The following is a 70,986-nucleotide window of genomic DNA, read 5'->3' as shown; positions in this document are numbered from 1 at the left end:
TCGTCTAATGCGTACGGACATCAGCCATTGTGACCCCAGAACCACACACTACATAATCATAAGATCCACACCCTACATCCTGGTGTTTCCGACCTTTTTGTTGCATCTATATAAGTCATAGGAGTAGCAAGGCCTCAGGTTTACATGTGGAAGTCCTGATACCATTAAACCTAAACTTAGAAGAGAACTAAAAATGTAAAACCCCTTTGAGTTGTTGGGTCGGTGGTTGGAAATTTTGCTGTTGATTTCAGTGGTGCGGTGTTGGGTCAAAGAAACGGGCCAGCAGTTGGTTGGGTGCCGTCAGAACCCAGAACATGTCCATTACCATTTCAGCTATTCATTTTTATTTAAAGGGAAAGTGAGAGAGGTGATCAAGTTCTTGTAGATCACACAGGTTCTAGTCATAGGATGGGGTCACTGTGTACTGTATGTATTACAGCTGGGACGAGTGCTGCCCACTGTAACCGGGCGGATGATGTAAAGTGGGGTGAGGAGTGGGGCACAGGGCTGAAAAATTATCCATAATGCCCACAGTGCATCAAAAATACTTGCCCCATTTTTGAGTGGCATGGAAACCCCACGCCAAAGAAGCTGTAACAGATGTTGTGATTGACACCATGTTGCAACGTCTGAGACTATGTTACATCTGGCACCACATACAATGTCTGACACCATGTTACAGCATCTGAGACCACGTTATGACGTCTGACCCCGTGTCTGACACCATGTTCCATTGTCCGAGACCATGTTACAACGTCTGAGACCATGTTATAACGTCTGAGTCCACGTTACAACGTTTGAGTCCATGTTACAACATTTGAGACCATGTTCCATTGTCCGAGACCATGTTATAACGTCTGAGACCATGTTACAACGGCTGAGACCATGTTATAACGTCTGAGACCATGTTACAACGTCTGAGACCATGTTACAACGTCTGAGACCATGTTACAACGTCTGAGACCATGTTACAACGTCTGAGACCATGTTACAACGTCTGAGACCATGTTACAACGTCTGAGACCATGTTACAACGTCTGAGACCATGTTACAACGTCTGAGACCATGTTACAACGTCTGAGACCATGTTACAACGTCTGAGACCATGTTACAACATCTGAGACCATGTTACAACATCTGAGACCATGTTCCATTGTCTGAGACCATGTTACAACATCTGAGACCATGTTACAACATCTGAGACCATGTTACAACATCTGAGACCATGTTACAACATCTGAGACCATGTTACAACATCTGAGATCATGTTACAAAGTCTGACACCATGTTCTATTGTTCTATTGTCCGAGACCATGTTGGAACGTCTGAGACCATGTTACAACGTCTGAGACCATGTTATAACGTCCAAGTCCATGTTACAACGTCTGAGACCATGTTACAACATCTGAGACCATGTTTCATTGTCTGAGACCATGTTACAACATCTGAGACCATGTTACAACATCTGAGACCATGTTACAACATCTGAGACCATGTTACAACATCTGAGACCATGTTACAACATCTGAGATCATGTTACAAAGTCTGACACCATGTTCTATTGTCCGAGACCATGTTGGAACGTCCGAGACCATGTTACAACGTCTGAGACCATGTTATAACGTCCAAGTCCATGTTACAACGTCCGAGTCCATGTTACAACGTCTGAGTCCACGTTACAACGTTTGAGTCCACGTTACAACATTTGAGACCATGTTCCATTGTCCGAGACCATGTTATAACGTCTGAGACCATGTTATAACGTCTGAGACCATGTTACAACGTCTGAGACCATGTTACAACGTCTGAGACCATGTTACAACGTCTGAGACCATGTTACAACGTCTGAGACCATGTTACAACATCTGAGACCATGTTACAACATCTGAGACCATGTTACAACATCTGAGATCATGTTACAAAGTCTGACACCATGTTCTATTGTCCGAGACCATGTTGGAACGTCTGAGACCATGTTACAACATCTCAGACCATGTTACAATGTCTGACATCATGTTCCATTGTCCGAGACCATGTTACAACATCTGAGACCATGTTACAACATCTGAGACCATGTTCCATTGTCTGACACCTGTTACTAATCACTATGTTGCTGATTTTAAGCTCTTGTTCTGGCCGGAGAGGATCTGACCGCAGTGCGCTTCCATGGGATGAGGGGACAGGAAGTCTGCTGTGCGCAGGGGAATGTCTTCCCTCCATAATGATCTCAGCCATCTCCTGTTCCTGCTACTTCTATATGTGTCTTATATCGTGAGCTTTATTATATAGTTACATAGTTAATACGGTCCATCAAGTTCAACCAAGGGATCGGTGGGGTCACAAGACGAGCAGCTGTGGACACAGGTTCAGATGATAAACACTATAGAACTCACATACGTACGGCAGCTGCGTATATTGGCGATCACTGGATTGAAACGCTGGCACACAGTCAAACCAAGAAAAAAAAATCCTTCGTCTGAAAAATGTTGAAAACTTTATTTGTAAGAAATTCTAAAATTACAGAAAAAGCATCGGGTGCATGAGATTAAAAAGAATTTAACCCGTCCGCCCAATGGTTTTTCAACAAATAAAGTTTTCAAGATTTTTAAGACGCTGGATTTTTTCTTATTTTTTTTTTTCTTGGTTCAGATAATAGGCTCCGGAGACGCAGATCCTTCCACTCCGATCTCCCATGGAATACGATGAGAAAATCAGTTGACTTTTTGCAAAAGCGATGCAATATGAGGAGATGTCGATGGGCTCTCAATGATCGAGGGGGACCTGCCTCTCCAGCGCCATCTGTTGGTGATAGCCGCCCTACAGTCAATGTCCCACCGTTCGGCTCAGGGACGCACCCGCTTGGATTGCTGAGATCCCATAATGCATTGCACTAAGCGAAGGCGTGGCGTTTTCTATCTGTAAAGCGCTACATCCTCCAACATGCTTTGTAAATGCCATGGACCTGCAGGGGGCAGCAGTGAGACACGGGCGGAAGAGGAAGCTCGGCCCTTGTCTGTGTAGTCACATTTTTATTGTATTGTATGACGCCATTTATTCCTTCCCCCGGTATATAGGGCGTCCTGTACATACATGTCACGTTACATATGGACAGTATCTGTCCCCGCGGAGCTCGCCGTTGATCTGTATATCTAAGTTAGATGAATCTTCGTCACTTTCCGTGTCCGTTCGTTGTAGAAATTCAGAGATTGTCGCCATGAATCTCCTGTGACAACCCGCCGTTCATCTGTAGCCATAGAAATCTGTCAGTGTCGTCGGTGTCTTATACCGTAGCCGTCCCCTGTCGTCGCCCTCCCCCACATTATGGTGTCTATTAACCGTTTGTGCCCTGTATATATATCATCTAGTCTGTGTTCTCGTTTTTCACTCCTCGTGTATCCAGGACATTGTAAAAATAAAGCTGCGGTGGTGATGACGATGATGATGATGGATGCCGCCTCTGTTACCGCTCGTGTCTCCCCGTTTCTGCATCATCCCTAACTTTTACTCTACGAATGGACGCTCTCAGGCTACACGATAGGTGATGGACGGCCATCACACGTCCGTTTTATGGCCAATGGTAATCTATGGGGTTATTCACACAGCAGTTTTTTTGATGGACAGTTAATAACGGATGTTGTCCGTTTTTCACTGACCGACTGCCCCCATACATTTGAATGGGTCAGTTTTTTTTTCACTGTTGTGTGCAGGTAGCTTCACTTGACATATTTTGAAAATCTGCCTACAAAATTCAGCGCTGAATCCATGAGCTTTTTTATGCTTTTTTCATGCACTTTTTGGGTGTTTACTCCAATCTAAAACTGTTTTTATTTAGCTTGCGGTTTTTGGTGCAGATCTGTGCCCATTACGCTTCCCATTCATTCAGCGCAGATTCTGCCCCAAGATCGGGCGCGCTGCTTCTGTTTCCCATTGAAATGAATGGGAGGATGTTTTAAGGTATTTTTGGAGCTGATTTTGAGGTAGAAACCTTCCAAAATCAGCGCCAAAAACTGGTCCTTAGGTACCTGCAAAAAGTGCAGATTTGTATGCAGAAAATCCACATAAAACCGCCACTAAAACTGCATTAAAAAAACATACAAAAATCCTCACTGTTTATTGCGGTTTTTATGTGTTTTTTTGGGGGGGATTTTCAGTTTATGGGAAAAATCACTCTGCAGAAGGAGCGGAAACAATTGACGTGATCCAGATTTTAAAATCCACATAAAAAGTCCATTTCCACACAGAAGAAAAAAAGCAAAGTGTCCATGAGATTTGCAGAATCTGTCACTGTATTACGATGTGTTTTTTCAATGCAGAAACCCGCAGTGTAATCCGCATTGTGCGCAGGTAGCCAAAGGCCTCCTTCACACGACCACGTTTTTCACGCATCATATCTGCGTTCAGGAAAAATCACGGCGTGTTCTATATTGTGCAGCTCTGGCTCTATAGAAGTGAATGGGGCGTTTTTCACTGATGGTGGCTAGGAGATGTTGACTTACTAGGATGGACGATTAGTACGGCCATTTTACCACCCCATCCCCTTTCCCATAACAAACACACGGAGACCTCATTTTTGATGTAAAAGGCCGTAGCGGCCCATTTATTAACAGATTAACTTGCATATATATCTGAACAATGTCCCAACTTCATGACCACCTGATAATGAGGGATCCTGGAAGGCAACCACATCCTTTTGATCCTCAGTTGAAGTTTTACCTTACCCTCGGCCGCACTCACCGACCCAAGGGCACCAAACATAAACATCATGCCCCTGCAGGCCTTCTAGCCCAAACAGGAGCCCCCATCCTTCAACTCACCAAACCTCCTAAGATGCACGCCCCAAAGAGTCATGCAACTATTCCAAATAGTTTTGCCTCCCAGAATCCCCCTTTTTACCTGCCACAAACGAACATCATGACATCTCACCTATGTTCGTCCTGCCACACCTCCCACAAATCAATCCCTACCTCATTCAAATGAACTCCATCTGCCCGTAGAAACTGAGTAGACGCCTCCTCCAACTCCCTATGACGCACCACAAATCCCCCTTGCCGCCGTACAAATCGCCCGACCTCCTTGTTCAACTTTGTCCGTGCCTTGTTGATACAATCTACGGATCTAGCAAACCGCTATGTATGACAGGCTACCACCTCAGACCAGACGATCAACAGGCCCACAGCCACAACAAATCCAACTTGATGTCCCTTATGACATCCCTAGATCGACGCACCCTCAAATCGTTCCCACTAACATGAAGAACCAAAATATCTGGAAATCTATCTAAAGAAACATAGAATCTAAACTCCGGAAGAACCGAACCCAACCCCACAAAAGACCCCGTAAACCTATCCAATGAACCTGTACCACCTCGTTCAGAAAACCCAACTGTCTTCCGTTCTTTCGAACATCAATATATGTAAGAGTGCCCCAATATCCAGGCCAAACACGAAGAGGACCCTGCAGCGCCCCCCTCTTACCTCCCTGTAACCCACCAAACAACAAGCCATCTACTCCATCACCAACTAAAGCGAATGAGGGTGAACGTAAGAACGAAAACATGCCGACTCCCAACGGCCGATCCGCTCAATTGCAGCATCGCCTAAACCCCACCTGGCTGCCTCTGTAGCCGCCCCGATCCTAAAGGAATGGGAAGCAAACTCCCCCTGCCGGCAAACCCACGACTGTAAATTGCTATAAACTGAAAACTGGAGAGAGCGGAGCCATTCTGAAGAACTAACAAAGGTTCCATACCCTCCGGGCGATGCTGCAACAATTCCTCCACACATCGAACCGGACACACCGCACAGCCTAACAACGGGTGTAGATTAATCCGCAAACCTTTCCCAACTGGGTCAGTCTTTGACCTCCTCAACAAACACTGCAAACCATCCGTCCCGACACTTACGTCCCCCCGCAGCAAAACCCCAACCCGTTTGCTACTGCTAGAAACCCGAAATGCCCCAAAGAAAGCCAAAGAAAAAGCCGCCCAAAACAAACAAGCCTCGTATTCAGACCTGCAAACTTCCTTTAACATTTTACACACTGTCTGTAACGCCAAAAACGAGACCAGCGCACCCCGCCTATAACCCTTCAGCGCCTGACGCACCAAAAAACCTTTAGATACATCCACTAACCCCCGTAAACGCAACCAAAGAGCAACCGCCAGAACCTTTTTTGACACTGCTGAAAACGACTCACCGCTCTCAAAGGATAACCCCACTAAAAACACTAATAACATCTCAAAATCATCTGACGAAATGCAGCCCCCGACTTGATCTATCAACTTTTCCCACTGCGACCAAACCGATGCATAAGCCGACCACATACCTCTACCGACCGATTGCCGAATCAAGGATACTGACACCCCAAGGCCATCCTCCAGAGCCACTGGGGGCAAGGAAGCCCTTTCTCGTCCGCTGCTGGCACCAACCGACAAAAACGATCCCACTGGAAACGAGAAAGAGAATCTGCCACTGAATTATCAACCCCGGGCACATGCACTGCTACAAAACATGAATTTAACTCCAACCCCCTAAGAACCAAATGCCGTAACAATCGCAAGACCGGCAATGAACTAGCTGTTTGCCGGTACCACCCCTAGATTATCGCAACAGAACCACACGCGTTTGATACGTAACAGGTTCCCCCACAATTCAGTCGCTAATAAGAACGGAAATAACTCCAAAAGCGCCAAATTGGTTAAGAAACCCGCCCTACGCCAATCCTCCGGCCAATGACCCACACTCCACTGTCCCCGACAAAAAAAAACATAACCACACGCCCCGGACGCATCCGTATACAACTCCAAATCAAAACTAGACACTGGCGCCTCCATCCAAACTGAACGCCCATTAAACTTGAGCAAAAAACTATCCCAAACCACCAAGTCATCCCTTACTTCCGCTCACAATCTCACATAGTGAAACGGTGCTGTCACCCCTGCTATCGCTAAAGCCAAACGTCTACAAAAAACCCAACCCGTCGGCAAGATTCGACAAGCAAAATTCTATTTTTCCAACACTGACTGTACGTAAAATTGACCCTCCCATCGAAACCCCAACAAATGAAAACTTGGATGAATCGGCAGCAAACAGAATGCCGCTTCGATACCCCGACCAAAACGCTGAACTCAACTGACCGCCGCATCAAACGACGTGTATGAAACCGAACATAACTCTCGCTCAATACCATCATTAACCAAACTCCCAGCCGGATAAGAGAGGTGGTGAATGAGCCAGAATTAGTTTGGTTCCTTTTTAGGAACCAAGCCAAGGGGAGACACCCTCAACCCCGGCAAAGGAGGCACAGAAAACGGCCCCGCTATCCGACCCGCTCTCAATTCTTTCTCTATCCTTTGCTTCACCACGTCTGGGCTGGTCAATGCTGAAACCAAGTTCCTCACCACCGCTTTGGAACCAACCGATTCGCACGGAATTCGAAACCCTTCCGTAAAACCCGAACGCAACAATTCAGCCCCTTCCTTATTTGGATATCTCTTTAGGAATGGCAACATCGCGTCCACCCTCACCAGTGTCATTCCTCTTATGCACAGCCTCGAATCCCCTACCCCACCTCGCTTGAAACAATGGGATAAGCTGTGCGCCCCCCCCTACTACAGGAGCATTCATGCTTGAACCGGCAATCAGAAAGGAACTTGCAGAACCCTTCATTGTATTGCCAGCAACACCCTTTCCTACCGCCCGCTGACGAATCCGAGGCCAAGGAACCCCCGGCCTCCCTGCGAAAGGGCTGCATCCCTGCCTTTGGAGCCACTATCAAATGCATCCAAAGACTAATGTATTTGTGATCCCATCTGATACTGGGCCGCACCGCCTTCCGCTGCCGAAACTATTCGTCATACCTAAGCCAAGCTACTCCCCCGTACACCCTGTCAGCCTCTCCAATGGCGTCCATATAATAACATAACACCAAGCACTGTTCCGGGAACTTTTCCCCCATTACACTAGCCAAAATCTCAAACGCTTATCAAAAGGTAACGCCGCTTCTCCTCTTCTTCCTTCTTGCTCTCGTCAGGTTTTTTTTCCCCCATCTAGGTTAAACTTCTCTAAAGGAAGCAACGAAAAAATTTCTACATATTCTCCCTTCCAAATCTTCTCCCTAACCTGCTTCAAATGTGCCCCAAGGGGACCTTCAAAGCACACATAAACTTCCCCTCTCGCCGCGTCCGCCAACCTTACGTCCTCAACCACTGCAACTTTTTTGCTACTCCCTGCTACCACACCAGAAGGCCCCGCCACTTCAGACCCGTCTGATGCCAACTCAGGCCTCCTTCCTGTGGAACCTTAACTCTCCCCTGCTGTAGCAAGCGCCGGTGCCCAAGCCGTAGATGGAGAAACCCCGAACTAGACCCCAAGGGCGACACCAATGCCAACAACCCCGCCAACAACTCCTGCGCCATCCTTCCCGCACTCTCAACCCCAGTTATGCCTGCACTACTCTCCCCAAACCCCTCCTGAATTGCACGCTGTACCCCTGCCGTCCACTCACAAGGCCGTCCCTGAGAGGACCTCTCAGCGGCCGCTGGACTTTTTCGCGCTGATCTTCCTTGGGTCATCGGGGTTGATGTCTCAGCAGGAACAGGACAGATGCACGGCGTCGCTGTATCATCCAACCTCTCCTGGGCATCCCAAGTGTCTTGGCTCTATTGCCCTTCTTTAACCGACCTGACGGCTGGAGACCCCCCCCCCGCGATCCATAAGGGGCAGGGCCTGCATCTTCATCCATGATAGGACCTAACCTTCCATCCACTGGAGACACTTGACCAGACCTGGTGTACCGGCGCTCCCTTGTGTACATTCTGAGTACACTTCCCAGCAGACTGGCTCCTCAACTCTCCTGACACCCTGCCATCACTAGCCGCACTAACATGCAGAGGGGGAGGTGCTTCCCCTTCCTCATTCGCTCCGGCTCCAGAAGAAAGCTGCCGGCCATGGCCACTAGGCCGCAGCGCTCTACTCCTCTCCCTGCTCCTCCTGACGACTTGGCCCCCATCTGGAGAAGCCGCTCCCCGGCCTGATGAGGGACCCGCCTGACGCCTGCTGCCCGCGGTCCCGCTGACAGGTACAACCTGTACTGAGGCTCACCCCCAAATCTCCTGCTGGGGGAATGCTGTCGGCTGACTAGACCCCCCACGCTGCCTGGAAGAGCCGGCGGGGGAACACCCCCACCCCTCTCCCGCTGGTCCCTGCCGCTGTATCAGATTCCTCCCGCTGCAGCGGCGGGCAGCTGTGGAGCACCCCCCTCGCCGCACCGGAGGGTCCCTGCTGGGTAGGGTGGCCAGACGTCCGGTTTTAGGAGGACAGTCCGGTTTTCAGGCTCCCTGTTCTCCGTCCGGCGCAGGGCCTGGACGGACAAAGGGATGTCCACCTTTTCAGTAGCTCACGCTCAGACAGCAGCACTGCGCTGTCTGAGCGTACGCTGCAGCAACTGACCGAGGCTTCTCTCACCCCCAGTCAGTCACTAGAGCCGCAGACATGGCTCCCTGTGGCTGACTGAGGGGAGAGAAGCCCCCCGCTCACCTTCTATTCACAAAGTTCTTCCCTCTCCTCCCCCGTGTTTTTCTGTAAGCGGTCGTGTAGACGTCAGGATATTACCGCAGAGGCTCCTTCCCCTCGTCCGCTGATCGCTCCCTCGAAGGCCTCGCTATAGGCTACATGCACACGACCGTATGTGTTTTGCGGTCAGCAAATTGCAGATCTGCAAAAAAAAGGATGACATCCGGGTTTTTTTGCGGATCCATTATAACAATGCCTAAAACGGACAAGAATAGGACATGTTCTATTTTTTTTGCGGGGCTACGGAACGGACATACTGATGCGGACAGCACACCATTTTTTGTGGACCCATTAAAATGAATGGGTCCGCATCCTATCCGCAAAAAAAACGGAATGGAAACGGAAACAAAATACCTCCGTGTGCATGAGGCCATAGGCTCATAGTCAGTAGGGTATGGGAAGGAGAGGACGAGCTGGGGAGCGGTCCTGCAGGTAGGTGCCCCGTGACCAGAAGACGCCGCTCTATAGCCCCCCAGGTGACAATGGAAACCCTCCGCAGACAGGACCAGCGGTTTATTCGTTTTATTACTTGTACGTAGAATATCCGGCACCACAGGAGCTTACACTCTACAGGACGTCATGTGTAAGATACAACATCATTATAAGCTGCAGGAACAAGCTGAGATAATACGAGGACCCCCAAGTGTTGCAGGACCCCCAGACGGTAATGGGATCCCTGAAGGGCTTGAGTCCCCGTTTTTGTCAATGGTGGGTGTCCCAGCAAATTATGGATGGGGGAGGGGGGTAGCTTGAAATTACCAGAATGCCCCTTTAAGCTCTGTATAAATAAAAAACTTCTACAGCTTCCTAATATGGTCTGTGTTTCAATTACCCTTCCTTTTTCAAGATCACCGCTTGCTGTCAGTGAATGCACACACTCTCCTTACATTCAGAGGCAGTGATCCTGAATATAGCTAGTCCTGAGAACTGGATACAATTGTAGCTAAACAACCGGACTCCAGACTGATACATTGTAACAAACCAGCAGAGAGGTGTGCGCATCACTGGATACGAGTGTAACGGACCCTCAGCTGAGAGCAGGACTAGGTGTGTACAGGTTTACTGCCTCTGGATGGAAACAAGAGGGTTTCCATTCACTGACAGCAAGCAGAGTTCTTGAAAATGGGGAAGAGCACAAAGTCTTTTAGAAAGTTCTAGAAATTCTCATCTATGCAGAGATTACGTTTTACTTATATAAAAATTACCTTAAAGGGATAGTTCAATATTGGAAAAATCTGGACGTCGTCAGGGCAAGGCGTGATGTAACCTAATAGTCATTACCCGCCGATGTATAGCCACCGATCCAGCGCTGACATTGTTTCCGATCCCACCCACGTGGACAATTTTTTAAAGTCCCAGACGCTCCTTTTTCTTGTCCACCGCGCTCTGCGTCTTAAAGGGTATTTCTAGGTTCACGTGGCAGAAGATGGGGCAGTGACCTCGGGTGGTCCTGGGTGCTGTAGGTGCCAGGGCTGGACTCCCCATCTAAGAGCTCATCACCATGAAGAGAAACGCAGACAGCGGCGGCGGCACATCACGTATCTACAGATGAAGACCCTCCTGGGGGTCGCCTCAAGCCTGCTTTGGATGATGCTTCCTCACCCACTTCTGAAGGAGACGGTTTTTGGGGTCCATACATTTTAACTGGTTGTCAACATGCAGACTGTAAGAGAGAGAAGACAATCAGACATGAGAAAATGGGTGCACAGGAAGAACAGGGGTGTATATGGGGTGTACAGATAGGACGGGGCTTATATACGGAGTGTACAGATAGGACGGGGCGTATATACGGGGTGTACAGATAGGACGGGGCGTATATATGGAGTGTACAGATAGGACGGGGCTTATATACGGAGTGTACAGATAGGACGGGGCGTATATACGGAGTGTACAGATAGGACGGGGTGTATATATGGGGTGTACAGATAGGACGGGGTGTATATACGGGGTGTACAGATAGGACGAGGTGTATATACGGGGTGTACAGATAGGACGGGGTGTATATACAGGGTGTACAGATAGGACGGGGTGTATATACAGGGTGTACAGATAGGACGGATGTATATACGGGGTGTACAGATAGGACGGGGTGTATATACGGGGTGTACAGATAGGACGGGGTGTATATACGAGGTGTACAGATAGGACGAGGCGTATATACGGAGTGTACAGATAGGACGGGTGTATATACGGGGTGTACAGATAGGACGGGTGTATATATGGGGTGTACAGATAGGATGGGGTGTATATATACGGGGTGTACAGATAGGACGGGGTGTATATACGGGGTGTACAGATAGGACGGGTCTATATACAGGGTGTACAGATAGGACGGGGTGTATATACGAGGTGTACAGATAGGACGGGGCGTATATATGGAGTGTACAGATAGGACGGAGCGTATATACGGAGTGTACAGATAGGACGGGGCGTATATACGGGGTATACAGATAGGACGGGGTGTATATACGGGGTGTACAGATAGGACAGGGTGTATATACGGGGTGTACATATAGGACGGGGTGTATATACAGGGTGTACAGATAGGACGGGGTGTATATACAGGGTGTACAGATAGGACGGATGTATATACGGGGTGTACAGATAGGACGGGGTGTACAGATAGGACGGGGTGTATATACAGGGTGTACAGATAGGACGGGGTGTATATACGGGGTGTACAGATAGGACGGGTGTATATACGAGGTGTACAGATAGGACGCGGTGTATATATGGAGTGTACAGATAGGACGGGTGTATATACGGGGTGTACAGATAGGACGGGGTGTATATACGGGGTGTACAGATAGGACGGGGTGTATATACGGGGTGTACAGATAGGACGGGGTGTATATACGGGGTGTACAGATAGGACGGGGTGTATATACGGGGTGTACAGATAGGACGGGTGTATATACGGGGTGTACAGATAGGACTGGGTGTATATACGGGGTGTACAGATAGGACGGGTGTATATACGGGGTGTACAGATAGGACTGGGTGTATATACGGGGTGTACAGATAGGACGGGTGTATATACGGGGTGTACAGATAGGACGGGGTGTATATACGAGGTGTACAGATATGACGGGGTGTATATACGAGGTGTACAGATATGACGGGGCGTATATACGGAGTGTACAGATAGGACGGGGTGTATATACGGAGTGTACAGATAGGACGGGGTGTATATAAAGGGTGTACAGATAGGACGGGGTGTATATATGGGGTGTACAGATAGGACGGGGTGTATATACGGGGTGTACAGATAGGAAGGGGTGTATATACAGGGTGTACAGATAGGACGGGGTGTATATACAGGGTGTACAAATAGGACGGATGTATATACGGGGTGTACAGATAGGACGGGGTGTATATACGGGGTGTACAGAAAGGACGGGGTGTATATATGAGGTGTACAGATAGGACGGGGTGTATATACGGGGTGTACAGATAGGACGGGTGTATATACAGGGTGTACAGATAGGACGGGGTGTATATACGGAGTGTACAGATAGGACGGGGTGTATATACAGGGTGTACAGATAGGACGGGGTGTATATACGGAGTGTACAGATAGGACGGGGTGTATATACAGGGTGTACAGATAGGACGGGGTGTATATACGGGGTGTACAGATAGGACGGGGTGTATATACGGAGTGTACAGATAGGACGGGGTGTATATAAAGGGTGTACAGATAGGACGGGGTGTATATACAGGGTGTACAGATAGGACGGATGTATATACGGGGTGTACAGATAGGACGGGTGTATATACGGGGTGTACAGATAGTACGGGGTGTATATACGGAGTGTACAGATAGGACGGGTGTATATATACGGAGTGTACAGATAGGACTGGGTGTATATACAGGGTGTACAGATAGGACGGATGTATATACAGGGTGTACAGATAGGACGGGGTGTATATACGGAGTGTACAGATAGGACGGATGTATATACGGGGTGTACAGATAGGACGGGGTGTATATACAGGGTGTACAGATAGGACGGATGTATATACGGGGCGTACAGATAGGACGGGTGTATATACGGGGTGTACAGATAGTACGGGGTGTATATACGGAGTGTACAGATAGGACGGGTGTATATACGGGGTGTACAGATAGGACGGGGTGTATATACGGGGTGTACAGATAGGACGGGGTGTATATACGAGGTGTACAGATAGGACGGGGTGTATATACGGGGTGTACAGATAGGACGGGTGTATATACGGGGTGTACAGATAGGACGGGGTGTATATACGGGGTGTACAGATAGGACGGGTGTATATACAGGGTGTACAGATAGGACGGAGTGTATATACAGGGTGTACAGATAGGACGGGGTGTATATACGGGGTGTACAGATAGGACGGGTGTATATACAGGGTGTACAGATAGATCGGGTGTATATACGGGGTGTACAGATAGGACGGGGTGTATATACGGGGTGTACAGATAGTACGGGGTGTATATACGGGGTGTACAGATAGGACGGGGTGTATATACGGGGTGTACAGATAGGACGGGGTGTATATACGGAGTGTACAGATAGGACGGGGTGTATATACGGGGTGTACAGATAGGACGGGTGTATATACGGGGTGTACAGATAGGACGGGGTGTATATACGGAGTGTACAGATAGGACGGGTGTATATACGAGGTGTACAGATAGGACGGATGTATATACGGGGTGTACAGATAGGACGGGGTGTATATACGGGGTGGACAGATAGGACGGGGTGTATATACGGAGTGTACAGATAGGACGGATGTATATACGGGGTGTACAGATAGGACGGGGTGTATATACGGAGTGTACAGATAGGACGGGGTGTATATACGGGGTGTACAGATAGGACAGGGTGTATATACCGAGTGTACAGATAGGACGGATGTATATACGGGGTGTACAGATAGGACTGGTGTATATACGGGGTGTACAGATAGGACGGGTGTATATACGGGGTGTAAAGATAGGACGGGGTGTATATACGGAGTGTACAGATAGGACGGGTGTATATACGGGGTGTACAGATAGGACGGGGTGTATATACAGGGTGTACAGATAGGACGGGGTGTATATACAGGGTGTACAGATAGGACGGGGTGTATATACGGAGTGTACAGATAGGACGGGGTGTATATACAGGGTGTACAGATAGGACGGGGTGTATATACGGGGTGTACAGATAGGACGGGGTGTATATACGGGGTGTACAGATAGGACGGGGTGTATATACGGAGTGTACAGATAGGACGGGGTGTATATACGGAGTGTACAGATAGGACGGGGTGTATATACGGGGTGTACAGATAGGACGGGTGTATATACGGGGTGTACAGATAGGACTGGGTGTATATACGGGGTGTACAGATAGGACGGGGTGTATATACAGGGTGTACAGATAGGACGGGGTGTATATACATGGTGTACAGATAGGACGGGGTGTATATACATGGTGTACAGATAGGACGGGGTGTATATACAGGGTGTACAGATAGGACGGGGTGTATATACGGGGTGTACAGATAGGACGGGTGTATATACAGGGTGTACAGATAGGACGGGTGTATATACAGGGTGTACAGATAGGACGGGGTGTATATACATGGTGTACAGATAGGACGGGGTGTATATACAGGGTGTACAGATAGGACGGGGTGTATATACGGGGTGTACAGATAGGACGGGTGTATATACAGGGTGTACAGATAGGTCGGGTGTATATACGGGGTGTACAGATAGGACGGGGTGTATATACGGGGTGTACAGATAGTACGGGGTGTATATACGGAGTGTACAGATAGGACGGATGTATATACGGGGTGTACAGATAGGACTGGTGTATATACGGAGTGTACAGATAGTACGGGTGTATATACGGGGTGTACAGATAGGACGGATGTATATACGGGGTGTACAGATAGTACGGGGTGTATATACGGGGTGTACAGATAGGACGGATGTATATACGGGGTGTACAGATAGGACGGGTGTATATACGGGGTGTACAGATAGGACGGGTGTATATACGGGGTGTACAGATAGGACGGGTGTATATACGGGGTGTACAGATAGGACGGATGTATATACGGGGTGTACAGATAGTACGGGGTGTATATACGGGGTGTACAGATAGGACGGATGTATATACGGGGTGTACAGATAGGACGGGTGTATATACGGGGTGTACAGATAGGACGGGTGTATATACGGGGTGTACAGATAGGACGGGTGTATATACGGGGTGTACAGATAGGACGGGTGTATATACGGGGTGTACAGATAGGACGGGGTGTATATACGGGGTGTACAGAGAGGACGGGGTGTATATACAGGGTGTACAGATAGGACGGGGTGTATATACGGGGTGTACAGATAGGACGGGGTGTATATACGGAGTGTACAGATAGGACGGGGTGTATATACAGGGTGTACAGATAGGACGGGGTGTATATACGGGGTGTACAGATAGGACGGGTGTATATACGGGGTGTACAGATAGGACGGGGTGTATATACGGAGTGTACAGATAGGACGGGTGTATATACGGGGTGTACAGATAGGACGGGGTGTATATACGGGGTGTACAGATAGGACGGGGTGTATATACGGGGTGTACAGATAGGACGGGTGTATATACAGGGTGTACAGATAGGACGGGGTGTATATACGGGGTGTACAGATAGGACGGGGTGTATATACGGGGTGTACAGATAGGACGGGGTGTATATACGGGGTGGACAGATAGGACGGGGTGTATATACGGGGTGTACAGATAGGACGGGGTGTATATACGAGGTGTACAGATAGGACGGATGTATATACGGGGTGTACAGATAGGACGGGGTGTATATACGGGGTGGACAGATAGGACGGGGTGTATATACGGAGTGTACAGATAGGACGGATGTATATACGGGGTGTACAGATAGGACGGGGTGTATATACAGGGTGTACAGATAGGACGGGGTGTATATACGGGGTGTACAGATAGGACGGGTGTATATACAGGGTGTACAGATAGGACGGGTGTATATACAGGGTGTACAGATAGGACGGGGTGTATATACATGGTGTACAGATAGGACGGGGTGTATATACAGGGTGTACAGATAGGACGGGGTGTATATACGGGGTGTACAGATAGGACGGGTGTATATACAGGGTGTACAGATAGGTCGGGTGTATATACGGGGTGTACAGATAGGACGGGGTGTATATACGGGGTGTACAGATAGTACGGGGTGTATATACGGAGTGTACAGATAGGACGGATGTATATACGGGGTGTACAGATAGGACTGGTGTATATACGGAGTGTACAGATAGTACGGGGTGTATATACGGGGTGTACAGATAGGACGGATGTATATACGGGGTGTACAGATAGTACGGGGTGTATATACGGGGTGTACAGATAGGACGGATGTATATACGGGGTGTACAGATAGGACGGGTGTATATACGGGGTGTACAGATAGGACGGGTGTATATACGGGGTGTACAGATAGGACGGGTGTATATATACGGGGTGTACAGATAGGACGGGTGTATATACGGGGTGTACAGATAGGACGGGGTGTATATACGGGGTGTACAGATAGGACGGGGTGTATATACAGGGTGTACAGATAGGACGGGGTGTATATACGGGGTGTACAGATAGGACGGGGTGTATATACGGGGTGTACAGATAGGACGGATGTATATACGGGGTGTACAGATAGGACGGGGTGTATATACGAGGTGTACAGATAGGACGGATGTATATACGGAGTGTACAGATAGGACGGGGTGTATATACGGGGTGTACAGATAGGACGGGGTGTATATACGGGGTGTACAGATAGGACGGGTGTATATACGGGGTGTACAGGTAGGACGGGGTGTATATACGGTTGTCCTAGTCCTGCCTGCAGCTGAGAAGTGGATACAGTTGTATCTAAACAGCCAGGACTCCCGACTGATACATTGTAACAAACCAGCAGAGAGATTTGTGCAGCTGCTACAGATGTGTTCAGCTCACAGAGCATTGTCTAGGCTGGATACAACTGTAACAAACCCTCAGCTGAGAGCAGGACTAGGTGTGTACAGGTTTACTGCCTCTGAATGGAGACAAGAGGGTTCTCATTCAGATCTTGAACATGCCATGGAGCTGAAATAGACCCCGCCATACAGCTGCATGTCCTGCGGTGGTGACAGAAGCTCTGTCCGCCTTCAGGTGAGATCACCGCGAGGAAGGAATGTTCCTGGACACTCACACGATGGCCTTGATGTTGCAGATCCCGTCTTTCTTCTGGAGCTGGACCTTGGTCACTTGCTGCAGCATGTTCCTCGGGATGTGTTTGGCTACTTGGGTGCAGCAGGAGGCAGAAGAAGGTGCAAGCCCTGAGGAAAACACAACATGATGAGGGATCGGTCAGCACTGTGGCGGCTCGTGTCATGTGGAGGGGCTGGAGGACCCTGGACACCATCACAGTCCACATCACTGCCGGGAGGATGGAGATAGTGATGTAGATGGGGACTGGAATCCTTACAAGGTCTCCATAACAGCAGAAAGAAGTAGGGGGCATGCATGAGAAGCTCTAATCTCCTCATTTCACACACAGTGTATCACTCCCATCATCTCTCATGCCAAGAGCTCACAATCTGATCATCCTCCTAGCTCACACACAATGCATCACTCTCATCACCGCTGACCCCATGAGCTCACAATCTAATATTCTAATCTGACGCACCTATCACTCCCAATATCCCTGACGCCAGGAACTCATAATCTAATCTCCCTGTTTTACAATGTATCACTCCCATCATCCCTGATCCCAGGAGCTCCCAATCTAATCTCACAATGTATCACTTCCATCATCCCTGACCCCAGGAGCTCACAATCTAATATCCCTATTTCACAATGTATCACTCCCATCATCCCTCATGCCAGGAGCTCACAATCTAATCTCAACAATCTCACAATGTATCTCCCCCATCAGGCCTGACCCCAGGAGCTCACAATCTAATTTCCGGACAATGTATCACTTTGATCACATGTTCTTGAGAAGGGTTGAGGTACTGCCTACTCTGAGTTTACACCAGCCAGGAGTCACTTCTCAATGAATTCTGCAGGTTTCTTTGCACGTTCTTCTTGAGTTATAATGGACGTCTCTGTCTCTTACCTTGATGCGTGACTGTGATGGAGAGCAGAAGAAGAAGCAGGAGGATGAGGAACTTCAGGGGACACATTGTCCTGATGGAAGTAGAAGGTTCTTGTGCTTAGTTCTGAGGCTCTGAGAGAAGCTATGAGGTAACCTTACTTTATACCTCAGCAGACCCACCTTATCTCCTCAGGCAGAGTCTTCTGCTCATTGTCAGGTCACGGGCGGGGATTTCTCCGCCTGTTAAATATGGTATTCCAGATCTAGGAAACAGAAAATAAACTTCTAATTGTTTCCTCTAATTGTATCTTCTAAATGTTTCCTATAAACACTTCTTCTCTACTCTCACCAATATTTTGTTGGCCTCATGACTTAGCTTCAAATGGTTTTCTCCAGATTGGATAGATGATCTAGGTTAGAAGGTCCTCTGTTGAGGTCACTCACCAAGTGCCTGTCAGAGAAGATGAAGTTTGGTAGGTCAATGGTAGTCATCTCGCAGAACTACTCTATGGGATAAAATGTGACCAGAGAGAAGTCCAAACCAAGGATCAGACAAACTTCCAGTGCAGAGCACCAGGAGGGTGAGACCTCAGAGTCCAGGTGCCAGCAAGACCAGGTCCTTAACCAATTAATCTAAAATAACTCTACAGCAATACGTTGGGGATCAGGGAACCTTACCCACCAGTCTTTCAGTGTGAATACATTGGGCTGGTACCTGAGATCCTTCTTCTGGGCCATGGATGCTAACCTTTTGTGAGTCAAACATTTGATTGATCTTGCACTTCTCGGGTGTCTTCTCCTCACCCCCTCATCTGGCATCAGGCATGGTGAAACCCAGCATGCCAGATCCTTCTTGCCCCCCAATATCTGCTAGTTGGGCCCCCCTCTTTCACATTAGACATTTGCCCGACCCCACTGTCACCTGGTTCGGATACCTTAACCCTTTAAATGGACTTTGATGTGGCTTCTCTTCTTACCCCAGATCTGTAATAAAATCCATAGGGTAATGTTTCTATGATTGGGCAGGAATGGGCAAGGGTTGTGGACCCAGCCATACTCCCAGGATTTGGGTTAGTGTCTGGCGTTCCTGGTGTATAAACCTTTGTGGGTGTGCAGTGAGCCCCTGAGGAGCCAGTGTAGAGGATAGGAGTAGTAGTGGCCATGATGAAGTGTCACAGCGTCCCTCAGGCTGTTGATCCCTGGGGATTGGTGCAGTGGAGTTACAGAACTGAAGAATGAGGCCATATTTAAACGGAACAAAGTCCTTTTTACTAAATGCAACGTAGAACTCGAAAAAACATACAGTAGCAGCAGGCTTTAATGCAATTCTTCTCTGGCACCAGCGGAGGATATGGAGGCAGGTTGGGAGGTGGTAATTCTGCACTTAGGTGATACTGGCCTAGTGGTTATTTGGCGATGGGTGGCTTGGTTCTACTCCCTCACTTCACAGCAGGGTCTGTAGATGCAGAAGTAGCAGGTCATTCTGCTGTCTGGATTCTCAAGGCTTCACTGGAAAACAATCCAAGTATTTCTCTCTGAAGAATATGGATCAGGAGCAGGAGCTCTGCAGGATGCTTCCTCTCCACACTGTCTTTAGACAGGAACTCCCCCACAGGAAGCAGGACCAGCCCACTCCTACAAAGAGGGGTGGAACAGGGAGGTTAACCCTGTTCCTGCCAACCTTGCTGGTAGGAAAAAAAAACAATAAAAATGCAATAACATAATACAACTTGTAGTAGCCCTAGGTCTGAGGTACATTAGGTGTACTGTCATTCAGTGTGCAACAACATAAATACTCCATTACATCAACTCCGCTATTCTACTACATTATCTCGGTTACTCCGCTGCATCAACTATGCTATTCTACTACATTAACCCTGCTACTCCGCTACACCAATATTGCTATTCTGCTACATCAACTCCATATCATATCAACCCTGCTACCCCAACATTTCTTCTCTTCTACATCAACTCCATTCTAACACTGCTACTTTGCTAGATGGAATCTGTTACATCAACACTGTTTATTCAGTATATTGCCCTGATGAATTAATAGGAATGTCCTTGATAGTCTGGCTCTCAGTGGGTCCATAGTTTTCCGCAGGCTCAGGTAGGCGCACGTATGTGTCAGTGCACTGCACGAGCACTACTGTACACCCTTGTCATGAGCGTCTTCACCACCGCCGTATAGCTGCTGTAAGGTTATTATAATGTGGACTTATTATTATTTGTGGTTGTAGAGTGATGCCACGGTGGGCATGAAAGCGAGAAAATGAAAACGGACGGACAGTGAGGGACACAATAGACGACCTCAAAAGGCGCCAGAAGGTTTTACCATGGACCTCACAATCCCCTGATCTGCTGAAGGTTTTACCATGGACCTCACAATCCCCTGATCTGCTGAAGGTTTTACCATGGGCCTCACAGTCCCCTGATCTTCTGGTTTTACCATGGCCCTCACAGTCCCCTGATCTACTGAAGGTTTTACCATGGACCTCACAATCCCCTGATCTGCTGAAGGTTTTACCATGGCCCTTACAATCCCCTGATCTACTGAAGGTTTTACCATGGCCCTCACAGTCCCCTGATCTGCTGAAGGTTTTACCATGGCCCTCACAATCCCCTAATCTGCTGAAGGTTTTACCATGACCCTCACAATCCCCTGATCTGCTGAAGGTTTTACCATGGCCGTCACAATCCCCTGATGTACTGAAGGTTTTACCATGGCCCTCACAGTCCCCTGATCTGATGAAGGCTTTACCATGGCCCTCACAGTCCCTTGATCTGAACATCATTGAAAATCTGTGGTTAGACCTCAAAAGAACAGAACATGCAAGACGACCCAGGAATCTCACAGAACTGGAAGATGTCTGCAGAAGAATTGAAAGACTCTTGGCTGCTACAAAAATCGTTTACAAGCTGTGATATTTGGTACTAAACATGCGGGGTGCCCAAAGTTTTGATTTGGGCTCTTTTTCTGTTGTGTTATTTTGAAAATTTAAAAGATGAAAATAAAATAAATAGTTTTTGTTTCAAATATAAAGCGATAATGTGTCAGCTCTAACTTTATGTCTTTTGGAGATCATTTCATCTTCAAGGTGTTCACAGTGACAGTAATTTTCACGAGGGGTGCCCAAACTTTTGCATGACACCATATATACCCTGTTATATGTTTGAGAAGAAGAGAGAGAGAGCGGAAGAGAGTGGGGGAAAGTTAGTGAGAGGGAGAAACAGAGGGTGAGAGAAAGAGACAGGGAAAGTAAGAGGAAGGGAGAATGAGAGGAAGAGAGAATTGTGAGAGAAAGGGGAGCTAGAGGGCAATAGAGAAAGAGAGAGAGGTAGAGAGAGAGCAAGAAAGAGGGAGAGAGCGAGAAAGAGAGTGAGGTAGAGAGAGGGGAAAAGACAGAGGAAGAGAGGGAGGATATTATTTAGAGAAGGAGGCAGAGATGACTACCACATGCAGGGAGTGGAGGTGTAGGAGGCAGGAGACACTAAGGTCTTTATTACACCAACAGATTATCTGACCAATATCTGTCCAATCAGACCAAAAGTTGGTATAACAAAAGATCTGTGTTTGTAATTGGCCATCCAACCAATGATTGGTCAGGAAATCTGTCAGATAATCTGTTGGTGTAACACAGGCCTAAGAAGTATTGGGGTACGGCGTGTACACAGGTGACGACATTGTACGATGACGCCTTCTGGTGGTGCTCAGCTGCGCGGTGCCCTGACTATACAGGGGAGGAGCCCCTTAGACCCCGCCTATTGCGCACTAGGAGAAGTCTCAGACTGCAGACCATCAACAATAACAATGGGCCTGGACTGCATCCTCTAAAGGTAAATGCTCCTCAGCCCATGTGCCGAGCAGGGGATGATGTTTTATAAACCTCTTATTCTAACTTGGAAAACCCCTTTAATGTTCATGTCTCCCTCTCTATAACTGTGCTGAATGGGTGGGCTTCTCCAGGCCATGTGGACCACCATGTGGAGTCAGCTCATCTGGGAGGACCACTACTCCAGAGAGGCTGCAGGGTCCTAGGTTACAGAAGATCGGTAAACTGCGGCGTACTTGTACCAGCAGAGTGATCAAGAGATACAGACTCTGCTGCATGATGTGGGGAAACATGTTAGGACACCACCACCGCCGTTCAGGACAGCCATAGCTAGAATTTACCATCATACACTGGACACCTACAGCCACAGGTATCAGAGCACAGCCGCAGGGAAGGGAATCAGGAGAGAGAGATAGTCATCTACCTCACTTCTGAGTGTCATCTTCTGCCACATCGCTAACCACCATACCCCATTATGTGGGGGGAGAGATTGCACTTGTATGAACTGCTGCTGGATGTGCTGCTATATATCTTTGGACTCAGTAAAGAAAGAAGTTCTTTGTTCTACAATCTCTGGTTCCTTCACATCACTTATTCACTTCACTGAACCCCAGGAAGCGACGACCTGAGGTAGGACACCATGACGCATCAGGGCCACTACCACTCCCATCATCTGCACTGGCTCCTCTGGGGTTCGCTGTAACCCTCTTGCCTATTCCTGGCTAAGTCACTAAAGAAGCATCCGGTGGCGGCCCTCCAGAATACCTTCTGGTCGGTCACTGCACCCTACGTTCATACAGCGCTGTGACTCGGGGAGCGTTACATAAGCAGCCCATGTAATAATTAGGAGAACAGGTCCTGCTAGGTTCTGAAGAACTTGTCTGAGCAGGTCCAAAATGTGTCACCTCGACACAATTCACTAATAACCTGTGTAACATCCATGGAGGAAGGGCGGCAGCACAAGTCCTCATGACGCCTACAGTATGGCGGCTTTATTTTCCATGTGATTCTTGTAATACAATTAGGGATTTCGTACTTTATGTAATTTCTCAGAGCACAGTAAGACAATATCCGATGCCACAAGTGCCAGATGTCGGGCGGGGGCGGCGGGATGGTGCTGACGCCTTAAGGTACAACCAGTGAGATGGTATGGGGAGTGCTGGGGAGGAGGTGCTTAAATATGGGCAAAAAGCACTCCCACGTCTGGATGCTGGTACTGCATAGATTTACACACTCGTGTCCATACAAACCACTCTTACACACTCGTGTCCACACTCGTGTAAGAAGCTCTCATAGGGAGGACCATTTGATCAGCGGTATGATGTAGTAGCCAAGAGGCTTACCTTTGCAGGACGGAGGGGGAGAGATCTAGGGGTTTGTATACAGCATAGTCTTACACACTCATATCTATACAGTCTAGAATTACACACGTGTACATAAAGCTCACTCTTACACACTCGTGTCCACACAGCTCAGTCTTACACACATGTCCACACGGCAGTCGTCTTACACACTCGAGTCCATACAGTCTAGTCTTACACACTTGTGGTCATACAGCCTGATCTTATACATTCATATCCATACAGTCCAGAGTTACACACTCAAGTGCATACAGTGCAGAAATACAAACTCATGTCCTTACAGCTCAGTCTTAGGCCTCATGCCCACGGCCGTTGTGTGCCCGCATACGGCGGGTCCGCAATACACAGGCGCCGGCCCATGTGCACTCTGCATCACGGATGCGGACCTATTCACTTGAATGGGTCCACAATCACGGGGATGCAGAACGGAAGCACGGAACGGAACCCCATGGAGTGCTTCCGTGGTGTTTCTGGCCGTGCCTCCGCACCGCCAAAAAATATAACTTTTTTTTGCAGTGCGGACAGATCACTGACCCATTCAAGTTGAATGGGTCTCGATCCGTCCTGGCTGCTGCACAGACATTGCAGTGCACAGAGCAGACGCACAACGGCCGTGTGCATGAGGCCTTACACACATGTCCACACGGCAGTCGTTTTACACACTCGTGTCCACTCAGCCCAGTCTTACACACTCGTGATGTAGTATCCGAGAGGCTTACCTTTGCAGGACGGAGGGGGGGAGAGTTCTACGGGTTTGCTGTCAGTGACCGTATGGGCCGATTCGTAACTTAGATCCAGTGGATATGGAAAAAAAGCGGGTCTGCTCTCTGCTCGGATTAGGAAAGTACTTGAGGCAAGAGTAGCGTATAAATATTTTATTAGGATGCCAATGACGCGTTTCTGAGCCGACCAGGCTTCTTCTCCTGATAACATCCAATACCTATTTTTTTGTAGGTTAACGATCTATTACAATTAGAAATACAGTTTTAATACAAGACACAACTCAAATAAACAACATAAATATGGGTTAAAAGGTTAACAAAAATGAATATATTGGAGACTATGGTTATATTCTATTAATACCACCAGACATAAAATACTCAGGTATATCAGCTAGTGAAAATGTGTGACCATGATGCTAGTCGGCCACTAGATGGGGCCAGCAGACCCATGACAAATACAAAGGAAGGACTAAAGTGCTCAGTGACCTCATTTAGACCTAAGGGGTTAAAAGTACAGGGCTTATAAATCCAGAAGATTTCTTTCTTTTTTAGGACCTCAAATCTATGGTAAGTATTAATAGGAGTAATTCGGATAGGATTGGGTATTCCAGGGTGTTTAAGAGTACAGTGTTTACCAACGCCTTGTTTAAAGGGGTTCTCCGGGCTTTCCCAATATTGATGACCTATCCTCAGCTCTATGAGGAGATGGCGCACACACTACGCAAGTGCCGCCCCCCTTCTCTCTTCCCGCTCTCCGCTGTTTGTCTATGGCAAAGCAGCAGCGAGCAAGAAGAGAGTCAGGAGACGGCACATGCGCAGTGTGGGCGCCATCTCCTCATAGAGCTGATCGTCGGGGCGCCGGGTGTCTTGCGGATAGGTCATCGATATTAAAAGCCAGGAGATCCCCTTTAAGAAAGCCACTCTTGATATTATGACAATGCTGGCTAAGTCGGTCGTGGAGCTGCTGTGGGCCTCGGCCTATATACCGTAGGTCACATCTACATTCAATAAGGTCAATAATATAATCCAGATGGTATTTAATTGGGAATTTTTCTCCTGCATTGTTAGAGCGAAATTCCAATAATTGGTGAGCGACAGATGAACGATATAGAAATCTGGCCGCATTTGTAGCTACCTGGTGGATCGGTAAGTGCCATCTGATTACTCAACATGATGTTGTCTAAGCCTGCTTGGGGACACTATGTTTTTAATACGCGACTGTAGGTCTAGGTGGAAGTAAAGGCCAGTGCTTAAGGAGAATATTCCTAATTTCATCACGTGCCTTGGAGGTGTCCTTTTTCAAGATTGGCTGTAGGCACTGGATTTGTGTCAATTCTTTCACTCTCTGGTAGGAGTTTTTGACCACGGGGATGGATAACCTTTTAGAAAAATTTTGGCTTGTTCTTTGGTTTTCTCTTCTTAACTGTTCTTCCTTATTCTTTTCAATTGACTAAAAGGGACATTTGAGATCCATTTCTATGGAGGTCAGGAACCTCTGCTCGTCATGAGAAATGGTGATGTCCAGAAAACTGATACGATCTGGATTCAAGGGAGAACCTAATACCCCAGGTGTTACTGTTCAGTAGTTGATGGAATTCCACGTGGGATGTGTGGTCCCCGTTCCAGATGAAAAACAAGTCATCTATAAATCTGTGATATATGAAGATCTTGTATTCTTTTTGCCATATATATAGATCTTCAAAAATCCACATGTAAAGGTTTGCATATGAAGGCACAACTTTACTGCCCATCGCGGTCCCAAATACTTCATGGTAAGTACAACTGTTTTATCATGTCAAGATTGTGTCTAATACAAGACGGGCCAGGATTATGTTCAATATATAATACAGAGACGTCCATTGTAACAAGCAGAAGGTCTCGGTGCCACTTGATGTTAGTTATCTCAGTCAGTTGTGTCGAGTCTTTGAGATAACTGGGCAGTAGGATCACACATTTCTGCAGGTACATGTCTACATAGTGAGATAGACTGCTGGTGGAGTTGGTGGTAGCGACTATGGGTCTTCCTAGTGCGCTCAGATGGTAGAAATAGGGGACTTCAGGAAAAGGTGTATATAGAATTTTTTTCTCTACTTCATCCAAGACTTGATCACGGTAAAGATCTTCCAAGGTATTGGGTGTAATCTGAAGAAGGAGCCTTTTGGGCTCCGAAACGCGTCATTGGCATTCTAATAAAAATTTATACGCTACTCTTGCCTCAAGTACGTTCCTCATCTGATCAGTGCACGGAGCCCTTTCTTCCATATCCATTACATTTCCTTGGTTAATGGGGTGTCTGAGATGTCTGAAAGGTATTGGGGTTCAGCCGCTGATGGGTGTGTAATCTATCTTGTGTACACAATGGTGGGATGAGAGGGTCACCCCAGGTACAGTGACTACAACTCGAGACTAGAATGCAGCGACTGTGGCCATTCTCGTCCTCTTGGTCGATGGTGATTGACATTCCTATCAGCCAATGAGAGCGTGAGAAAATCCGTGCTCTTTGTGCCGGAGCGAGAGATTAGCGGGTGTGATCAGATCGTTACCGTACAGATTGGCTGAAGAGCACCCCCAGTGTTTACAAGGGTGCCAGGACTGCTCCCCAAGGCCCAAGGTTGTCGGGCTCATTTCTCAGCCAATGAGAGCGCATATATTATATATATATACTAGGAGTAATCTATTTCATTTAATGTTTCTGTGTGTCGTTAAAAGATATCAACAGTATCCCCCATAACAGTGACCTCTACAGCACTCCGCCCCTTAACACTGCCCCAACACTTTAACCACCTCCGGACCGCCTAACGCAGATTCGCGTTCCGGAGGTGGCAGCGCTGCGCAGAGTCACGCATATACGCGTCATCTCGCGAGACGCGAGATTTCCGGTGAAGGCGCGCGCGTTCACAGGTTCGGAAGGTAAGCGAGTGGATCTCCAGCCTGCCAGCGGCAATCGTTCGCTGGCAGGCTGGAGATGTGATTTTTTTTAACCCCTAACAGGTATATTAGACGCTGTTTTGATAACAGCGTCTAATATACCTGCTACCTGGTCCTCTGGTGGTCCCTTTTGTTTGGATCGACCACCAGAGGACACAGGTAGCTCAGTAAAGTAGCACCAAACACCACTACACTACACCCCCCCCCCCTGTCACTTATTAACCCCTTATGAACCCCTGATCACCCCATATAGACTCCCTGATCACCCCCCTGTCATTGATCACCCCCCTGTAAGGCTCTATTCAGATGTCCGTATGATTTTTACAGATCCACTGATAGATGGATCGGATCCGCAAAACGCATACGGACGTCTGAATGGAGCCTTACAGGGGGGTGATCAATGACGGGGGTGATCACCCCATATAGACTCCCTGATCACCCCCCCTGTCATTGATCACCCCCCTGTAAGGCTGCATTCAGATGTCCGTATGATTTTTACGGATCCACTGATACATGGATCGGATCCGCAAAACACATACGGACGTCTGAATGGAGCCTTACGGGGGGGGGGGTGATCAATGATGGGGGGGGGGGTGATCACCCCATATAGACTCCCTGATCACCCCCCTGTCATTGATCACCCCCCTGTCATTGATCACCCCTCTGTAAGGCTCCATTCAGACATTTTTTTGGCCCAAGTTAACGGAAATTATTATTTTTTTTCTTACAAAGTCTCATATTCCACTAACTTGTGTCAAAAAATAAAATCTCACATGAACTCCCCATACCCCTCACGGAATCCAAATGCGTAAAAATTTTTAGACATTTATATTCCAGACTTCTTCTGACGCTTTAGGGCCCCTAGAATGCCAGGGCAGTATAAATACCCCACATGTGACCCCATTTCGGAAAGTAGACACCCCAAGGTATTCGCTGAGGGGCATATTGAGTCCATGAAAGATTGAAATTTTTGTCCCAAGTTAGCGGAAAGGGAGACTTTGTGAGAGAAAAAAAAAAAAAAAACAATTTCCGCTAACTTATGCCAAAAAAAAAAAAAATTCTATGAACTCGCCATGCCCCTCATTGAATACCTTGGGGTGTCTTCTTTCCAAAATGGGGTCACATGTGGGGTATTTATACTGCCCTGGCATTCTAGGGGCCCTAAAGCGTGAGAAGTAGTCTGGGATCCAAATGTCTAAAAATGCCCTCATAAAAGGAATGTGGGCCCCTTTGCGCATCTAGGCTGCAAAAAAGTGTCACACATCTGGTATCGCCGTACTCAGGAGAAGTTGGGCAATGTGTTTTGGGGTGTCATTTTACATATACCCATGCTGGGTGAGATAAATATCTTGGTCAAATGCCAACTTTCTATAAAAAAAATGGGAAAAGTTGTCTTTTGCCGAGATATTTCTCTCACCCAGCATGAGTATATGTAAAAAGACACCCCAAAACACATTGCCCAACTTCTCCTGAATACGGCGATACCACATGTGTGACACTTTTTTGCCTAGGTGGGCAAAGGGGCCCACATTCCAAAGAGCACCTTTCGGATTTCACAGGTCATTTACCTACTTACCACACATTAGGGCCCCTAGAATGCCAGGGCAGTATAACTACCCCACAAGTGACTCCATTTCGGAAAGAAGACACCCTAAGGTAGACACCCTAAGGTATTCCGTGAGGGGCATGGCGAGTTCCTAGAATTTTATATTTTTTGTCACAAGTTAGCGGAAAATGATGATTTTTTTATTTTATTTTTTCCTTACAAAGTCTCATATTCCACTAACTTGTGACAAAAAATAAAAACTTCCATGAACTCACCATGCCCATCACGAAATACCATGGGGTGTCTTCTTTCCAAAATGGGGTCACTTGTGGGGTAGTTATACTGCCCTGGCATGCTAGGGGCCCAAATGTGTGGTAAGTAGTTTGAAATCAAAATCTGTAAAAAATGGCCTGTGAAATCCGAAAGGTGCTCTTTGGAATGTGGGCCCCTTTGCCCACCTAGGCTGCAAAAAAGTGTCACACATGTGGTATCTCCGTACTCGGTAGAAGTTGGGCAATGTGTTTTGTGGTGTCATTTTACATATACCCATGCTGGGTGAGAGAAATATCTTGGCAAAAGACAACTTTTCCCATTTTTTTATACAAAGTTGGCATTTGACCAAGATATTTATCTCACCCAGCATGGGTATATGTAAAATGACACCCCAAAACACATTGCCCAACTTCTCCTGAGTACGGCGATACCACATGTGTGACACTTTTTTGCAGCCTAGGTGGGCAAAGGAGCCCACATTCCAAAGAGCACCTTTCGGATTTCACCGGCCATTTTTTACACATTTTGATTTCAAACTACTTACCACACATTTGGGCCCCTAGAATGCCAGGGCAGTATAACTACCCCACAAGTGACCCCATTTTGGAAAGAAGACACCCCAAGGTATTCGCTGATGGGCATAGTGAGTTCATAGAAGTTTTTATTTTTTGTCACAAGTTAGTGGAATATGAGACTTTATAAGAAAAAAAAAATCATCATTTTCCACTAACTTGTGACAAAAAATAAAAAGTTCTATGAACTCACTATGCCCATCAGCGAATACCTTAGGGTGTCTACTTTCCGAAATGGGGTCATTTGTGAGGTGTTTCTACTGTCTGGGCATTGTAGAACCTCAGGAAACATGACAGGTGCTCAGAAAGTCAGAGCTGCTTCAAAAAGCGGAAATTCACATTTTTGTACCATAGTTTGTAAACGCTATAACTTTTACCCAAACCATTTTTTTTTACCCAAACATTTTTTTTTTATCAAAGACATGTAGAACAATAAATTTAGAGAAAAATTTATATATGGATGTCGTTTTTTTTGCAAAATTTTACACCTGAAAGTGAAAAATGTCATTTTTTTGCAAAAAAATCGTTAAATTTCGATTAATAACAAAAAATGTCAGCAGCAATGAAATACCACCAAATGAAAGCTCTATTAGTGAGAAGAAAAGGAGGTAAAATTCATTTGGGTGGTAAGTTGCATGACCGAGCAATAAACGGTGAAAGTAGTGTAGGTCAGAAGTGTAAAAAGTGGCCTGGTCATTAAGGGTGTTTAAGCTAGGGGGGCTGAAGTGGTTAAAATGGGACCTCCACAGCAGCCCATCCCCATAACTTGGACCTTTACAGCAACCCGCCCCTTTAACAGTGAGTTTCACAGCACCCCACTCCCTCGACAGTGACCTCCTCAGGGGCCTGCTTCCTTAACAGTGACCTCCACAGTACCCTGCTGCCTTAACAGTGACCTCCACAGCAGTTGCCCCTTTAATAGTGGCCCCTGCCCCCTTAACACTGACCTCCACAGTGAACGCCTCTTTAACAGTGACCTCCAAAGCGCCCTGCCCCTTTAATGCTAGGGCTACACGACGACATGTGTTGTGCGACATTTTGTCTCAAATTTTTTTTATAATGATAGTCTATGGTGTCGCGCTGCGACCGCGACACGACAGTTGCAAAAAAAATCCATCAAAGATTGGTCTGCGCCACATGTAGCAGTGTAGTTGTGCCCTATGTGTTGTTCGACTTATATGTGGGTAAGTAACTGGCTCAGTGATAGAAAACAGAGGGTGGTTATTAACGGTACACACTCAGATTAGGTCACTGTCACTAGTGGAGTACCTCAGGGGTCAGTACTGGGCCCTATTCTCTTCAATATATTTATTAATGATCTTGTAGAAGGCTTGCATAGTAAAATATACATTTTTGCAGAAGACACTAAACTGTGTAAAGTAATTGACACTGAAGAGGACAGTATACTGCTACAGAGGGATCTGGATAGATTGGAGGCTTGGGCAGATAAGTGGCAGATGAGGTTTAACACTGACAAATGTAAGGTTATGCACATGGGAAGGAATAATGCAAGTCACCCGTACATCCTAGAGAGCTGAGACCACCACAAGATTTCTTTCCAGGTAGCAAGGGATGTGTATACCAGAGTCTAACGAATTGGCTGGAAGATTTGATTGAAATTGAAAATTGGTGTATGACACTCTGAAGTCTCCTAAGAATCATATTTTGTCTCTCGCTTTTTAGAATTTTTTCTCTCTCCTCTTTCAAGGACTTTAACGCAATAACAGCAATAGTAAATAATGGCAGTGTGACACTGACGAATATATAGCTATGGGTAAACGCATGGTTGATGGTGGTAATAAACAGCTTATTCAGTATGGGTTTTATTATGCTTTTTAATATTAAAAAAATTCAACAATTATTCCTTTATGGGGGCACATGTTGGCCAGTGTTTATACACACACAGTTGCATTGGAAGAAACAGTGTCTTGTTCCGAACAAGCATCCAAAAATTCTCCCTTTTTCAGGAGCAAGAGCAGCAGTGTGTATAGAACCTGACGGACAAGACCGTAAACGTGCAACTGTGTAGGGGTAGTAGTAGCGCCATCAGTTCAATATGGTACCTGACAGACAAGGCAGGAGATGTGCAGCTGTGTAGGGGTAGTACGGGCAGCACGGTGGCTAAGTGGTTAGAATCTGACCATGGACAACTGCATGGAGTTTGTATGTTCTCCCCGTGTTTGTGTGGGTTTCCTCCAGGTTCTCCGGTTTCCTCCCACACTCCAAAGACAGACTGATAGGGAACTTAGATTGTGATGATTTTGTAATGTGCTAATGCAGGGATGCTCAACCTTCGGCCCTCCAGCTGTTGTAAAACTACAACTCCCACCATGCCCTTCTGTAGGCTGTCAGGGAATGATGGGAGTTGTAGTTTTGCAACAGCTGGAGGGCCGCAGGTTGACCATGCCTATGCTAATGTAAAGAGCTGTGGAATAGGTCAGCGCTATATGAGTGCATAAAAGCCGGAATTAGTACTTACCGGTAATTCATTTTCCATGAGATCACCACGACGGCCATACAAGGAGATTGACCCCTGACCTCTGTAGGGGCAGGAAGCAGAGAAAGGTTTAAATGTTCCCCTCCCACCACCAAACACCAGTGCTTCCAAAATATCAGAGTAAAGGGTGGTGGCTACACACGTGAAAAAAATAAATAAACAGGAGAAGATATTTCATCATATCAACCCCCGGGTAACAATAGGGAGGGAAATACGGGCCGTCGTGGTGATCTCATGGAAAATGAATTACCGGTAAGTACTAATTCCGGCTTTCCATATCATCACCACGACGGCCATACAAGGAGGTATATCAAATATGAATCTATGGGTGGGACACAGACTGAAGAACCCCTTGTCCAAAGGCCATGTCAGTCTTTTTAAAAAGATCCAACCTATAATGTTTGGCAAAAGTATGGATACTGGACCAAGTGGCTGCCCTACAGATCTCCTCTAGGGAGACACCCGCTCTTTCTGCCTGAGAAGAAGACATTGCCCTGGTAGAGTGGGCTTTGATATCGCCAGGGCAAGAAAGATTCTGTAGGGAATAACAGGAGGTGATGGTAGCTTTGATCCATCTAGCAATGGAGGACTTGGAAACTTTCTGACGCTTGTTTCTTCCTCCAAACTGGACAAAGAGGCAATCTGACTTCCTAAAGTCCTTAGTGGTCTCTAAATAATCCAGTACTGCCCGTCTGACATCAAGTAAATGAAGGGTAGATTCCCAATCATTAGATGGGTTATTAAACAAGGAAGGGAGGGTGATCTCCTGATCCCTATGAAATTTCGAGACCACCTTTGGTAGAAAACACGGGTCTAGTTTTAGGACTATCCTGTCATCTAGGACCTGTAGGTAAGGCTCTCTAACTGAAAAGGCCTGTAGTTCACTTATTCTCCTGGCTGAGGTGATGGCAACCAGGAATGCAGTCTTGTAGGATTTGTGCTTCAAAGAGCAGTCACTCAGAGGTTCAAATGGAGGATGCGATAGCCCCCTAAGGACGATATCTAGATCCCAGGAAGGTACGTGAGACTTTAGGGTCGGACGTAGCCTTGTTGTTGCCTTCATGAAGCGTTTTATCCACCTATGGCTTGCCAGCTCGGTGTCGTAAAAGCAACTAAGGGCTGATACTTGTACCCTGAGTGTGGATGGTTTTAATCCCATCTCGAAACCTCTTTGTAAAAAATCCAGAATCATCTGGATGTTTGGGGATGAGGTATTCGGTGAAGGCAAACCTGACCATGAGCAGAAACGCTTCCAGATCTTGAAAAGGTCACCTTCTTTTTGGAAGCCTTAAGAGTTGAAATTACCGCCTCTGATAGACCCTGACGCTTTAGGATCTGGGTCTCAGGATCCAGGCTGCTAAGTTGAGGAAGTCCGGGTCCGGGTGTAGGATCGGACCCTGATGGAGGATGTCTCGTCTTTTTGGTAGAATCCAAGGACCTTCGCTGGCAAGGTTCCACAGGATTGGGAACCAGTTCCTCTTTGGCCAGTAGGGTGTCACCAGAATGACTGAAGTACCGTCCTGTATGACCTTCTGTACCACCCTCGGTATTAATGGAAGAGGAGGGAAAGCGTAATGGAGACCTCGGTTCCATCTGAGAGAGAAAGCGTCCAGGAAACTCGGGCTGTCTCTGGGATGTAGGGAACAAAAAACTGGTAATTTTGAGTTTGCTCGAGTGGCAAAGAGATCTATTGTAGGTCTCCCCCACCTGTCCACTATCATCAGGAAGACCTCCTCGTTTAAGGACCATTCCGAGTGATCTATTCTTGCCCGGCTTAGGTAGTCTGCTTCCACATTTAGGGACCCCTTCAGGTGGACTGCGGATACTGACCGGACATTCGCTTTGGCCCAGGCGAATATTCTTGCCGTCAATTTCAGCAGGCTGCACGAACCTGTGCCTCCCTGATGGTTTAAATACCTGATCACTGTCGTGTTGTCTGACAGGACTCTTACATGATGGCCCTGAAGATGAACTTTTGCTTGTCTTAGAGTCTTCCAGACTGCCCTTAGTTCTCGAAGGTTTGATGACTGGAGGCTGACAGATCTGGGCCAGACTCCCTGGTAATAGACCTCTCCGACCTTTGCTCCCCAACCGTACTGGCTTGCATCTGTGGTGATCTGGGCATAGGGGTTTCTTGACCACTGCACCCCCTTGGAGATCTTTAGCCTGTCCTTCCACCAAAGAAGGGAGGTCTTTATCCTCTGAGGGATGATCACCTTTTGGTCTAAAGAAGATTCTCTTCTGTCCCAAACCCTGAGTATCCACATCTGTAGGGTTCGAAAATGGATCTGACACCACTGAACGGATGGTATGCAGGATGTAAGGATCCCCAGTAGACTCATTGAGTCCCTGATGGAACAGAGATTCTTTGAGTTGAAGCTGGAGATCTTCCCTTGGATGTCCCGTATCTTGCTCTGAGGTAAGCAGGTTATCTGTTTCTGAGAATCCAGAATAACCCCCAGAAACTGGATCTTCGTTGTCGGATCTAACTGAGATTTTTTTATGTTGATCAACCAGCCCAGGATTTCTAGAGTTTGACGGAAGAAACATAGATCTCTCAGCAGGAGAGGAGCGGAACTGTTTGAAATCAGAAAATCGTCCAAGTACGGAAAGACTGTCAGACCTTCTTTTCGTAGATAAGCCACTACCTCGATCATTAGCTTTGTAAAAACTCGAGGGGCTGATGATATGCCGAAGGGGAGAGAGGTGAATTGGTAATGAAGGATTCTGCCGTGATGGTCTCTGACCGCGAACCTTAAGAACCGTTGAGAGCTGGGATGTATTGGTACGTGATAATAGGCGTCGGTCAGATCGACCGAGCACATTACTGAATTGCTTTGGAGCAAAGGGACTATAGATCTTAGGGTCTCCATCCTGAATTTTTGATAAGTAATGTATCTGTTCAGGCGTTTTAAGTTTATAATTGTGCGGTATGATCCCTCCTTCTTCTTCACTAGGAAGAGGTTGGAATAGAAACCCCCTCCCTGTTCGGATAGAGGTACTTTCACCACTACCCCCTTTGCGAGTAATTCCCGGATGCCCACGTAAATGGGATGATTGAAGTCTGGGACCGCAACCTTGGTGACCAAAAACCTCTTTGGGGGAGGGTCCGAGAACTGTATTCTGTAACCCGACCTTACAATCCTCAGAGCCCAGGAGTTTGAGGATATCTCCTCCCAGCGGGGAAAAAACATCCTCAATCTCCCCCCCACCCGGATGTCACTGGTTTCCATTTCCTTTCTGGGGAGCAGAAGCGGGAGCCCTACCTTTCCCCCCTTTGGGGTAACTGAAACGGCCCGACTTGCCCTTTCCCGTGTATTGACTACCTTGGTTGGAAGGGGCACGAAAGGGATACTTCCTTTTATAGACCTTCTCCTCCGGAAAACCCTTCTTTTTATCGGAGGCCCTCTCTAGGATTTTCTCTAGTTCAGGTCCGAAAACATATTCTCCAGAGAAAGGGATGCCACATAATCTGGATTTAGATACTTTGTCCCCCTACCAGCACTTCACCCACAAGGCACGGCGAGCTGCATTGGACAGACCCGCATCTTTTGCTGAAAAACGCACTGACTCCGCGGAAGCGTCTGCCAAAAAAGCTGTAGCGGATTTTAACAGGGGAATGGCGCTCATGATTTCATTTGTAGAGGAATCGTCGGAGGCCCTATTCTCTAACTCAGAGAGCCAGATGAACATAGATCTGGCCACGGAAGTGGCTGCTATGTTTGACTTAAGCGTGAGCATGGCCGCTTCCCAGGATCTCCTCAGCAGGCCGTCGGCCTTTCTATCCAGTGGATCTCTGAGTTGAGAAGCATCCTCAAATGGTAGGCTGGTTTTCTTATTGACCCTAGCTACCTGGGCGTCAATCTTAGGGATAGTATTAAATGTCCTAGCTTCTTCCTGATCAAAGAGAAGCCGGTTCTGGAAGGATCTGGCGACGCCTAGTCGTTTCTCCGGATCTGCCCATTCATCCAAAATCATCCCCTTGATGTTCTCGTTAATAGGGAAGACTCTGGATTTTTTTACCCTGAGACCTCCAAACATCTCATCTTGTACTGACGGCGTAGAGGGAACCTCCTCTACTCCCATAGTAGCTCTAACGGCTTTTAACAGCTCGGGCATATCCTCAGAGGAAAAATAAAATTTCCTTCTGTTTTCTGAAAAATCCCGTTCAGAGAGCTTATCTTTATCCTCTATGTGTTTAGAGGAGGAAGCTGAACCCCCATAAACCTCAGAGTCGGATGAGACATCATCGTCCGATTTGTGGCGTTTAGCGGGGGGCTCCGAAACCACAGGCTTCACTGTCTGAAGAGAGGAAAAGGCCGCAAAAGAGGATTTAATTTCTTCCTGCATCATGGACTTAATCTCATCCATGAGGGACGGTTGTTCCTCCCGGACAATTTTAGTAATGCAGACCCTGCACAGTTTCTTAGGGTAATCATCAGGAAGTCGTTTGAGGCATGAGATACACTTCAATGACTTCTTGGGTTTTCTCAGAGGTTCATTTGCAGTCTGGAAAACCAAGAGAGAAAAACCCCATTAAAATGTGCCCCGGTGAGAGAGGAAGAAAAAAACTCTCCCATATGGGGAACTTACGGACGGTAGAGTAGAGGACTCGGTGTGTTCAGAGGCAGACATCCTGTAGTACAGCCGAAATCAGGTAGGTACTCACCGCAGGACGCTGCCGGCAGGAGAATCCATTTGAATCTTCCCGCCTTCTGAAGCCGGCCCCCTCCGTCCGCGTCACTTCCGGAAACGTCCGGCTACCCGGAAGTGACGAATTTGTATAGCGCCGCACGGCGCTGGGAGCACAAGCCGGCATGGTTTCGATGAACCAGCGGGCATCTCCGTGCTCCCGGGAGCAGGCCCCAGATCAACTGGAGGCGAGTCTCTCCCTACCCCCCCCTGTCCGGCGTTAGTACGAGACCGCGGGCAGACAGGGGGGGCCCCGCAAAAGCAGGTACGCGACTCCATACCACTTCTGCCTTCATCTCCACGGCGGCTGCCTGCGGAGACCTTTCTCCGCCCCTGTCCTCTGTAGGGACAGGAAACACTGGTGTTTGGTGGTGGGAGGAGAACATTTAAACCTTTCTCTGCTTCCTGCCCCTACAGAGGTCAGGGGTCAATCTCCTTGTATGGCCGTCGTGGTGATGATATGGAAATAAATATTTAGTAGTAGCGCCATCAGTTCAGTATGGTACCTGACACACAGGAGATGTGATCTGTGTAGGGGTAGTAGTAGTGACAGTAGTATCAGCACAGCATGCAACCTGACAGACAAGGCAGATGTGTGACTGTGTAGGGATAGTAACATAGTTACAAATAGTTAATACAGTTAAAAAAAACAACAACAAAAAAAAAACAACATACGTCCATCAAGTTCAACCAAGGGATAGGTGGGGACACGAATCCCCGAAGGAAGTGAGACTCAGATTTCTACACATTTTCAGAAGCATTAATGTCATTTGGGGGATTCAATCAGCACAACCCTATATGCAGGTGCACATCGCTATGGCGAAATACATATACAAAGAAATAGAGGCGACCTTGACGTGGTGAGTGGCTTATTACGCTTTGGCCAAAATGTACACCAATGCCTCATCCAGCATAGAGTCAGGGCAGAATGCTGGTTGCAGCGTGCTATTGCATTTGTGTCTTTTTCTTTGTATATGTATTTCTCCATAGCGATGTGCACCTGCATACAGGGTTGTGCTGACCGAATCCCCCACATTTTTTCTTTGTAGTACATATTGGAGGCGTGGCGATCTCCTTGGAGTCATTGCACACCTGACCAGTCAATCTGTCCTGAAGGCTGGTTTTAAAGTCAGTATAAAACAGAGTCTGCTTATATAACACCTACCAGTAGCCATTTGGCTCCAGGAGAAGTATATGGTGGGCTCAGCGTGCATGTTGGTACTTGCATCCCTGGATCCGATGAAAGCTGTAATGGCACCGGACGGGGTTAAAAGCAGAGTGTGCTTGGCGTGCATGCTATACCTGCGCTCCCTGGACTTTGTGTGGCTGTCATGGCCCATAAACAGGTAGGAACTAGTCTTAGGGACCACTCCATAGAGGCGATCTTGACATAGTGAGTGGCTTATTACGCTTTGGCCAAAATGTACACAAATCCCTTATCCAGCATGGAGGCAGGGCAGAATGCTGGATATAGAGTGCGATCACATTTGTGTCTTTTTCTTTATTAATGTCATTTACTTTCAAAAATTCATCTAAACCCTTTTTAAACCCGTCCCCTGTTCCTGCTGTGACCACGTCCGGAGGTGACTATTCCACAGATCCACCGTTCTTACAGTAAAGCTTTGACGCTTCTGGAGACTGAACCTTTTCTTCTCCAGTCGGAGGCAGCGCCCCCTTGTCTTTTGAGGGCATTTTACATGGAACAGTTTTTCACCGTATTTTTTGTATGGCCCATCTATATATTTGTATAGGTTAATCATGTCCCCCCCCTTAGTCGTAGTAGTAGCGGCAGCAGCAGCAGTATAATATGGAACCTGACAGACAAGGCAGATGTGCAGCTGTGTAGGGGTAGTAGTAGTGGCAGTAGGGGGAATAGCAGCAGCAATACAGTATGGAACAGTATGGCCGGCAGACAGCAGCAGTTGGATCCGTGGGCTGGCAATATATAGCCGCTGTCAGCAATGGCAGATCTGTTCATCGTTATCAGCCAGAGGTGATAGGTCCTCAGTATCCGATTGGTGAGGTCTGACGCCCGGGACTCCCGCTGATTATCGGTTTCACAAGGCAGCGCCGCTCCTGTGAACACCGGAGCCATCTCTCTGCTTTTCCTAGGCCAGTGACAACATGTTCAAGTGTCCTAGGCGCAGCTCAGCTCCATAGAAGTGAATTAAGCTGAGCTGCGATACCAAGCACAACCGCTATACAATGTACGGCGTTGTGCTTGGGGAGCACGGAGAAGGCCGTGGCACTCACAGGAGCGCTGCTGCCTTCTCAAAAAGCTGATCAGCTGGAGTCCTGGGTGTCAGACCCCCACCGATCAGATACTGATGACCTATCCAGAGGATCGCGCATCAGTTAAAAAAAAAAAAAAAAAAAGTCCTAGGAAACCCTTTTAAATAGGAGACATACACAAAGATACTGTGTTTTATATATAGCTATAGCCCTTTAGCGGGTTCTGTTCTGACCAATCGATTAACATTTCACCTCTGACTATTAAATGTATTGATTATTTGTTATCTATTTTACTTATTAAGTATTATACGTGCTTTTATTTAATTGTCCAGTTGTTTGTTTGTTCAGAACATATAACGGTAATTATTTAGTGAATTAATTTGTAAAAGGTGAAATTATATGATGAATTTGTGGCTTGGTTTGACGCTAATTTCCGTTATGACCACTAGGGGCAGCACACGGGCCCCAACCTGTAGACGCACTGCTCCTCCGGGCTTCATTTCATCTTCTGCACATGTGCTCATTACTTCTTTCCTCATCGAAGGCGCTTCAGTCAGTGCACAGGCGCGTCACACCACCCCGCTTTCTATGACGCATGTCCTGCTTCAACTTTTGAGGTATATCTCCTCCTCCCTCCACACACGTCTGACACCAAGCTCAGGGAGCGTCATCTTCTCCCACCAACATGGTTGTGGCTGTAAAGGGGCGAGTATTAATCATCGGTTTTGCAGCACATTTGCTATTTTGAGTGTCACCCTCTAATCAGCTAATCAATATAAAACTCCTGTAAAGGTTTCCTAAGCCTTTAAATCGTCCCTCAGTCTGATTCAGGAGGATACACAATCATGGGGAAGACTGCTGACTTGACAGTTGTCCAGAAGACAGTCACTGACAACCTCCAAAAGGAGGGTAAGCCACAAAAAGTAATTGTTAAAGAAGCTGGCTGTTTACAGAGTGCTGTATCCACGCTTGAAATCGATCACTCTGCATGTTATGAATCTATATAATATATATAATTCACTTTTTGGATTACTAAATAAACTTTTCAATGATATTCTAATTTAGTTTAATATAATTTAAATAGCACACAGCACCAGTTATATCCGTCATCAGAACATGGTACCAGTTATACCGTATCAGAGTCATCAGCACACAGCAGTAGTAATATCAGAGTAACCAGCGCATGGTACCAGTTATATCAGTCATCAGCATGTAGCACCAGATATATCAGCATCATCATGTAGCATGTTATACCAGAGACACCAGCACATGGCACCAGTGATATCAGAGACACCAGCACATGGCACCAGTGATATCAGAGACACCAGCACATGGCACCAGTTGTATCAGAGACACCAGCACATGGCACCAGTGATATCAGAGACACCAGCACATGGCACCAGTTGTATCAGAGACACCAGCACATGGCACCAGTTGTATCAGAGACACCAGCACATGGCACCAGTTGTATCAGAGACACCAGCACATGGCACCAGTTGTATCAGAGACACCAGCACATGGCACCAGTTGTATCAGAGACACCAGCACATGGCACCAGTTGTATCAGAGACACCAGCACATGGCACCAGTTGTATCAGAGACACCAGCACATGGCACCAGTTGTATCAGAGACACCAGCACATGGCACCAGTTGTATCAGAGACACCAGCACATGGCACCAGTTGTATCAGAGACACCAGCACATGGCACCAGTTGTATCAGAGACACCAGCACATGGCACCAGTTGTATCAGAGACACCAGCACATGGCACCAGTTGTATCAGAGACACCAGCACATGGCACCAGTTGTATCAGAGACACCAGCACATGGCACCAGTTGTATCAGAGACACCAGCACATGGCACCAGTTGTATCAGAGACACCAGCACATGGCACCAGTTGTATCAGAGACACCAGCACATGGCACCAGTTGTATCAGAGACACCAGCACATGGCACCAGTTGTATCAGAGACACCAGCACATGGCACCAGTTGTATCAGAGACACCAGCACATGGCACCAGTTGTATCAGAGACACCAGCACATGGCACCAGTTGTATCAGTGTCACCAGCACATGGCACCAGGTATCACAGCGACATCCATTCATGCAGTGACCACATATGAAAACGATGATTACAAACCCAAGAGTTTTATTAGAACTATACGACACGAACAGATATTTAAAGGCACATCAAACATATACATTTTACGGGTAAATTCCCTTTTATGTGTTAACACTTTCCTCTGTGAAGCATTTTGTGCGTTACAAGTCTGTTATACTTTCATGATCTGTAAACGCATTATACACAGCGACGACATAGAAAATGAACGTTCCTGACGCCAGGTGCTCGAGCTATCCTCCAGTCCCACAATGAGGATTTCATGGAGTAAAAACGTCAGTAGAAACAAGGATTTAGCTTATTACATTCCACAAGATGAGATTTTCCTTTGGTAATTCACATTTATTATGGATTCACAAAAATAAAAAAATTGCTCAAAGCCCCCCGTCTCAGATAGAAAAAAAAAAAAAAGTCGTTGCATGCAGCTGTAAGTCAGTTTGCTCCATTGGGGACGGATCTGGTACTACCTCATGGTTTCCATTAAAACCAGGTGAATTGAGCACCGACAAAGCTCTTGGCCACAGAGGGCTTGAGTATATATCACTTAGAGACATAATAATAGGAGTATCACCCCCAGTATAGCGTCCTAGCTCCTCCTTGCTGCTGATCAAATTCTCTACAGGAAGCCAGTTAGGCTCCAGTGGGGCAAGCATCGGTTTAATGTTTTGGGGATCAGAGGGTCATCCTATCAAGACACCTGTCCATCGGCTCTTTAAGAAGGATATGGAAGAAGCTACCAAAGGGCAACACCCTAGGTAATTCAGAGCTTAGAAACACAGATGTTGCATAAAAAGTTCTTCGTTTTTTCTGGATTTATCTGCACATTGGCATTCTGCGCCATTTTTGGCCCTCCTCTCCTCATACATTAACTAGGTGGATCTCCACCCAGCATACAGAACTAATGTGACCGAAGGGAACAACATACGCCAAAGGCAAAGTGCAAGAACTACACAACATGAAGACACCATTTTTAACTCTGTAAGATGATGGGTTTTTCCCAAAAAATGGTGTTCAGAGGCCTCAAAGTTTCCCACCGTTCTCTACTTCCTGCTCCTGTCTCAACACACCGGAATGGCCCGCTCAACGCATCACTGTTTGAGGTGGTCACAGCTGAGCAGGCGATTCCAGACATTCCCCGTGCGTCAAGGCAGTGGAGGACCAGGAGAGGACAGGGACCAATGACTAATGATTGTCACCCACCGTGAGCCCACTGCCACTCTTCACCTGGAGAAGGTGGTGACTTTTGTCAGGAGTCACAATTCACGTCCAGTGCCTTCGGCAGCAACTTCCCCAACGAAACAGCTGTTTCCCAGGATTCTTGAGAGCCAGATCCATAAAGAGGTCATCTCTGGTGTGACTACCCCTATCACGCACTGTCAGGGCCCTACGTTTGGTGTATGCACCAGGCAGATCAGTAGATCTACTCCCCCTCCCCCTGTATGAGAAAGTGCAGCAGATGGCGCCTTCTTGTACACCGCAACGAGGTATACTGCGCACCATCAAGGGTTTTAGTTACAATCAGAATAAAAAGGACAGAAGAGGCCACAGTATGACTATACGAGTTAGGGTCCATTCACATCTCCATATGTGTTTTGCGGATCCACAAAACACGGACACTGGCAATGTGTGTTACGCATTTTGCGGACCGCACATCGCCGGCACAGTCATAGAAAATGTCTTTTCTTGTCCACAATTGCGGACAAGAATAGGACAAGTTCTATTTTTTAGCGGAACGGAAGTGCGGATCCGCAAATGCTGACAGCACATTCCGGCCCCATTGAAAATGAATGGGTCTGCACCAGCTAGCTTAATAGGGTTAAATCTGGTGACAGAATCCCTTTAAATGTAGCACCCAGCGGAGTTTCCCTTCAAGCCACAACCCCATGTTCATTATGAATACCCATCGACTGGGGGGAGGCGATACCGTCCTCTTTGGCACAAACAAAAAAATAAAATTGCTCAAGAAACGATGTGTCAGTTAACTGCCCGAATAGAATGCTAAAATAAAATAAAACTTGTATTAACCACTTCCTGACATGGCAATTTTATTTTTTAAGTTTCCATGCCTGAAGACACAACTTTTTTTAATTTCTCCGTTCACATAGCCGAAAGAGGGCTTGCTTTTTGCGGGACAATTTGTATTTTCTTTTTTTTTTTTAACAATATATTTTTATTGTATATTTAAGAAAAAGAAAAATTTTACAAAGCTGTAACATTCAAGTAGTGAATTGAAAAAAAAAAAAATAAATAATGGCACTACTTAACATTACATATGATATGGTGGAAGTTAAATTATTATTTTTTTTTAATTCCAAATTTGGTAGATTTGGGGAAAAAAAATAAAATAACGCAAGTCGGCCACAGTCTTATTTGCTTTGTTTTTACGGCATTCCTGTAAAACAGATCTGTCCCTTCGTCAGCATGATTACAATAATACCACATTTATATTGTTTTAATATTTAATAAAAAATTTGGGTAAAATATTTTGTAAATTTTTTTGTGGGAGGTTAAGTGACAAAAAAAATTAAAAAAAATAATTGAAAAATGGCCATTTTTATTTTTTTCCCGTTACGACAATCAACATACAGGATAAATATGTTTACATTTTAATAGTTCAGTCGTTTTGGGACTCGGTGGTGCGAATATTATTATTTATTTTTTTTTTTATTATGGGCAAAGGGGTTGATTTGAATTTTTAATTATTTTGAAATGTAAAAAAAAAAAAAATATATATATATATATATATATATATATACACATACTTTTTTTTAAAAACATTTTTTTTTTAAAAAATGGCAAATCGCGCTGCACCTGAGGGGTTAACTGGCGTGGATTGCAGCGCCCTGTCATAAAGGCCGGGTGTCGGGTATGTGATTCTGCCGCCGACACTCGCCTCAGGAATTTGTATTAATTGGTCAGTTATCATCATTGGTGGCGCAGTGGCCACAGCCCCTCCCCTTCTCCGCCCCTCTTTCTTTTTATTGGCAGTAGCAGCACAGGGCGGAAGGACAAAGAGACTCCTTCTCCCCGTGCTGCTGAGGAGAACATGGAGCGCGCTGAGAGCAGCGTGCGCCATGTTCTCTGTTACTAGGCTGTGCAGTAGCACTACTGCACAGCCTAGTATCGGTAAAAGTCAAATCCAGTTATCGAATCGATACTTGTACAAAAGTATTGATTCGGTATCGATAATTCGATACCCGCTGCAACCCTACCTCCATGGTCACAAATGACCACTAAGGGTTGAATATCTGTGATCGGCGTTATAGCCGATCGCAGACATTAGCCTCAGGCATCTCCTGTGTGAAAGACGGTGGCTATGGTGCCCAATACGCTCTGGAGCAGGCGCCATCTTTAAAGTGCCGCCATCCGCCATACCTGAACGGTGAATGTCGTGAAGATGTTAATAATTGTGGTTATTTTATTTTAGTGCTCTATTTAGGCATTTAAACTCAAATTACATAAATCCTATAAATGTTGTCACCACGACGTCCAAATGACGTCACAAACAGAAAACATGAGAACAGGGATCAGCAACCTCCGGCACTCCAGCTGTGGTGAAACTACCACTCCCAGCATGCACACTTGCTTGACTGTTGTCAGAACGCCCATAGAAGTGAACGGAGCATGTTGGGAGTTGACGTTTCACCAGCGCTGGAGGCCGGAGGTTGCTGTTCCCTGCACTACAAGAACCTTCTCTCAGCAGCTGCCTGGCACTGTGCAGCCTTCACCAACTCAACTGCGGCAAACGCCACCGGGCTTCTTACCACCATCCTATGGGATATCTGAACTTGCCCCACGTGTAAATAAGCTTCAATCTGATTGGCCGCTACGAGGAAGGTTGGAACACAAGAAACACATCTATATGCCTGGAAGAAGTGCAATCAGCAGGCGGGTGCATGGTGCAAGAGGAAGCACTTAGAAGGCGGTGGAGACATTGGACGCAAAGATGATCACAGCCTCAGACCACAACGAAGATCCTCACAGCTACAGAAAATCCTGGAAACATTAGAGACATCAACTCAGATGAAATCTGGACGGGGAAGACAACTAACGGTCTCCTAAGAGCAATATGTCAGTGCAGTTCTCCTCCTCACCCACCAGGGGGAGCAGATGCACCATCCAGTGGCTGACTTATTACACGTATTATAACGGCTCTAGCTTTGTCTTCATAGGTAGCAGGGGGAGGGGCTGATTATGTCCCACAATGCATTGCAGTAGGATATATTATATTAGTGAGCTGCCAGAAGAGTCTACAGTCATTACATCAATCTCACCAAAATAACCGGAAGCGATCAAAATCTCTGATCTTTATCTCGGATCTTGAGATTTCAGTTAAAGGAACCTTCCCGCTTCCGCACTTACGCCCAATGACCCACAATGACATCATGACGTAAAGGCGGGGCACTCGCTATGGGGAGCGGTGTACGACGAGTTCTCCTTTAAGGGTTTATTGGTGGAACTGGCAATGTATTTACTTCCCGCGGCGCTTCGTACTATTGTTACGCTGGTGAAATCGTGTAGAATACTATATACAATGAGATGATCCATAAGTCACAATATGGCGACCGTCTGGCCACACCCCTTAACCCCTTATACAGCCAAAAAAATTAAATAAAATGGTGCCATATACTGGTCACTATGATCCTAGCGGAGTTTTACGTCCTCGATGGGCGAGACCCCTTCTGCCGGCATCTACTCACGTTTCCCTTATTATACTGAATATCGGGCAATCTATAGGGTTACAGAGAAAAGAAAAATAAGCTACAAACAGCACCAGCGACCCCGATGGAGGGGGTCACAGCTTACACAGGTGGGAGGGGAGCGAGGGGCTATGCCCTATCATTCCTTTCTTAGCATGAGTTAAACTGCACATAGTATCAGCCCGGAATCTCTACATCACCACGGACCCGCCTCTGAGGAACCTAAGCCGACCCGATGGGAGATAACTTGTGCAGACAGAACGTCCATAAAGGAGGCGCACCTTCAGAACCTTACACAATTAATCTTGGGCATATACTCCGGTCTCCCCCAGAGCTGCACTCTTAATTCTGCTAGTTTCCTGTGATCAGAAGGCAGTGCATTGTGGGAGCTCACATGACACAGAGTTGAGTTCTTAGGCCACCTATCTGACGGGGTGGAGCTAGACTACCGTCTACGGCCAAGAGGAACTGACAGAATTTTGAGTACAGCTCGGGAGATGACCAGAGTATAAGATGTAGCTCTACACGCAATGGATTTCCAAACGTGAAATGAAGTCACAAGTGCAGCCATATTGGAAGACATTGTGGCCGGTTAGTCTTCTCGGAGGATAAGTCGGGTTAATACTTGATGTTTCTGGATGATTTGCTGGTGAGAAGCAAAAATGCTGCACTGTTACCGTGCTGGAACCCGGCATTTAAGACACCCAGGTGAAATAGGCCACTTCATCCAAGTCTACGGGATAGTCCGTCAATAGTATAGGTGTCCTCTGGAAAAGTTCCCCTTTGTAGCTACGCCATTTGCCGGCAGGTAGGTAGACGTCACGTTCCAGTTTTCCTGGCTCTAGCACTGGGGCCACCATTAAGGTGTCTCCTATCAAAAACTGAGAATCAATCTTATGTGCGGCTTCATCGTTCGGAGAAATCCACCAAATTGGGCGTATGATGGGATCTCCAGTGTTGGTGACTTCTCCCGCAAGTTCCAGCAATAGAGGGGCGACCAAATACTCGTGGATTTTGGTGAATTTCTGAGCAATTTCAATGACCTCCTTATCAAAAACCCAGGGTGGGATGGAAAACTGCATGGAGGGCATAAAGGCGGAGAGCTCCAGCCACCGGATATAAAGCTCCTTCATATCTTTTGTGAAATTGGTGTAGGCATTACCTCCAATCATGTCCGGCAAGATGAAGGGGTAGCCCAACATACTGATGGTCAGGACGGTGGGTATGAGAGACTTTAGCCCCAGCTCATAGCCCCATTCAGAGTCCCGGTCAATGATTCTAAAGAAACATGATATGTTTTGAGACTGGTAACCAACTCGGAGCTCAGCGAGGTCATAAAACTGGTCGGCCATTTCCGTGTACCTCCTGCTGAAAATGTTGGGATCGGACAAGGGCTGGTAAGTGCTGAACTGACTAGGAAGGTAGCTGGTTTCTCCAGCGTCAAACTTAAATGATGAAATTCCATACTTTGTCCTCAGAAGTCTCAGGTTGCTTTGGAACCACTCTTTAGTACTGGGATTTGTAAAATCCAGGATAGCTCCAATCCCATTCCACCACTGTACCATGGCTGGTAGTCGACCGCTGGGTTCCTTCACAAAAAGGCCTCGCTCTATGCCAATGCCGAAGTTGGAGGAGTTATAGTTAATGAACGGGTGAATCCACAGGGTCACTTTGAAGCCATCTTCCTTCAACTTTTTAAACATGGCTGGGGCATCAGGAAACTTGACAGGATCAAAGTCAAAGTCTCCGTAGTATTTGGAGTACATGTCATCTATTTCAATGTGACTGTAATTAAAGTGGTATTGCTTGATGCTCTCGGTGAAGTTCAGAAGTTTCTCCTGGTTGATGTCAGTCTTGAACAGTGCCCATGTGGACCAGATAGGGTATTTGAAGGCACTTTCCGAAGGGATCCTGGTCGGCTTGTTAAAATATCTCCTCACCATGTACTTGTGGATGGAGGTGACGTCTAATCCGACGCACACTCTATAGCTCAGCTCCGGAAAGGGCTGTTTGCCGGGAGGAGGCTTATACGGGGAATCCTTATACCTCGCTTCAAAGAAAAACACCTTTTCTGTGCTGTTCCACCCCAGATGGAAAGGGACAGATGCGTTAATTTTTATAGCCGTCGCATTGGAGGAGAGCCAGTAGCTTTCTAAGATTCCACCAAAACCGTCTCTGAAGGAGTAGACATCACTGGTCACAAAAGGTTTGGGTTCTTTGTATCCGGATAGCTTGATGGGCCAGTGCTGCGTGCGCATCTCAGATCCTCCGTACCAATATGCGTTATCCCAGTACATGGTATGCAGGATGGACGTGTCGGCCACAAACTCCTCCCAGCGCACGCGGTAACACATGACCGTGTCCTTGTCCTTGGTTACCGTCTGAACAAAAAATTTCAACGGCCCCTTGTCCGATCTAGTACAAGACAAAATCTCCCCGTACTTCGCACAGGAATCTAAATCAAGAATTCCGGACTGGAAAGCCATTCTGAAGACCACCTTGCCTTGTTGGTTGTGTATGATGAACCCATCTTTCTTCAGGTACAGGAGCTCGGTCTTCAGACGATCAGCTTTGCGCAGGGAGATGGAGTAGTAGCACCAGGAGACCACTGCGCCTATGACCAGGATGACGCCCACCAGGACTGCGCCAATCAACGCCTTCTGCTCCTTAGGAACCTTCTGCTTGAGCGGAGTGATGTTCTCAGGCAGGAAGGTGTACATGATGATGGTCGTGCCTTCTGACTTACAGTCGGGGTAATGGACACTTCTTCATGCCTGAAAATCAAAAGAGAACACAAATGATCAAAAAATTTTAGATCTGAAGACAATGTTCAAGAATTTCCTGGAAGGTCTAGGTCAGGGATGGCCAACCTGCGGCTCTCCAGCTGTTGCAAAACTACAACTCCCAGAATGCTCAGACTGCCTACAGCAGGGCATGGTGGGAATTGTAGTTTCACAACACCTGGAGAACCGCAGGTTGGCCATCCCTGGTCTAGATGATGGCTAGATAACCTTAACATTTGGAGCAACTTGAAAGATCTTGTGATATCTGACCCCCATGATGACCACTGCTGTTACCAGACTCCGCGAGGGATGATCGCCTCGATCGGTGGCATCAGCAGAGACCACCAGTCACCATCCCTTGGCTGAACATTTTTTTGGCAGCGATGTTGTAGACATTTGCAACCATACGATACCTTAAAAGAATATTTTTGAATAAAGCTCTCCGTCTTCAGTGTATGCAGCTCCTACGCACACTGATGCGTCTCCAGGGTTACTGCCCATAAGCATACCCAGTGGATGCCAGTCCAGATACACAGGTCTGCATAGGAGCTGCATACGCAAAATGAGAGATTCTTAATCAACACTTCTTGCACAACTGCTGCATTTATATTTTTGAACGGAAATATTGAAACCTTTACTGCCATTTTCAACAACTCAGCTTTCTGTCAGTGAGAGGAAACACGGTTAACATTCACCCTGACCTCGCTCTGCGCGAGGTCATCTCGTTTGTGTGCGGAACTCGCTGCCAGCACAGTCTTCATACGTTGTTACAATCTGGGATGTTTAACTTACAACTGTAACAAACCCTACGCTGTGAGAAGTCATCGTTTGGGATGAGTTTTAGACCTAAAGAATGTGGCCTTCATCCCAGATCATGCAGTGGGTACAGCGGCTGATAACAGAGGACAATGCCCCCGCAGCTATCAGTGATGTGTCACACCGAGGGTTAACCACCGCTTCTTACATCTTCTCCTCCTGTGAAGGACGAAGGTAAGGAGGAGAGCGGTGACAGCGCCCGGCACACCAGGGGTTAACCACTGCTTCTTACATGTTCTCCTCCTGTGAAGGACAAAGGTAAGGAGGAGAGCGGCGACAGCGACCAGCACACCAGGGGTTAACCACTGCTTTTTACATCTATTCTTGTGAAGAAGGAGAGCGAAGACAGTGCCTGGCACACCGAGGGTTAACCACTGCTTCTTCCATCTCCTCCTCCTGTGAAGGACAGAGGGTAAGGAGGAGAGCGGTGACAGCGCCCGGCACACCGAGGGTTAACCACTGCTTTTTACATCTATTCTTGTGAAGGAGGAGAGCGAAGACAGTGCCTGGCACACCGAGGGTTAACCACTGCTTCTTCCATCTCCTCCTCCTGTGAAGGACGAGGGCAGGGAGGAGAGCGGTGACAGCGCCGGGCACACCGAGGGTTAACCACTGCTTCTTCCATCTTCTCCTCCTGTGAAGGACGAGGGTAGGGAGGAGAGCGGTGACAGCGCCGGGCACACCGAGGGTTAACCACTGCTTCTTCCATCTTCTCCTCCTGTGAAGGACAGAGGGTAAGGAGGAGAGCGGTGACAGCGCCGGGCACACCGAGGGTTAACCACTGATTCTTCCATCTTCTGATTCTGTGAAGGACAGAGGGCAGGGAGGAGAGCGGTGACAGCGCCGGCACACCGAGGGTTAACCACTGCTTCTTCCATCTTCTGATTCTGTGAAGGACAGAGGGCAAGGAGGAGAGCGGTGACAGTGCCGGCACACCGAGGGTTAACCACTGCTTCTTCCATCTTCTCCTCCTGTGAAGGACGAGGGCAGGGAGGAGAGCGGTGACAGCGCCGGGCACACCGAGGGTTAACCACTGATTCTTCCATCTTCTGATTCTGTGAAGGACGAGGGCAGGGAGGAGAGCGGTGACAGCGCCGGCACACCGAGGGTTAACCACTGCTTCTTCCATCTTCTCCTCCTGTGAAGGACGAGGGCAGGGAGGAGAGCGGTGACAGCGCCGGGCACACCGAGGGTTAACCACTGATTCTTCCATCTTCTGATTCTGTGAAGGACGAGGGCAGGGAGGAGAGCGGTGACAGCGCCGGCACACCGAGGGTTAACCACTGATTCTTCCATCTTCTCCTCCTGTGAAGGACGAGGGCAGGGAGGAGAGCGGTGACAGCGCCGGGCACACCGAGGGTTAACCACTGATTCTTCCATCTTCTGATTCTGTGAAGGACGAGGGCAGGGAGGAGAGCGGTGACAGCGCCGGCACACCGAGGGTTAACCACTGCTTCTTCCATCTTCTCCTCCTGTGAAGGACGAGGGCAGGGAGGAGAGCGGTGACAGCGCCGGCACACCGAGGGTTAACCACTGCTTCTTCCATCTTCTCCTCCTGTGAAGGACGAGGGTAAGGAGGAGAGCGGTGACAGCGCCCGGCACACCGAGGGTTAACCACTGATTCTTCCATCTTCTGATTCTGTGAAGGACAGAGGGTAGGGAGGAGAGCGGTGACAGCGCCGGGCACACAGCCTGGAGGGGAGGACGGGCACCTCTGCCAGGAAAGTCACCTGATTCTCAGAGCTGTGAAGAGGGTGACAATGTGCCAGTAACTGGGGCTATTAATACTCCGGCGCTGGAGGGGAGGGCGCGCTCATCTCCCCATCAGAACCACAAGGGCTCGACCCGTCCCCCTCCCCGCTCCTTGGCATTTATTCCAACCTACATTTTGTGTCCCAAATCAGGACTAACCAACACCTCTGCTTGCCTTCAGTGAATTACTTTTGTTTACTTCCCGAGACTGAAAACCTGCATAGACCTAATACTCCTCACAGCTGCGGCTTTGTTACAGTAGTATCCAGTCTGAACAGCCTGAACTCCGGCCGGATACACGTTTCCTGCACTGATACACTGTAACAACATCACGACAGAAGACAGACTACGCTGACACATGGTAACGAACCTGCTGCTGTGTGAGCGGCACTGGAGACCACAACCGCCTCCATCTCCTTTGAACTTGCGCACAGAATAACGTGCGAGAATGAATTTTCGAAGTCGCTTTGTAAGAATTTTCATCTTCACTGACAGCAAGCAGAGATGTTGACATCTGTGTTATCCTACACTCTCATACTAGATCTAAAACTAAAGCTAGACACAATGACGGGAGAGAGATAAGCTGCTACTGACACCTCTGATGCCGCTTATCCCCTGGAGGATCGGGCAGAGGAGGATCCAGCCAGTCCGATCTCTTATCCCTCTGGAGGGGGCATCACTCTTAAAGGGGTTCTCCGGTTTATACCCCCTACCCACCAATCATGCGTACCACTTGGACTTGTAAAACTCTGAGACGACCTGCTGCTATCAGAACACTGAGGGGTTAATGAAAAAAACTGTTACAAAGTTACAACTGACTGTTTCTATTTACACAAAGTAACAAGATTCTTAAAGTGACAGCGCATAATTATCCAAGAATGTTCTGGAGATAATCCGAGAGTCAAGACTGAACTGACAGATAAGAGGAGACGCAGGAAGACGCCTCAGCCCCGAAAATAAGCAGAAGACGTTACTTACAGTAGCGAGACCACCACCTCCAGCAGTGAGACCACCACCTCCAGACTGAAATAGACCAGGGAGAGGGGCGCTGAGTACGGACACTCAGCGGGCGACAGTTCAACATGTGACAACAAGAAGACACAGGTCACATGACTCCTCCAACTTCTAGAGCAAAGTCCCTGCACCCAGGAGAGGAGAATTCAGGGTGGGGCCAACAATCTGCAGAACTGGCAGGACTGGGTGCACAAACTTCTCAGCCCAAAAAAAAAAAAAAATAAAAAAAAAGTACAAGACTCTCCCCGCACTCAGTACCCCTCCACCAGTACACGGCTCCTCTCCCCGCACTCAGTACCCCTCCACCAGTACACGGCTCCTCTCCCAGCACTCAGTACCCCTCCACCAGTACACGGCTCCAGTCCCTGTACTCAGTACCCCTCCACCAGTACACGGCTCCAGTCCCTGTACTCAGTACCCCTCCACCAGTACACGGCTCCTCTCCCCGCACTCAGTACCCCTCCACCAGTACACGGCTCCTCTCCCAGCACTCAGTACCCCTCCACCAGTACACGGCTCCTCTCCCAGCACTCAGTACCCCTCCACCAGTACACGGCTCCAGTCCCTGCACTCAGTACCCCTCCACCAGTACACGGCTCCTCTCCCCGCACTCAGTACCCCTCCACCAGTACACGGCTCCTCTCCCAGCACTCAGTACCCCTCCACCAGTACACGGCTCCTCTCCCAGCACTCAGTACCCCTCCACCAGTACACGGCTCCAGTCCCTGCACTCAGTACCCCTCCACCAGTACACTGCTCCTCTCCCCGCACTCAGTACCCCTCCACCAGTACACGGCTCCTCTCCCAGCACTCAGTACCCCTCCACCAGTACACGGCTCCAGTCCCTGCACTCAGTACCCCTCCACCAGTACACGGCTCCTCTCCCAGCACTCAGTACCCCTCCACCAGTACACGGCTCCTCTCCCAGCACTCAGTACCCCTCCACCAGTACACGGCTCCAGTCCCTGTACTCAGTACCCCTCCACCAGTACACGGCTCCTCTCCCTGCACTCAGTACCCCTCCACCAGTACACGGCTCCTCTCCCAGCACTCAGTACCCCTCCACCAGTACACGGCTCCAGTCCCTGTACTCAGTACCCCTCCACCAGTACACGGCTCCTCTCCCCGCACTCAGTACCCCTCCACCAGTACACGGCTCCTCTCCCAGCACTCAGTACCCCTCCACCAGTACACGGCTCCTGTCTCTGCACTCAGTACCCCTCCACCAGTACACGGCTCCTCTCCCTGCACTCAGTACCCCTCCACCAGTACACGGCTCCAGTCCCTGCACTCAGTACCCCTCCACCAGTACACGGCTCCAGTCCCTGCACTCAGTACCCCTCCACCAGTACACGGCTCCAGTCCCTGCACTCAGTACCCCTCCACCAGTACACGGCTCCTCTGGCTGCACTCAGTACCCCTCCACCAGTACACGGCTCCTCTCCCAGCACTCAGTACCCCTCCACCAGTACACGGCTCCTCTCCCAGCACTCAGTACCCCTCCACCAGTACACGGCTCCTCTCCCAGCACTCAGTACCCCTCCACCAGTACACGGCTCCTCTCCCCGCACTCAGTACCCCTCCACCAGTACACGGCTCCTCTCCCCGCACTCAGTACCCCTCCACCAGTACACGGCTCCTCTCCCCGCACTCAGTACCCCTCCACCAGTACACGGCTCCTCTCCCCGCACTCAGTACCCCTCCACCAGTACACGGCTCCTCTCCCTGCACTCAGTACCCCTCCACCAGTACACGGCTCCTGTCCCTGTACTCAGTACCCCTCCACCAGTACACTGCTCCTCTCCCTGTACTCAGTACCCCTCCACCAGTACACGGCTCCTGTCTCTGCACTCAGTACCCCTCCACCAGTACACGGCTCCAGTCCCTGTACTCAGTACCCCTTCACCAGTACACGGCTCCTCTCCCAGCACTCAGTACCCCTCCACCAGTACACGGCTCCTCTCCCAGCACTCAGTACCCCTCCACCAGTACACGGCTCCAGTCCCTGTACTCAGTACCCCTCCACCAGTACACGGCTCCTGTCCCTGTACTCAGTACCCCTCCACCAGTACACGGCTCCAGTCCCCGCACTCAGTACCCCTCCACCAGTACACGGCTCCTCTCCCAGCACTCAGTACCCCTCCAGCAGTACACGGCTCCTCTCCCTGCACTCAGTACCCCTCCACCAGTACACGGCTCCTCTCCCAGCACTCAGTACCCCTCCACCAGTACACGGCTCCAGTCCCTGTACTCAGTACCCCTCCACCAGTACACGGCTCCTCTCCCCGCACTCAGTACCCCTCCACCAGTACACGGCTCCTCTCCCAGCACTCAGTACCCCTCCACCAGTACACGGCTCCTGTCTCTGCACTCAGTACCCCTCCACCAGTACACGGCTCCTCTCCCTGCACTCAGTACCCCTCCACCAGTACACGGCTCCAGTCCCTGCACTCAGTACCCCTCCACCAGTACACGGCTCCAGTCCCTGCACTCAGTACCCCTCCACCAGTACACGGCTCCAGTCCCTGCACTCAGTACCCCTCCACCAGTACACGGCTCCTCTGGCTGCACTCAGTACCCCTCCACCAGTACACGGCTCCAGTCCCCGCACTCAGTACCCCTCCACCAGTACACGGCTCCTCTCCCAGCACTCAGTACCCCTCCACCAGTACACGGCTCCTCTCCCAGCACTCAGTACCCCTCCACCAGTACACGGCTCCTCTCCCAGCACTCAGTACCCCTCCACCAGTACACGGCTCCTCTCCCCGCACTCAGTACCCCTCCACCAGTACACGGCTCCTCTCCCCGCACTCAGTACCCCTCCACCAGTACACGGCTCCTCTCCCCGCACTCAGTACCCCTCCACCAGTACACGGCTCCTCTCCCCGCACTCAGTACCCCTCCACCAGTACACGGCTCCTCTCCCTGCACTCAGTACCCCTCCACCAGTACACGGCTCCTGTCCCTGTACTCAGTACCCCTCCACCAGTACACTGCTCCTCTCCCTGTACTCAGTACCCCTCCACCAGTACACGGCTCCTGTCTCTGCACTCAGTACCCCTCCACCAGTACACGGCTCCAGTCCCTGTACTCAGTACCCCTTCACCAGTACACGGCTCCTCTCCCAGCACTCAGTACCCCTCCACCAGTACATGGCTCCTCTCCCAGCACTCAGTACCCCTCCACCAGTACACGGCTCCAGTCCCTGTACTCAGTACCCCTCCACCAGTACACGGCTCCTGTCCCTGTACTCAGTACCCCTCCACCAGTACACTGCTCCTCTCCCTGCACTCAGTACCCCTCCACCAGTACACGGCTCCAGTCCCCGCACTCAGTACCCCTCCACCAGTACACGGCTCCTCTCCCAGCACTCAGTACCCCTCCACCAGTACACGGCTCCTCTCCCAGCACTCAGTACCCCTCCACCAGTACACGGCTCCTCTCCCCGCACTCAGTACCCCTCCACCAGTACACGGCTCCTCTCCCAGCACTCAGTACCCCTCCACCAGTACACGGCTCCTCTCCCAGCACTCAGTACCCCTCCACCAGTACACGGCTCCTCTCCCAGCACTCAGTACCCCTCCACCAGTACACGGCTCCTCTCCCAGCACTCAGTACCCCTCCACCAGTACACGGCTCCTCTGGCTGCACTCAGTACCCCTCCACCAGTACACGGCTCCTCTCCCAGCACTCAGTACCCCTCCACCAGTACACGGCTCCTCTCCCCGCACTCAGTACCCCTCCACCAGTACACGGCTCCTCTCTCTGCACTCAGTACCCCTCCACCAGTACACAGCTCCTCTGGCTGCACTCAGTACCCCTCCACCAGTACACGGCTCCTCTCCCAGCACTCAGTACCCCTCCACCAGTACACGGCTCCTCTGGCTGCACTCAGTACCCCTCCACCAGTACACGGCTCCTCTCCCAGCACTCAGTACCCCTCCACCAGTACACAGCTCCTCTGGCTGCACTCAGTACCCCTCCACCAGTACACGGCTCCTCTCCCAGCACTCAGTACCCCTCCACCAGTACACGGCTCCTCTCCCAGCACTCAGTACCCCTCCACCAGTACACAGCTCCTCTCCCCGCACTCAGTACCCCTCCACCAGTACACGGCTCCTCTCCCCGCACTCAGTACCCCTCCACCAGTACACGGCTCCTCTCCCTGCACTCAGTACCCCTCCACCAGTACACGGCTCCTCTCCCTGCACTCAGTACCCCTCCACCAGTACACGGCTCCTCTCCCAGCACTCAGTACCCCTCCACCAGTACACGGCTCCAGTCCCTGCACTCAGTACCCCTCCACCAGTACACGGCTCCTCTCCCAGCACTCAGTACCCCTCCACCAGTACACGGCTCCTCTGGCTGCACTCAGTACCCCTCCACCAGTACACGGCTCCAGTCCCCGCACTCAGTACCCCTCTACCAGTACACGGCTCCTCTCCCAGCACTCAGTACCCCTCCACCAGTACACGGCTCCTCTCCCAGCACTCAGTACCCCTCCACCAGTACACGGCTCCTCTCCCTGCACTCAGTACCCCTCCACCAGTACACGGCTCCTCTCCCTGCACTCAGTACCCCTCCACCAGTACACGGCTCCTCTCCCAGCACTCAGTACCCCTCCACCAGTACACGGCTCCTCTCCCAGCACTCAGTACCCCTCCACCAGTACACGGCTCCAGTCCCTGCACTCAGTACCCCTCCACCAGTACACGGCTCCTCTCCCAGCACTCAGTACCCCTCCACCAGTACACGGCTCCAGTCCCTGCACTCAGTACCCCTCCACCAGTACACGGCTCCTCTCCCAGCACTCAGTACCCCTCCACCAGTACACGGCTCCTCTCCCTGCACTCAGTACCCCTCCACCAGTACACGGCTCCTCTGGCTGCACTCAGTACCCCTCCACCAGTACACGGCTCCTCTCCCTGCACTCAGTACCCCTCCACCAGTACACGGCTCCTCTCCCAGCACTCAGTACCCCTTCACCAGTACACGGGACACTCACCAGTCTCTTGATCGCTGTTTTCTCCATTGTTTTGCAGGAAGTGCCTCCAAGCCCAGAAGTTGCAGCCTCTCTGTGATTGGACAACTGGACTGTCAACCAGTGGGAGGGCGGGGCCAACTGCGGGGGATTGTGGGAGATGTAGTTTTCTTTCAGTTAATTATTATTGGAGCAAGCAGAGGAAATAGGAGGGTAATACTGTCTGATGAGCTGTGTATCTAATCCTATCCTGTGTGATACTGCCTGCTGAGCTCTGTATCTAATCCTATCCTGTGTGATACAGTCTGCTGAGCTGTGTATCTAATCCTATCCTGTGTGATACAGTCTGCTGAGCTGTGTATCTAATCCTATCCTGTGTGATACAGTCTGCTGAGCTGTGTATCTAATCCTATCCTGTGTGATACAGTCTGCTGAGCTGTGTATCTAATCCTATCCTGTGTGATACAGTCTGCTGAGCTGTGTATCTAATCCTATCCTGTGTGATACAGTCTGCTGAGCTGTGTATCTAATCCTACCCTGTGTGATACTGTCTGCTGAGCTGTGTATCTAATCCTATCCTGTGTGATACAGTCTGCTGAGCTGTGTATCTAATCCTATCCTGTGTGATACAGTCTGCTGAGCTGTGTATCTAATCCTATCCTGTGTGATACTGTCTGCTGAGCTGTGTATCTAATCCTATCCTGTGTGATACTGCCTGCTGAGCTGTGTATCTAATCCTCTCCTGTGTGATACTGTCTGCTGAGCTGTGTATCTAATCCTATCCTGTGTGATACTGTCTGCTGAGCTGTGTATCTAATCCTATCCTGTGTGATACTGTCTGCTGAGCTGTGTATCTAATCCTATCCTGTGTGATACTCCCTGCTGAGCTGTGTATCTAATCCTATCCTGTGTGATACCGTCTGCTGAGCTGTGTATCTAATCCTATCCTGTGTGATACTGTCTGCTGAGCTGTGTATCTAATCCTATCCTGTGTGATACTGTCTGCTGAGCTGTGTATCTAATCCTATCCTGTGTGATACTGTCTGCTGAGCTGTGTATCTAATCCTATCCTGTGTGATACTGTCTGCTGAGCTCTGTATCTAATCCTATCCTGTGTGATACTGCCTGCTGAGCTGTGTATCTAATCCTATCCTGTGTGATACTGTCTGCTGAGCTGTGTATCTAATCCTATCCTGTGTGATACTGCCTGCTGAGCTGTGTATCTAATCCTATCCTGTGTGATACTGTCTGCTGAGCTCTGTATCTAATCCTATCCTGTGTGATACAGTCTGCTGAGCTGTGTATCTAATCCTATCCTGTGTGATACCGTCTGCTGAGCTGTGTATCTAATCCCATCCTGTGTGATACTGTCTGCTGAGCTGTGTATCTAATCCTATTCTGTGTGATACTGTCTGCTGAGCTGTGTATCTAATCCTATCCTGTGTGATACTGTCTGCTGAGCTGTGTATCTAATCCTATCCTGTGTGATACTGTCAGCTGAGCTCTGTATCTAATCCTATCCTGTGTGATACTGTCTGCTGAGCTGTGTATCTAATCCTATCCTGTGTGATACTGTCTGCTGAGCTGTGTATCTAATCTTATCATGTGTGATACTGTCTGCTGAGCTGTGTATCTAATCCTATCCTGTGTGATACCGTCTGCTGAGCTGTGTATCTAATCCTATCCTGTGTGATACAGTCTGCTGAGCTGTGTATCTAATCCTATCATGTGTGATACAGTCTGCTGAGCTGTGTATCTCATCCTATCCTGTGTGATACTGTCTGCTGAGCTGTGTATCTAATCCTATCCTGTGTGATACTGTCTGCTGAGCTGTGTATCTAATCCTATCCTGTGTGATACTGTCTGCTGAGCTGTGTATCTAATCCTATCCTGTGTGATACTGTCTGCTGAGCTGTGTATCTAATCCTATCCTGTGTGATACAGTCTGCTGAGCTGTGTATCTAATCCTATTCTGTGTGATACAATCTGCTGAGCTCTGTATCTAATCCTATCCTGTGTGATACTGTCTGCTGAGCTGTGTATCTAATCCTATCCTGTGTGATACAGTCTGCTGAGTTGTGTATCTAATCCTATCCTGTGTGATACTGTCTGCTGAGCTGTGTATCTAATCCTATCCTGTGTGATACTGTCTGCTGAGTTGTGTATCTAATCCTATCCTGTGTGATACTCCCTGCTGAGCTGTGTATCTAATCCTATCCTGTGTGATACCGTCTGCTGAGCTGTGTATCTAATCCTATCCTGTGTGATACTGTCTGCTGAGCTCTGTATCTAATCCTATCCTGTGTGATACTGTCTGCTGAGCTCTGTATCTAATCCTATCCTGTGTGATACAGTCTGCTGAGCTGTGTATCTAATCCTATCCTGTGTGATACCGTCTGCTGAGCTGTGTATCTAATCCTATCCTGTGTGATACTGTCTGCTGAGCTGTGTATCTAATCCTATCCTGTGTGATACAGTCTGCTGAACTGTGTATCTAATCCTATCATGTGTGATACTGTCTGCTGAGCTGTGTATCTAATCCTATCATCTGTGATACTGTCTGCTGAGCTGTGTATCTAATCCTATCATCTGTGATACTGTCTGCTGAGCTGTGTATCTAATCTTATCCTGTGTGATACTGTCTGCTGAGCTGTGTATCTAATCCTATCCTGTGTGATACAGTCTGCTGAGCTGTGTATCTAATCCTATCCTGTGTGGTACTGTCTGCTGAGCTGTGTATCTAATCCTATCCTGTGTGATACAGTCTGCTGAGCTGTGTATCTAATCCTATCCTGTGTGATACTGTCTGCTGAGCTCTGTATCTAATCCTATCCTGTGTGATACAGTCTGCTGAACTGTGTATCTAATCCTATCATGTGTGATACTGTCTGCTGAGCTGTGTATCTAATCCTATCATCTGTGATACTGTCTGCTGAGCTGTGTATCTAATCCTATCATCTGTGATACTGTCTGCTGAGCTGTGTATCTAATCTTATCCTGTGTGATACTGTCTGCTGAGCTGTGTATCTAATCCTATCCTGTGTGGTACTGTCTGCTGAGCTGTGTATCTAATCCTATCCTGTGTGATACAGTCTGCTGAGCTGTGTATCTAATCCTATCCTGTGTGATACAGTCTGCTGACCTCTGTATCTAATCCTATCCTGTGTGATACTGTCTGCTGTGCTGTGTATCTAATCCTATCCGATACTGTCTGCTGTGCTGTGTATCTAATCCTATCCTGTGTGATACTGTCTGCTGAGCTGTGTATCTAATCCTATCCTGTGTGATACTGCCTGCTGAGCTGTGTATCTAATCCTATCCTGTGTGATACTGTCTGCTGAGCTGTGTATCTAATCCTAACATGTGTGATACTGTCTGCTGAGCTGTGTATCTAATCCTATCCTGTGTGATACTGTCTGATGAGCTGTGTATCTAATCCTATCATGTGTGATACTGTCTGCTGAGCTGTGTATCTAATCCTATCCTGTGTGATACTGTCTGCTGAGCTGTGTATCTAATCCTATCATGTGTGATACTGTCTGCTGAGCTGTGTATCTAATCCTATCCTGTGTGATACTGTCTGCTGAGCTGTGTATCTAATCCTATCCTGTGTGATACTGTCTGCTGAGCTGTGTATCTAATCCTCTCCTGTGTGATACTGTCTGTAGAGCTGTGTATCTAATCCTATCCTGTGTGATACTGTCTGCTGAGCCGTGTATCTAATCCTATCCTGTGTGATACTGTCTGCTGAGCTGTGTATCTAATCCTATCCTGTGTGATACTGTCTGCTGAGCTGTGTATCTTATCCTACCCTGTGTGATACTGTCTGCCGAGCTGTGTATCTAATCCTATCCTGTGTGATACTGTCTGCTGAGCTGTGTATCTAATCCTATCCTGTGTGATACTGTCTGCTGAGCTGTGTATCTAATCTTATCATGTGTGATACTGTCTGCTGAGCTGTGTATCTAATCCTATCCTGTGTGATACCGTCTGCTGAGCTGTGTATCTAATCCTATTCTGTGTGATACTGTCTGCTGAGCTGTGTATCTAATCCTATCCTGTGTGATACTGCCTGCTGAGCTGAGTATCTAATCCTATCATGTGTGATCCTGTCTGCTGAGCTGTGTATCTAATCCTATCCTGTGTGATACTGTCTGCTGAGCTGTGTATCTAATCCTATCATGTGTGATACTGTCTGCTGAGCTGTGTATCTAATCCTATCCTGTGTGATACTGTCTGCTGAGCTGTGTATCTAATCCTATCCTGTGTGATACTGTCTGCTGAGCTGTGTATCTAATCCTATCCTGTGTGATACTGCCTGCTGAGCTGTGTATCTAATCCTATCCTGTGTGATACTGCCTGCTGAGCTGTGTATCTAATCTTATCCTGTGTGATACTGTCTGCTGAGCTGAGTATCTAATCCTATTCTGTGTGATACTGTCTGCTGAGCTGTGTATCTAATCCTATCCTGTGTGATACTGTCTGCTGAGCTGTGTATCTAATCCTATCCTGTGTGATACTGTCTGCTGAGCTGTGTATCTAATCTTATCTTGTGTGATACTGTCTTCTGAGCTGTGTATCTAATCCTATCCTGTGTGATACTGTCTGCTGAGCTGTGTATCTAATCCTATCCTGTGTGATACTGTCTGATGAGCTGTGTATCTAATCCTATCATGTGTGATACTGTCTGCTGAGCTGTGTATCTAATCCTATCCTGTGTGATACTGTCTGCTGAGCTGTGTATCTAATCCTATCATGTGTGATACTGTCTGCTGAGCTGTGTATCTAATCCTATCCTGTGTGATACTGTCTGCTGAGCTGTGTATCTAATCCTATCCTGTGTGATACTGTCTGCTGAGCTGTGTATCTAATCCTCTCCTGTGTGATACTGTCTGTAGAGCTGTGTATCTAATCCTATCCTGTGTGATACTGTCTGCTGAGCCGTGTATCTAATCCTATCCTGTGTGATACTGTCTGCCGAGCTGTGTATCTAATCCTATCCTGTGTGATACTGTCTGCTGAGCTGTGTATCTAATCCTATCCTGTGTGATACTGTCTGCTGAGCTGTGTATCTAATCTTATCATGTGTGATACTGTCTGCTGAGCTGTGTATCTAATCCTATCCTGTGTGATACCGTCTGCTGAGCTGTGTATCTAATCCTATTCTGTGTGATACTGTCTGCTGAGCTGTGTATCTAATCCTATCCTGTGTGATACTGCCTGCTGAGCTGAGTATCTAATCCTATCATGTGTGATCCTGTCTGCTGAGCTGTGTATCTAATCCTATCCTGTGTGATACTGTCTGCTGAGCTGTGTATCTAATCCTATCATGTGTGATACTGTCTGCTGAGCTGTGTATCTAATCCTATCCTGTGTGATACTGTCTGCTGAGCTGTGTATCTAATCCTATCCTGTGTGATACTGTCTGCTGAGCTGTGTATCTAATCCTATCCTGTGTGATACTGCCTGCTGAGCTGTGTATCTAATCCTATCCTGTGTGATACTGCCTGCTGAGCTGTGTATCTAATCTTATCCTGTGTGATACTGTCTGCTGAGCTGAGTATCTAATCCTATTCTGTGTGATACTGTCTGCTGAGCTGTGTATCTAATCCTATCCTGTGTGATACTGTCTGCTGAGCTGTGTATCTAATCCTATCCTGTGTGATACTGTCTGCTGAGCTGTGTATCTAATCTTATCTTGTGTGATACTGTCTTCTGAGCTGTGTATCTAATCCTATCCTGTGTGATACTGTCTGCTGAGCTGTGTATCTAATCCTATCATGTGTGATACTGTCTGCTGAGCTGTGTATCTAATCCTATCCTGTGTGATACAGTCTGCTGAGCTGTGTATCTAATCCTATCCTGTGTGATACTGTCTGCTGAGCTGTGTATCTAATCCTCTCCTGTGTGATACTGTCTGCTGAGCTGTGTATCTAATCCTATTCTGTGTGATACTGCCTGCTGAGCTGTGTATCTAATCCTATCCTGTGTGATATTGTCTGCTGAGCTGTGTATCTAATCCTATCCTGTGTGATACTGCCTGCTGTGCTGTGTATCTAATCCTATTCTGTGTGATACTCCCTGCTGAGCTGTGTATCTAATCCTATCCTGTGTGATACTGTCTGCTGAGCTGTGTATCTAATCCTATCCTGTGTGATACTGTCTGATGAGCTGTGTATCTAATCCTATCATGTGTGATACTGTCTGCTGAGCTGTGTATCTTATCCTATCCTGTGTGATACTGTCTGATGAGCTGTGTATCTAATCCTATCCTGTGTGATACTGTCTGCCGAGCTGTGTATCTAATCCTATCCTGTGTGATACTGTCTGCTGAGCTGTGTATCTAATCCTATCCTGTGTGATACTGTCTGCTGAGCTGTGTATCTAATCTTATCATGTGTGATACTGTCTGCTGAGCTGTGTATCTAATCCTATCCTGTGTGATACCGTCTGCTGAGCTGTGTATCTAATCCTATTCTGTGTGATTCTGTCTGCTGAGCTGAGTATCTAATCCTATCCTGTGTGATACTGTCTGCTGAGCTGTGTATCTAATCCTATCCTGTGTGATACTGTCTGCTGAGCTGTGTATCTAATCCTATCATGTGTGATACTGTCTGCTGAGCTGTGTATCTAATCCTATCCTGTGTGATACTGTCTGCTGAGCTGTGTATCTAATCCTATCCTGTGTGATACTGTCTGCTGAGCTGTGTATCTAATCCTACCCTGTGTGATACTGTCTGCCGAGCTGTGTATCTAATCCTATCCTGTGTGATACTGTCTGCTGAGCTGTGTATCTAATTCTATCCTGTGTGATACTGTCTGCTGAGCTGTGTATCTAATCCTATCCTGTGTGAGACTGTCTGCTGAGCTGTGTATCTAATCCTACCCTGTGTGATACTGTCTGCTGAGCTGTGTATCTAATCCTATCCTGTGTGATACTGTCTGCTGAGCTGTGTATCTAATCCCATCCTGTGTGATACCGTCTGCTGAGCTGTGTATCTAATCCTATCCTGTGTGATACCGTCTGCTGAGCTGTGTATCTAATCCTATCCTGTGTGATACTGTCTGCTGAGCTGTGTATCTAATCTTATCTTGTGTGATACTCTCTTCTGAGCTGTGTATCTAATCCTATCCTGTGTGATACTGTCTGCTGAGCTGTGTATCTAATCCTATCATGTGTGATACTGTCTGCTGAGCTGTGTATCTAATCCTATCCTGTGTGATACAGTCTGCTGAGCTGTGTATCTAATCCTATCCTGTGTGATACTGTCTGCTGAGCTGTGTATCTAATCCTATCCTGTGTGATATTGTCTGCTGAGCTGTGTATCTAATCCTATCCTGTGTGATACTGCCTGCTGTGCTGTGTATCTAATCCTATTCTGTGTGATACTGCCTGCTGAGCTGTGTATCTAATCCTGTCCTGTGTGATACTGTCTGCTGAGCTGTGTATCTAATCCTACCCTGTGTGATACTGTCTGCTGAGCTGTGTATCTAATCCTACCCTGTGTGATACTGTCTGCTGAGCTCTGTATCTAATCCTATCCTGTGTGATACTGCCTGCTGAGCTGTGTATCTAATCCTCTCCTGTGTGATACTGTCTGCTGAGCTGTGTATCTAATCCTATCCTGTGTGATATTGTCTGCTGAGCTGTGTATCTAATCCTATCCTGTGTGATACTGCCTGCTGTGCTGTGTATCTAATCCTATTCTGTGTGATACTGCCTGCTGAGCTGTGTATCTAATCCTGTCCTGTGTGATACTGTCTGCTGAGCTGTGTATCTAATCCTACCCTGTGTGATACTGTCTGCTGAGCTGTGTATCTAATCCTATCCTGTGTGATACTGTCTGCTGAGCTGTGTATCTAATCCTATCCTGTGTGATACTGTCTGCTGAGCTGTGTATCTAATCCTATTCTGTGTGATACTGCCTGCTGAGCTGTGTATCTAATCCTATCATCTGTGATACTGTCTGCTGAGCTGTGTATCTTATCCTATTCTGTGTGATACTGTCTGCTGAGCTGTGTATCTAATCCTCTCCTGTGTGATACTGCCTGCTGAGCTGTGTATCTAATCTTATCCTGTGTGATACTGTCTGCTGAGCTGTGTATCTAATCCTATTCTGTGTGATACTGCCTGCTGAGCTGTGTATCTAATCCTATCCTGTGTGATATTGTCTGCTGAGCTGTGTATCTAATCCTATTCTGTGTGATACTGTCTGCTGAGCTGTGTATCTAATCCTATCCTGTATGATACTGTCTGCTGAGCTGTGTATCTAATCATATCCTATGTGATACTCCCTGCTGAGCTGTGTATCTAATCATATCCTATGTGATACTCCCTGCTGAGCTGTGTATCTAATCCTATCCTGTGTGATACTGTCTGCTGAGCTGTGTATCTAATCCTATCCTGTGTGATACTGCCTGCTGAGCTGTGTATCTAATCCTATCCTGTGTGATACTGTCTGCTGAGCGGTGTATCTAATCCTATCCTGTGTGATACTGTCTGCTGAGCTGTGTATCTAATCCTATCCTGTGTGATACTGTCTGCTGAGCTGTGTATCTAATCCTATCCTGTGTGATACCGTCTGCTGAGCTGTGTATCTAATCCTATCCTGTGTGATACTGTCTGCTGAGCTGTGTATCTAATCCTATCCTGTGTGATACAGTCTGCTGAGCTGTGTATCTAATCCTATCCTGTGTGATACTGTCTGCTGAGCTGTGTATCTAATCCTATCATGTGTGATACTGCCTGCTGTGCTGTGTATCTAATCCTATCCTGTGTGATACTGTCTGCTGAGCTGTGTATCTAATCCTATCCTGTGTGATACTGTCTGATGAGCTGTGTATCTAATCCTATCATGTGTGATACTGTCTGCTGAGCTGTGTATCTAATCCTATCCTGTGTGATACTGTCTGCTGAGCTGTGTATCTAATCCTATCCTATGTGATACAGTCTGCTGAGCTGTGTATCTAATCATATCCTATGTGATACTCCCTGCTGAGCTGTGTATCTAATCCTATCCTGTGTGATACTGTCTGCTGAGCTGTGTATCTAATCCTATCCTGTGTGATACTGTCTGCTGAGCTGTGTATCTAATCCTATCCTGTGTGATACAGTCTGCTGAGCTGTGTATCTAATCCTATCCTGTGTGATACTGTCTGCTGAGCTGTGTATCTAATCCCATCCTGTGTGATACTGTCTGCTGAGCTGTGTATCTAATCCTATGTGATACTGTCTGCTGAGCTGTGTATCTAATCCTATCCTGTGTGATACCGTCTGCTGAGCTGTGTATCTAATCCTACCCTGTGTGATACTGTCTGCCGAGCTGTGTATCTAATCCTACCCTGTGTGATACTGTCTGCCGAGCTGTGTATCTAATCCTATCCTGTGTGATACTGTCTGCTGAGCTGTGTATCTAATCCCATCCTGTGTGATACTGTCTTCTGAGCTGTGTATCTAATCCTCTCCTGTGTGATACTCCCTGCTGAGCTGTGTATCTAATCCTATCCTGTGTGATACTGTCTGCTGAGCTGTGTATCTAATCCTATTCTGTGTGATACTGCCTGCTGAGCTGTGTATCTAATCCTATCCTGTGTGATACTGTCTGCTGAGCTGTGTATCTAATCCTATCCTGTGTGATACTGTCTGCTGAGCGGTGTATCTAATCCTATCCTGTGTGATACTGTCTGCTGAGCTGTGTATCTAATCCTATCCTGTGTGATACTCCCTGCTGAGCTGTGTATCTAATCCTATCCTGTGTGATACCGTCTGCTGAGCTGTGTATCTAATCCTATCCTGTGTGATACTGTCTGCTGAGCTGAGTATCTAATCCTATCCTGTGTGATACCGTCTGCTGAGCTGTGTATCTAATCCTATCCTGTGTGATACTGTCTGCTGAGCTGTGTATCTAATCCTATTCTGTGTGATACTGCCTGCTGAGCTGTGTATCTAATCCTATCCTGTGTGATACTGTCTGCTGAGCTGTGTATCTAATCCTATCCTGTGTGATACTGTCTGCTGAGCGGTGTATCTAATCCTATCCTGTGTGATACTGTCTGCTGAGCTGTGTATCTAATCCTATCCTGTGTGATACTCCCTGCTGAGCTGTGTATCTAATCCTATCCTGTGTGATACCGTCTGCTGAGCTGTGTATCTAATCCTATCCTGTGTGATACCGTCTGCTGAGCGGTGTATCTAATCCTATCCTGTGTGATACTGTCTGCTGAACTGTGTATCTAATCCTATCCTGTGTGATACAGTCTGCTGAGCTGTGTATCTACTCCTATCCTGTGTGATACTGTCTGCTGAGCTGTGTATCTAATCCTCTCCTGTGTGATACTGTCTGCTGAGCTGTGTATCTAATCCTATCCTGTGTGATACTCCCTGCTGAGCGGTGTATCTAATCCCATCCTGTGTGATACAGTCTGACAATGTGACGGGGGAGGATACTGGATAGTTGTGGAGAAACGTCCATGAAGCCTTGGAGGACGTCGCCGGTGACGATATGGCGGTTGGCGGTGATCGCAGCAGATCCCCACCCCGGACACAGGAACCCTGAAGGGTTAATGAAGTCTGTGGCTGCTGTAGGATCCCTGTGTGTGGCGGTGTGTCTCTACCTAGTGGTGGGTGTGAGATCTGCACCTCACGCTCATTGGGGAGAGGAGGATGTTTATTAACCCTTTTATTGACCAGCAGAATGTTTTCCATTTTGCCGCCACAGCTTTTTATTGACGTCTGGTTTTATGCGGGAGAAATATAATTTTTTGGCATTGTACGTATGAATTACCGCTTTTTTTATAGAATTTTTTTTGTTGCTGTGGAAATGTTGAAAAAATGCAATTTTTTAAATTTTTTTTCCTTTTGGTGTGTTTTTCTTGCCCTTCGCAGTAGATCTTCAGGTCTTTCCGATCGTGCTGATATCTGTGCATCTATTACTTTTATTTGATGCGTGTCCGGTAACATTTGATGCGTGTCCAGTAATATTCTCAATAAGGGTGACATTTTTTTTCTTTTTTTATGGGGGGGAGCAATTTTTAATTTTTTTGGTTTTTTTTGTTTGACTTTATCGCTTCCTTTTTTTAATCCTATTCTGGGATTACTACTATTTCCTAACTTTATTTTGTATAATACCTTATGCTCGGGGTCGACTGCTTTACCCTGAGAGCTGCGCACACAGTCCTGGGACGCCCCCCACCGGTCACCTAGGTACCCCCCCCCCCCCCCTCATGTACAGTATAGAATCAGCTCTTAGGCGCTGCCTATATTCTACTGATATAAGTAACCAGAGGCGAACAGAGAAATCATTGGGCCCCAATAGCAAGAATTTGAATTGGGCCCCAGGACCCCATTCCTAGCCCCTCCCACTACCCATATATATATATAAATAGTGTAGGCCTCCCACCAGTGTAAAGATTTAAAATGATCTGACGCTTAAAGGGGGCGTCCTACGAAAAATATTCTACAGTTTTCAAACCAGCCCCTGGATCTGAAGGCTTTTGTAATTGCATGTAATTAAAGATTTGGTCTGTATAGCGCCACCTGCTGTTTATTTTTATTTTTATTTCTTTGTCCGGATCACTGAGAAGGCCGCACATGCTCAGTTTCATCCTTCAACTGTGATAGGGAAAGAGCTGCAGAAGAAAAACACGCCCCCTGAGCTTTAGCAGACAGGACACTCCCCTTGAGCTGCAGCAGACAGGACACTCCCCTTGAGCCGCAGCAGAGAGGACACTCCCCTTGAGCCGCAGCAGATAGGACACTCCCCTTGAGCCGCAGCAGAGAGGACACTCCCCTTGAGCTGTAGCAGAGAGGACACTCTCCTTGAGCTGCAGCAGAGAGGACACTCCCCTTGAGCTGTAGCAGAGAGGACACTCCCCTTGAGCTGTAGCAGAGAGGACACTCCCCTTGAGCTGTAGCAGAGAGGACACTCCCCTTGAGCTGTAGCAGAGAGGACACTCCCCTTGAGCTGTAGCAGAGAGGACACTCCCCTTGAGCTGTAGCAGAGAGGACACTCCCCTTGAGCTGTAGCAGAGAGGACACTCCCCTTGAGCTGTAGCAGAGAGGACACTCCCCTTGAGCTGCAGCAGAGAGGACACTCCCCTTGAGCTGCAGCAGAGAGGACACTCCCCTTGAGCTGCAGCAGAGAGGACACTCTCCTTGAGCTGCAGCAGAGAGGACACTCCCCCTGAGCTGCAGCAGAGAGGACACTCCCCTTGAGCTGCAGCAGAAAGGACACTCCCCTTGAGCTGTAGCAGAGAGGACACTCCCCTTGAGCTGTAGCAGAGAGGACACTTCCCCTGAGCTGCAGCAGAGAGGACACTCTCCTTGAGCTGCAGCAGAGAGGACACTCCCCTTGAGCTGCAGCAGAAAGGACACTCTCCTTGAGCTGCAGCAGAAAGGACACTCTCCTTGAGCTGCAGCAGAGAGGACACTCCCCTTGAGCTGTAGCAGAGAGGACACTCCCCTTGAGCTGTAGCAGAGAGGACACTCCCCTTGAGCTGTAGCAGAGAGGACACTCCCCTTGAGCTGTAGCAGAGAGGACACTCCCCTTGAGCTGTAGCAGAGAGGACACTCTCCTTGAGCTGCAGCAGAGAGGACACTCCCCCTGAGCTGCAGCAGAGAGGACACTCCCCTTGAGCTGTAGCAGAAAGGACACTCCCCTTGAGCTGTAGCAGAGAGGACACTCCCCTTGAGCTGTAGCAGAGAGGACACTTCCCCTGAGCTGCAGCAGAGAGGACACTTCCCCTGAGCTGCAGCAGAGAGGACACTCTCCTTGAGCTGCAGCAGAGAGGACACTCCCCTTGAGCTGCAGCAGAAAGGACACTCTCCTTGAGCTGCAGCAGAAAGGACACTCTCCTTGAGCTGCAGCAGAGAGGACACTCCCCTTGAGCTGTCAGCTTGATATAAGTCTAGCAGAGCAATGTATGTGGAGATTTCTGGATCCATGCGAGGTCCAGAGCTGGTTCCAGCATTGTTAGGGCTCATGCAAACAGCGGGTCCGCACAGGGCTGGCCACCTAAACATACACAAAGAGGAAAACAATCTTTGTAACAAACAGTTTTTTTTAATTACAGATCATTTAAGTGCAAGTGCAAACAAGTACAATCATACCCAGTGTCACCCATAGCCAGTCTCCTGCCCCCCTTAATCATACCCTGTCACCTTTGCCCAGTCCCCTGCCCCCCTTAATCATACCCAGTGTCACCCAGAGCCAGTCCCCTGCCCCCCTTAATCATATCCTGTCACCTTTACCCAGTCCCCTGCCCTTCTTAATCAAAACCAGTGTCACCCTTACCTAGTCCCCTGCCCCCTCAATTAGACCCTGCCCCCCTTAAATTAAGGGTGACAGACACTGGGTATGATTAAGGGGACAGGGGACTGGATAAGGGTGACACTGGGTATGATTAAGGGGGGCAGGGGACTGGGCAA

At 48.0% G+C, this 70,986-nt stretch overlaps 2 protein-coding genes across 5 annotated transcripts; both read right to left on the bottom strand.

Moving 5' to 3' along the window:
• Window positions 1-10,305: 10,305 nt before the first annotated feature.
• Window positions 10,306-18,895, bottom strand: LOC120992088 (C-C motif chemokine 28-like). The gene is made up of 3 exons (XM_040420839.1): window positions 18,759-18,895; window positions 17,850-17,976; window positions 10,306-11,235 (listed from the first exon to the last, which is right to left on the bottom strand). Exons 1-3 carry the CDS (start codon window positions 18,823-18,825, stop codon window positions 11,145-11,147), a joined length of 285 nt encoding a protein of 94 aa, XP_040276773.1. The 5' UTR covers window positions 18,826-18,895; the 3' UTR covers window positions 10,306-11,144.
• A 25,449-nt stretch (window positions 18,896-44,344) lies between these two features.
• MYORG (myogenesis regulating glycosidase (putative)) lies at window positions 44,345-57,647 on the bottom strand. 4 transcript variants are annotated; one of them, XM_040420835.1, is made up of 2 exons: window positions 57,585-57,647; window positions 44,345-48,988 (listed from the first exon to the last, which is right to left on the bottom strand). In XM_040420835.1, the coding sequence occupies exon 2, from the start codon at window positions 48,932-48,934 to the stop codon at window positions 46,910-46,912; it is 2,025 nt and encodes a 674-aa protein (XP_040276769.1). In that variant the 5' UTR covers window positions 48,935-48,988; window positions 57,585-57,647; the 3' UTR covers window positions 44,345-46,909. The 4 variants fall into 4 exon arrangements, with proteins under 4 accessions (XP_040276769.1, XP_040276770.1, XP_040276772.1 ...); XM_040420836.1 differs by lacking the exon at window positions 57,585-57,647 and adding an exon at window positions 52,544-52,734; XM_040420838.1 differs by lacking the exon at window positions 57,585-57,647 and adding an exon at window positions 51,544-51,554.
• Window positions 57,648-70,986: the final 13,339 nt, after the last annotated feature.

Source organism: Bufo bufo, chromosome 2, assembly GCF_905171765.1.
Source record: "Bufo bufo chromosome 2, aBufBuf1.1, whole genome shotgun sequence".
Classification (NCBI taxonomy): Eukaryota; Metazoa; Chordata; class Amphibia; order Anura; family Bufonidae; genus Bufo; species Bufo bufo.
This window is presented reverse-complemented; position numbering and strand designations above follow the sequence as displayed.

Excerpts from the sequence above, each read along its gene's own strand:
- LOC120992088 (XM_040420839.1), bottom strand. The coding sequence starts at position 18,825 with ATGTGTCCCCTGAAGTTCCTCATCCTCCTGCTTCTTCTTCTGCTCTCC. Across the intron at positions 17,977-18,758 it reads CATCACAGTCACGCATCAAG|GGCTTGCACCTTCTTCTGCC; the intron begins GTAAGAGACAGA and ends TGTTTTCCTCAG. Across the intron at positions 11,236-17,849 it reads TGCAACATCAAGGCCATCGT|TCTGCATGTTGACAACCAGT; the intron begins GTGAGTGTCCAG and ends TCTCTCTTACAG.
- MYORG (XM_040420835.1), bottom strand. The coding sequence starts at position 48,934 with ATGTACACCTTCCTGCCTGAGAACATCACTCCGCTCAAGCAGAAGGTT.